A 65,321-nucleotide genomic window follows, 5' to 3' on the forward strand; every position below is an offset into this window, starting at 1 on the left:
CAGAATAAGATCTATAAGAATCACGGTCACAAAGAGTAAATCAGCGAAAGTGATCAAATATTGGTCACTTTATCAGTGGAAAAATGTTCAACTATATTTAGTGTTAAGATAAAACCCTCAGTTGAGGAGAATGATTCCAGTCAACAGTGTGTAAACAACTTGAAGCAACAAAACAATTTGAGTCTGACACTAAAGTATGTTTGTGTTGATAAAAAACAGAAGTATAAAAAAGCTACATATGTCTGGGGGATCAAAACAACGAGGAGACACTTTGATTGTCTTTATTGGTTCTCTTGAAACTTTATTCATCTAATCTCTAACTGATAAAAAGAGGTAGAAAACACCAAACACCGGGGTGTCAACGCATTATCCTCATTTGTCAGCATCAGTGATGTGGACGATGATAAACATCGCGGCAGGAAAACCATCAGCGTGAAATATCGTTTTTGTTTAAATCCTTTGACATCAGAATCTACTGATTGATGGTGAGATGTAGTTTAAGGTGTTTAAACTCCAGATGTTAAAACAAAGTTGATACTTTGTCATGAAAATATCTAAACTGATGCAGCAGTGATGACGTCACCTGATCGTTGATGCAAGTATGATCCAGTCACTCGGTACTCGTTTGGTTTTGTCTGGTGGCTCTGTTATTCTGAATTTAAAACGCTTTATTTTTTTTTTTAATTGAATTGAAAAGACTACAAATTAAAAAATATTGAATAATTGAAATGACAATATAACAAATATTTAATAACAGAAATTTAAATATAAGAAATATTGAATAATTGAAATGAATTCAACCTTTGAATATTTTAAAAATAAATTCAACCATTCAATATTCTGATGGCACGGATTTACTTCCAGAGATTAATACCAAACAAACTACTGAAGAGCATACAACACACACAAATAGCCGAATAATAGTAACTTTGTGATGTTTAACAACATTACAAAAGGTTTATACCATTTGCAATTACTATAAATGCACATGTAAATTTTGTCACTAGATCTATTTTTTATCTTGTGTTAAAATTTCGCAATTAAATGTGTTTAAAATGTTTTCGTTTGATATTTAAAAATAATAATAAAAATTTCCGTCGGACATGACGCACACACCATCTTCCGTTGGCTACGGTGCATTCGAGGGCATTAGTACATCTTAGAACCAACAAAATCACGTCTTTTTTTTTTAAACGAATACATCTTGAAATATTATTGTTTTTTAAATGTTGGTTAATTCACTATACGTGTAGCTTAAAAAAAGTAAATAAGTTCAAAAATATATGGATCTAAACTTTTTAAACGCGACCTTGCGATATTACGTCCGGGCCCTGAACGCATCATCAACCTAAACAAACCAGAGTTCACGAGCAGAACAGACTCGTTCAAGAAAATCAACTTTTACTGTCAAAAGTTTGACAATATATTTGGATTTCGGGATGTTTTTACGTCGGATTTCACGCACAAGTCTGCTCGGAGTGAGAAGAGCTAATGCTAACCTGCTGCGAGCTGAGGTGTTTGAAAAAGTCTCAGTTTGTAGCCCCTGGTTCTGGTTCTGACAGTGTTCTGGGTCCACAGAGACACCTTTGCTCCAGAAGAGACGAGGTCCGGCTCGCGGAAGAGGCCAGCAAGAAGTACGGATCTCCAGCTCCGACCATCTTCTCCAAGATCCTCGACAGGAGCCTCCCCGCGGACATCATCTACGAGGACGAGAAGGTAAACAAACACACGTGTCCATCATCCATCGAACACGTGTTTAAAAAAAGTCTCCCTCAGTGTTTGGCCTTCAGAGACGTCAGCCCTCAGGCTCCAGTTCACTTCCTGGTCATTCCAAGGCTTCCCATTCCAAGGATAAGTGAAGCCAAAGACGAGGACTGCGAGGTAAGTCAATGACATTCCATCAGAACCTCATGACACGACCACGAACCCGGGGTCAAGAGGTCAACACAAGCTACTGAAAACTACTATAAATTAGGCTTTTAAACCAAATTATAGGTATTTAATTCTCCAGCAGGCCACATAAAACAACAAGAAACCACTTTATTTAAGTGTACTATGACCAACTAATCTTGTAAAATGGTACGATGATGTATACTTTATTAAATATACTTTAAGTACACTATCAGTGGAAAGTAATATACTACCGTTCGATTCTAGTGTTTCGATGTTGACACATGAGTTATACAAATAAAATAATTCAATAATGAACAGTGTTATTGTAGGAATATTGTATAACAGTGACCAAAGGTTTCAAAATATCGGTTGTTCATAAACTAGTTCTCGGTTAATGGTTTATTTACTTGTGCGTCTTTATCGCGCCATCTACACAATTAAATTCCGTTTAGCGGCTTTACACCGCAATAAAATACACAATATGAACAATAAAATGATAGAATTCAGAAAATACATGTATCAAAAAGAATGAATACATAATTATAATATAATTAATTCACACAACAATAATAATAAATAATATACAAACATAAATAAATAATAGATGCAATTGTTCAGTATAAGTAAGTAAGTAATTTTTATTTGTATAGCGCTTTTCCAGACCAGGGTCACAAAGCGCTTAAACAATCAAAACAATATTCAATAAAGTATATACTTTAAAGGTCAAGATAAAACTGATAACACAACAGGAGTTCCAGAAAATCAAGGAAAAGCCTGAACAAATAAAAACGTCTTGGTGTTTCTTGAAGGATTATTAGTGCAACATTATTTATGGCCGCCACTTTATTTCATTTGTGTGTTTTATTGTATTTGTTATTCCTGTGAAAGTACTGCTTAAACCAATGATTATACTTTTATCATCAGCTCTTAGGTCACCTGCTGGTCGTCGCCAAGAATGTAGCCAAACAGGAGTCGCTGACCGAGGGATACAGAGTCGGTACGTTTGTTGTCAAGACGCTCACGGTCGGAAAGTTGTGTTCATGTGTTCACACCAAACACCACGTGTGCGACGAAAGCCACTGAATAAGTCGATACAGAGATAAATCTACCGGATCAGCACATTATAAATACATAAATAAATAAATACATTTGTCTAAAGGAAACACGACTTCTGTGAAAGTCAATGTCGATTGTTGTGTGTTGTGTAATTGTTGTGTGTTGTGTAATTGTTGTGTGTTGTGTCTCCGCAGTGATCAACGACGGCAAACACGGCGCTCAGTCCGTCTACCACCTTCACGTCCACGTGTTGGGAGGACGACAGTTGTCGTGGCCGCCGGGGTGATGGCGATGGTGTGACTTTGACGACCCGCTCTCTCAGGGTCACTCAAGGTCAAAGCCTTCGAATCAAAGGGTTCCTCGCGCGTGTCATCGAGCGGCGACTGCGCTTTGATGCGACTTTGAAATAAAGCCACGACGTCCTCGACTCCTCGTTGTTTAGTGTCGTTCTGTTCGTCGTGTCGACCACTTTAGCCTTGACCTCTGAGAAGGTCAGTCAGGGATCATCCAACGTGTCATTGAAACCGTCTGTATGACCTTGATTTAACTTGTGTTTCGGGAGGAAACCTGCGTTCAAGGAGCTTCGCAGAGAAGGATTCAAACAAGGTATTTTGTGTGCGTCTGTTTGAATGTGTTACTGAAAGTTATGTGTTGCGGTCCTTTGTATGTATGTTGTGTTAGTGTGTCTGTTTTTAATTAGATTTAGTACTGTGTGTGCGTTATCGTGTGTAAAGAACAAACACGTGCTTGTGTGGTGTGTGTTTCTGAAAGTTGTTTGTTGCTTTTTAGTGCTGTGTGTGTGTTTGTGTGTGTTATGGTGTACTCATGATACTGGGCTTTGTGTGTGTGTTGTATGTTGATGTTGGTGGTGTATGGCATTTGTTAGTATTGTGTGAGACCATTGATGTGTGCGTGTGTATGTGCCACTGGAATTTGTGTGTTGCTATTCTTGGTACGTATGTTTGTTGTTGTGTTTGTGTGACTTTTCTTTTGGATATACGTTTCTAGTACTATGTGTGCGTGTGTTATTTTGTACAAAGAATTGAGACATGTTTTTGTGTGGGTCTTAGTGTGATGCCTTCAATGTCTGCTATACTTGGTATGTATGTGTGTATCTGTTTTTTGATATATCTTTGTGTGTGTGTGTGTGTGTATGTGATCGTGACACATTTTTGTGTGGGTCTATTAGTGTGATGCCTTCAATGTCTGCTATACTTGGTATGTATGTGTGTATCTGTTTTTTGATATATCTTTGTGTGTGTGTGTGTGTGTATGTGATCGTGACACATTTTTGTGTGGGTCTATTAGTGTGACGCCTTTGATGTTTGAATGTGTCACTGAAAGTTGTGTGTTGCTATCCATGGTACGTATGTGTGTCTGTTTTTTTTATATATGTTTCTAGTACTGTGTGTGTGTGTGTGTTATTGTGTACAAAGAGTGAACGCATGTTTTTGTGTGGGTCTATTAGTTCGACGCCTTTGATGTTTGAATGTGTCACTGAAAGTTGTGTGTTGCCATCCTTGGTATGCATGTTTTGTTTTTTTTTGTTTTTTTAATGTGTTTCTATTAGTGTGTGTATTGTATAGATGGAACCATCATCTGATTTGTGTTTGTGTGTTATACATTGATGTTGGGGGTGAATAGTATTTGTGTTAATATTGTGCAAAACCTTTGATGTGAGAGTCTGTGCCACTGTAGGTTGTGTGTTGCTATCCCTGTGCATGTCGTGTTTGTGTGTATTTTTAAAATCTCCATCTATTATTGTGTGTGTATTGAAGGATCATGTGTTTTTATGTGGTATTTATGTCAATGTTGTGTGAGACAATATAGTTTTATTTCCGTGTGGGGCTGTGGTTGTGTGTAAGTAAGTAAGTAATTTATATTTATAGACCAGGGTCACAAAGCGCTTAAACAATCAAAACAATACTCAATAAAGTATAAACTTTAAAGGTCAAGATAATACAGAGAACAACACAGGAGTTCAAGGAAATCAAGGAAAAGCCTGAATGAATAAAGTATCTGTGTGATCATTGTTGTGTGTCGATAACCATGAGTGCGTTTGTTTGTTCAAGATGTGTGTCTTTGGAATGAATATCCCCCAACAACGCCACAAGTGTGTGTACAAGTGCGCGTGTCCTGGTGTGAGCCCCGCGGGCGGGAGTGTGGTGTGACTGTGGTGTGATTCAACAAGCAGGTGCCCTTGAGCAAGGGGTTACTGCCAGTCATCCGGGGCCAGCTTCAACTTTCACCCGCTTCCATTTAAAGATGAGCGTGAAGACGCCGGCGTCACATTTACAATAACACCTGACCAAACAGGTGCGTGTGGCTCAAGGTTCCTCTTTACGTTGGTCCACCCAGACCTGGTCCAGGGTCAAAGTCCGGACCATAAAGCACTTATCTCTTTTACAATGATCCTCCTGGACCAGTTCTGCCAGGACTCGACCCACTTTATGACTATTTTCGGGTCATTAATGGGACAAACAAAAGTTCAAACAACGAGACACAAATGCGTATTTTTCCATGTGTCAGGTTTCAGGTCTGGATCACCTTGAAGACCCGGGTCATATTTGTTTGGTGGCACTCTAACTGGTCGGCCTGATCGCGTCGCTCCCGGAGGAGGCGTGTGTGAAGACCCGACCTCTGCAGCTCGGCTCCCATAGGCTGCTATTTGGACCCAGGGGGACGACAGTGGAGCACCTGTGAGAGCAAAGGTCGCGGCCGGGCTGCACACTGGTGCCGGCGACGGGTCCGAGTCATTCAGACGCGTCTCAGCAGGAGGTAAGAGCTCGCGGAGCCTGGATCGAGTCATCAACAGTCGTTCTTGTCGTCAGTTAAACCTCCCTTAATACGATCATTCTTACCTGCAGCATCAATCCTGGCTCATCCTGCAGCTTTAACTTTAATACATTCATGTGTAACTTCACTGTAGATTGTTCTCCTCTAATATTACTTTATTTTGCTGATATAAATCTGAACAAAGATCTAATTTTACCTTTTTATTATTATATTCAATACAAGCTTTAATGTTTATACTTTGTCTGATCCTCACTTTGTGTTTATGCCTCATTATTATTTGAGAATATTCTATTTTTAAGGAGAATAAACTAATAAAGTGTCATTTGAATGTTTAACAATAATCTATTTTATCATTTTAAATTCACATCTATCATTATTTTTGTCTTAATATTATTTTTGACTTATTTACTTGTGATTTCTGAATTTATCACATTATATTTATGATTAATAAAATATACATTTTGGGATTTTTAATGTCTGTTAATATACATTCTTTGACCTTTATTTCTAAAAATATTTAATTTTACCGTTTTATTTTATTATTGACATTTGAAATTTTAACCTTCCTCATCATTTTTAAGTACCGGTACCTCGTGTGCGTAATCACCACTGCCAAGGAGGTTAAGTTTGAAGCTAATGTTGTTGTTTTTTTTGTATATGTTTTCCTTCACCCTTTGAGAAGCAACTTAAGACATTCGTATTTGTTCTTTTCCCTGAGACTCCTGTGTTTGTCTTACGTGTCTTGATCTTGTTTTTTTAAAGTACATATTTTAACTGTGTATTGTTTGTGTTTGTTAAAGCGCTTCGTGACCCTGGTCTAGAAATAACCATGACTTACTTACTTAGTTACTACTGCCACCTGCACCTATGGATTCATAATATTTACAATGATAAAACATAAACGAGCTGCTTGGCATGTGTCTGTGCTCTCCGAGTGCTTTTCTAGTTCAAATTCCGTGTCACGTGACAGTTATTTTCCACCAATTTATTTGTATAGCGCTTTTCCAGACCAGGCAGATATTGTTCCATTTTCTCCGAGAGTGAGTGCTTTCTTTATGGTATGTTTAACCCTATTAAATATCTGATCATTCATGAGTTGAATTTAATATATAAACAATTAAAAATACACATATTTTAAACTCAACTTAAAAAAATATTCTTGCTATTATGTCACATCTTGAAGCTTCATTTCACAGTTTGGGATTTCAAAAGTAAACATAATGATCCCGTATCGTCGTTCAGCTCCAAGACGACTGATAATGTCTTAACATGTGAAAACTCTTATCAATTGTGTATCATGAAGGATAATGGATAGTTGTAAGAATGAAATAAAAACCCTATAGTCGTATCAAGAGACTAGTGATGAATAATAGAAATAAATGTCAAATATTATTAGTTAGTTTGTACTAATAAAAAACACCAAACTGCAGAATTATAAAAATGTGGATGATAACTATTAAGAAATTCATTTTTTTTAATCTCAAACATGTTGACTTTGACACTTCCATGTTGCCACACCGACCCGTCGTAAAAGCTTATGAGCTTCGACACGCAAAGAGTCGCGACCTGTGGAGTCTCTGCTGTGTTGACAGATTGAAATCACACACATTTGAGATACAGCTTCAATCTGCAGCCTCGGTCCAGCAGAGACGAGTGAAGCACTTCCAGAAGTCAGTCGTGAGTTTGGTGCGAAGCAAAGAGACGAAGGAAGTACAAACCTTCAACAAAAAAAGGGGAAACACGTTCATGAAGGAGAAGCGTGTTGTTGATTTAAAGTCATGAAGTTGTTGATGATCATAAAACATGAAACACGTTATTCACAATAACAAACACTAGAGGGAGCTGTTATACCATTTCACTACCGACGAATTTTGAAAAACCATGAATTCAAAATTTAAATTCACAACAATTCATCCTACTCTTGACACCGCTTGTTGACGCTTTCTATTATGTCACTCACTTCCAGCACTTTCACTTTCACCATGAGCGTCCAGGACATTCTGAGCAGCGAAGTCCCGGCCTTCGGGGAACCTCTCAGGTAGAATAAACTGAACTAAACGGAACTAAACTGATCATCCCCATCGTTGACCACTGATCTTCCTCCTCAGCAGTCCCGCCAAAGAGGAACATTCACCAGCCGAGAGCGAGGCAGTGAAAGACGGGGACACGGTGACCCCGAATGGAGGAGCAGAAGAGTTTCAACACCCGCTACAGGTGCAAGAAATAGGCCCCGAGGACGGCGAGGAGAAGCCTGATCCACCGTGTGAACCTCGGAAGTCTATGAAAATGATGAGCTCTGGTAAGCTTTGATTCCAAGAACGTTTCGTTTAGTTACTCTGTACATCATCGTTTAAATTAAATAATCATAACTATTCAACTTTATAACATGATAATTACTCTAGACATTAGTAATCAAACTGAGATGTTAATTCTTTTTAGTTTTTCTGTTGACAAGACAGTGTCCAGATGTTTCCAGCATCTCTGGCCTTTAAAACATTTAAAGAATGATTTCTTTGTGATGGTTAAGAGTAAGATTATAGTGATAAACATGTGAATCAACACTGAACTCAACTCAACAAAAATCCCCTTCAGACTCTTTACACAACTTGTCTTCGTCTCACTCCCTCTCAGTGAACCCATCCTTGACGCTATCATGTGATCAGGGTATTCTTCATCGTGGACAGCTTTCATTTTCTAGAGTTATGGTACTTGGAAGTTTGTTTAACTCTTGACTCAAGCGCGGCTGAACGAGAGCTACCATAATGACAGATGTATAAGTGCAGAGCTTATGTTCTCTTCTTTTAGACCCGTTGAATTCTCTACAAGTAGTTGGGATGAACTTATGAGTCGTTACGATCATTTCAAAATGTGAATTTCATTGTTCCGTGACAAGAAAATGTTGTTTTTGGCAGACATGAGGCTGCAGAGGGGATTTTAAATGATTGATTCTTGTCTATAGTCAAAAGTGTTTTACCTTTAGACTAATTTAATGAGTTTAAATTAAATAAACAAAAGCTAAAAGATCGTAGTTTATTTGTTTTAAAGAAACAAGTATAGTTGTAAAAATTTGAATCAGTTTAAAAGATGATAAATGTCAAAAGATCATATTTAAATGAGTTTAAAATGAAAATTTAAATGAGTTAAAAGTAAAATAAATACAATTTGGAAGATCACAGTTTAATACATTTAAAATCAAATAATTACAAGGTAAAATATCTTTCTTTAATTAGTTTAGTTTAGATTAAAACTCTAAATATAAGCTAACTCTAATATCATGGGTTTAAAATATATATAATCTAAAAGATCCTACATAAATTAGTCTAAAATCAAGTAAATATAATATTTCAATTTAAAATAAACAGTATTTAAGGATGCGATTCAAATAAAATGAATGAAAGCTGAAAGATCAAACTTTATTTATAAAATAACGCTAAATTATTATGAATTGAAATAAGATAAGCGCTGAACGATCTTGTATAGATTAGTTTAAATAGAGTGTATTTAGTGTAAAAAGAGAGTATTTTTAAAACTACAATCAATTTTTTAAATATATTGTTTTTGAAAATATATATTAAAACTAAAAAGAGTTTGATGTAAATCTAAAGCTGAACAAAGACATTTGACATTCATCTCATTTCATGTCTCCGATAGCAGTTGTGTTACAACTAACGTACGGCGCCTGACAGAATACTTGACGCACTTCTCCGTCACTCTGTGCAAACAAAGTTTGTCTCTCAAACATTAAAGCAAACACTGGAGGCTTAACTTAAACATGTGGTCGGAGGGAAAAAAAAAGGCCTGAAACTAGAAAAAAAATTAACCAGGATGTTCCCTTAGGTTTGACGGCAACACAGGGAAGTTCAGGGTCGTTTGTAGTCACGAAAAGGGGGCGTCGTCTGCACCAGAAGTCCTGCCTCCAAACCTGACTAGTGGGTTCCTTTTTCATCTCAGGTGTCAAAAACCAGCTTCCGTATCTGCTGCAGAACCTGCATATCCAGTCGTCCTCCTAACACTCCCACAGATGTAGCCCAGAGATGTCCGCAGCCGCGCGACATTCTTCTTTCCTCCTCTGCTGTCGCTCCGTCCACCTTCCGTCTGAACCATGCCGTGCAAATGCTGCCACCCGTCTGCCCACACAGATCCGGGCACTCAGATCCCCCTGCCGGCGACGGCGTCTCTGGCCCCGGCCGAGTGCCTGTGGAGCGTCAGGAAGGACCAGGCGGTGAGGCTGAGGATGGAGGACTCGGGCGCAGCCTCGGAGACGCCCATCACCGTCGGGCAGATGTTCCGGCAGACGGTGGAAGGGTTCGGGGATCACCCGGCTCTGGGGGTCAAGAAGGAGGGCCAGTGGGAGACCGTGACCTGGAGGGAGTACTACGACCAGTGCCGGGCCGCCGCCAAGAGCTTTCTGAAGGTTGGTGTTTGCTCTCGATCCAGGCCCTTCTGCACATAGTCGGTGTTGAACTATTGAAATAAGGCTGACCATGTTAACTGGAAACTATTGTTCAGGAAAATGCAATTACTGTCTACAACAGTGGTGGGCAAATACGTTTTAAAGGGGCTGTTGTGAGGGACAATAGAGCGGAAAAGTATTAAATAAGTTAATAAAAATGAGGCTAAATGTGCTTAAACAAATGTATCTAATGTAAAAGCATTTTTTCCAAATATTTTTATGTGGACTTCAATTGTTTTGAGGAACAATAAATACTTGCAAAAATAACAAAGACGGAGGACAAAAGACCTGAAACACGAACCTATAGTCATACTTAGAGACTGGTGATGAATAATAGGAATAAATATCAAATCTAATGGTTAGTTCGTACGAATAAAAAACACCAAAAGTATAAAAATGTGGATGATAATTATTAAGACATTTTTTAATCTCCAAAAATAAATTTATTACAAAGTGATGAAATTAATCCCACTTAATGTGATTCATGTGTCAATAATGTGAAGCTCCCGACAAGATTATTACGCCGAGAAAGTTCACGACTGCATTTGTAGACACAATGTTATGTATCCAGTCGGCCTGGGAAACGCTCACTGTGTCCCACAAGACTTTATGGAAGAGTCCGGGGAGGAGGGGGGGGGGCTTATTTACTCAGGTGGTCGCCATGGTGACGCATCCTCAGGCGATTAGAAGATTTCTAATCTAAGAGCATTGGTCGGATTCCGCCTGGTCAAAAATCCAACCAAGAATTTGGTCGTTTCCCACAGCAAGTCCCTCGAAGTCTCTCGAGACAAACGTCTGTCAAACATTCTTGCACTGTCGCCATATTTCAAACTAAAACCACCAAAATATTTCCTCCAGCAAAACAAACACTTAAACTTAAGTAAGAAATGTGCTTCAGGCCACGCTAAATGGGTTCAGTGGCCATTTGTGGCCCCCGGGGCTGAAATGAAGACATATTCGGAAGACTGAAAAATTCTTTAAGACTAGTAAGACTAGTCACATTAATCCGCTGAGTCGGCGTAAAGTGAAAAGCATAAGGGTAGAGTTCAAACGTGGAACGATCTTCCTGACATTAAAAAAGTTCCCGCTGCGTCCTCGGGTCTCTGGCCGTAAACAAACACTTGGGCGTGTGAATCTGTCGTCTCGTCTCGTCTCCGATTTCCTTCGCGAGCCGCCGAGGTGTGATGTAGGTCAACGGGAACACGCATTAAACATGCATGTGTGAGCTTTTGTTTTTTTGTTTTTTTCATCAGCTGGGACTCGAGCGCTTCCGTGGAGTCGGCATTCTGGGATTCAACTCGCCGGAATGGTTCATCGCAGACATCGGCTGCATACTGGCGGGGTGAGGTCACGGAAGGTGGATTTATTATGTTGTATTCGAGGATCAGAAGAATTGTGAGAAATGTAAAGCATTTTCATTAACATAAAATGAAAAGACACTGAGGGTTTTTCAGTCTAATCTTTAATACTAATATTTATCATTTTAGTCTTTGTTTTTTACTTTATTCAAATTAAAATTATATAAATATTTTACTTCAGTTTATTTGTTTTTTTCAACCAAATTTTTTTAATTCTCTTAAGAAATACACATTTTATTCATTTAATATAGTTTAATATATTTATTTATGTTAGATCGTGGATACTAAAATGTGCGGCCCTTGATTTATTATGTTTTTATGTTCAGGCACAGCCTTTGTTCGATGACATATGGTTATAGAATAAAGTTTATGAAATTAAATGGTTTTAAAGCTTTTGACTAGGATGGAACAGGTTTAAAAAAAATTACCAGTGAAACACAAAAATGCATAAACATTAAGCAACTGAATGTAATATCAAATTTGTCAAAGTGCTTGTCATTTATTTCCTGATAAAAATCATTATTTAGATTTATTTTTAATATTAATAATTTGTCTTTTACTTTACTTTGTTTTTCAAATTTTAAACTTTTTTTAAAGGATTATTTAGGTTATGTAAAAATAAAAAGTTGATCCATCTTTGGGAGAAAAAGCGCTCGTTATAGATCATTATTTTATCCCTTCAAGGCTACATTTCAAATGTTTCCAATAGTTCACAAGGGTTCAGTGACTTTTTTTAATCCGACTCTCCTGATACTATAAAGTTCTCGTCAGTTCAAGAGAAGTTAACCATTAGTTTCAGCTCTTCCGACGATTGATTTCGGGGATTAATCATATCAGTTCCACTTTGTTTCCTTTTTCACCATCTATTGATCAATCCGGTCAAATATTTGATGTGTGCCGCAGGGGTCTGGCGGCCGGGATCTACACCACCAACTCTCCGGAGGCGTGTCAGTACGTGGCTGCCAACTGCGAGGCCAACGTCCTGGTGGTGGAGAACCAGAAGCAGCTGGAGAAGATCCTGCAGGTGACGACACCGTGACCACCGTCACTTCGGTGTTGGGAGTTGAAAGTTCAGCATTCACAAGGCCAGCATGTTTCACCACAGGTGAAGGATCATCTACCACACCTGAAGGCGATTGTGCAGTACAAGGGTGAGCTGCACCTGAAGGCTCCGGACCTTTACACGGTTAGTTTTTAACTCCATTAATCCAACAATGTTTCAGGTGTCCACATAGGCTTGTTCCCTGTTGGACTTTATTAAAGACTCTTTCTGTCGCAATCCTGTAGATTTTGTATAATGATGAAGACGCAGTGACCTCTTTTTTTTACCCCAGTTCTTATTGTAGCATCTCACCTCCAACTGTGGCGTCTTTTGATCCACTGTGGCATGATCTGATCTCACTAGTCCAGCTTCTGTTCTCACTGTGGCATCTTCACCTCTTACTTTCTTTTGTATTTCCCACAACATATTTTTCCTCACAAAGACTTTTATCTAATCTCACAGTGTCATTATCTGTCAAGATAACTTCTTGCTTACGAGCTCTACTGTGGCAGTAAGATAAGAAGGCTTCTTATCTTTTTATCTTATCTCAGCTCTCGCTGTGGTACCTTCTTATCTCATTGTGGCATCTTCTTTCCTCACTGTGACATCTTTTTTCTTCCTGTGGCATCTCCAGCTCTCATTGTTGTATTCTCAGCTCTAATGGGCATCTTCTTATCTCACTGTGGCATCTTCTGCTCTCACATTGGCATCTTCTTATCTCACTGTGGCATCTTCTTATCTCACAGTGGCATCTTCTTATCTCACAGTGGCATCTTCTTATCTCACTGTGGTATCTTTTATCTTACTGTGGCATCTTCTTATCTGACAGTGGCATCTTATCTCACTGTGATATCTTTTATCTTACTGTGGCATCTTCTTATCTCACTGTTGCATATTCTGTTCTCAGAGTGGCATCTTCTTATCTCACTGTGGTATCTTTTATCTTACTGTGGCATCTTCTTATCTCACTGTTGCATCTTCTGTTCTCAGAGTGGCATCTTCTTATCTCACTGTGGTATCTTTTATCTTACTGTGGCATCTTCTTATCTCACAGTGGCATCTTCTTATCTTACTGTGGCATCTTCTTATCTCACAGTGGCATCTTCTTATCTCACAGTGGCATCTTCTTATCTCACTGTGGTATCTTTTATCTTACTGTGGCATCTTCTTATCTCACTGTTGCATCTTCTGTTCTCAGAGTGGCATCTTCTGCTCTCACAGTGGCATCTTCTTATCTCACTGTGGCATCTTCTGTTCTCAGAGTGGCATCTTCTGCTCTCACAGTGGCATCTTCTTATCTCACAGTGGCATCTTCTTATCTCACTGTGGCATCTTACAGTGTTTCTTCCCATGGTTCTTAATGGGGCATCTTCTGTTGTGACGGTGGTTCTAAGTTGTGGTTTCCCAGCTCACAGTGGCAAGTGTATTTTCTTTATTTTTGCAGCGTCATGAGCTCATATAATTCCATAGCAGCTAGTTTGAGTCACAGTAAGTTCGAATAAATTCACCCGTGTTATAGGAATATAAATGGGGGACCATGTGTCACTCAAAAGAAGCAGTCACTGCATCTAAGTTTGAAAGATGGGTTCTTCACTTACATGGTGATTTCAACAGTGGGATGAATTCATGAAACTGGGCGAAGACTATCCTGACGAGCAGCTCAACGCAGTGATCGACTGTCAACGCCCCAATGAGTGCTGCACTCTCATCTACACCTCGGGGACCACCGGCCCCCCAAAAGGCGTCATGCTGAGCCACGACAATGTGAGTGTTTTACTGGACAAGACCAGCTTTAGTTCCTCGAAAATTCAAATCATTTCTTCTTCCGCACAGTGGACGTGGACGGCAAACGCGGCCGGTAGAGACGCTGGTCTGAACTACACAGGGGAGGTTGTGGTCAGTTATCTACCTCTGAGCCATGTGGCCGCGCAACTCAACGACATGTACATCAGCATGAAGTTTGCCGCCACAACCTACTTTGCGGATCCGGACGCTCTTAAGGTGAGGACGTGTTCTCGTTCGTCCCCGTCGTATCTTTATTGTGTGAATGCTGGGAAGCAATCACACAGTTGAGATCCTGTTTTCTTCTGACATAAACGTTGTGCCTCTTCTCCCCCCCACAAATTTTATCTGAGTTGAACCCTTAAAACTTTTATCAATTCAGCTTGTTTCTGAAATGCGGGCTATGTTCTAGCTCTCTTTTATCTCTTCCAGTCTTTCTTTTATTCCTATTTTTCTACCCCATTCATTTCAATGGGGAAAACTTTTACTACTAATTCTACAACTACTTTTATTTTTCTAATACTTATATTTGTACTACTAATTCCACTTCTACTACTTTTACTACTAATTCTACTGCTACTTTTATTTTTCTATTACTTCTTATTTTACTACAAATTCAATTTCTTCTACTTTAACTACTAATTCTAGCAATACTTCCACTACTGCTTCTTGTACAACTTCTTCTCCTTTTACTACTAATTCTACAATTACTTTTATTTTTCTAATACTTATATTTGTACTATTAATTCAATTTCTTCTACTTTAACTACTAATTCTAGCAATACTTCCACTACTACTTCTACTTCTTCTACTTTTACTACTAATGCTACAACTACTTTTATTTTTCTAATACTTATATTTGTACTATATTTGTACTACTAATTCCACTTATTCTACTTTTACTACTAATTCTACTACTACTTTTATTTTTCTAATACTTATATTTGTACTATATTTGTACTACTAATTCCACTTCTTCTACTTTTACTACTAATTCTACTACTACTTTTATTTTTCTAATACTTATATTTGTACTACTAATTCCACTTCTTCTACTTTAACTACTAATTCCACTTGTTCAACTTTTAATATTAATTCCACTACTTCTTCCACAGCACAGCAGGGTCAGCATTCACACTGCATATTTTCAGGAAATGCACTCCTTCTAGTTTACCCAGAATATTTCCTCCTCAGGGATCACTTGGGGCGACGCTGAAAGAGGTGCGACCGACCGCCTTCTTAGCCGTCCCGCGGGTTTGGGAGAAGATGCAGGAGAAGATGAAGGCGGCGGGTGCCAAAGCCTCGCCGCTGAGGAAGAGGGTGGCAGACTGGGCCAAGTCCATCGGTCTGCAGTACAACTACAGTGTCATGAACGGGTACGAAAAGTGTTCCGTCGGGAAATCGCTCCTCAAGATATTTGGACTTTAATATAAGAGGTTTCAGGGAGAACCTGGTGCCCTGGGGCTACATGCTGGCCGACAATCTGGTCTTCAAGAAGGTCCGCGCGGCACTGGGTCTGGACCGGTGTAAGCTCGCCTTTTGCGGCGCCGCCCCCATCACCAAAGACACGCTGGAGTACTTCATGAGCCTGAACATCCCAGTGATGGAAATGTACGGCATGAGCGAGAGCTCCGGACCTCATACCGTCTCGGTGAGCAACAGCTACCACATCACAAGGTCAGTCACAGCGACAGGTCAAGGTCGGAGGTGAGGGGATATTTTTGGGTCTACACTCAACTGCTGGTTTTTCTTGGGGTGCAGCTGCGGGAAGGCGATGTCCGGCTGCAAGGTGAAACTGGACAAACCGGACGAGGAAGGCAACGGGGAGATCTGCTTCTGGGGTCGGAACGTGTTCATGGGCTACCTGGACATGGCGGATAAAACCGAGGAGGCTCTCGACCAGGACGGCTGGCTGCACTCGGGGGATCTGGGGAGACTGGACTCGAAGGAGTTCCTCTACATCACCGGGCGCATCAAAGGTCAGCTTAAATGTAGTCCCTCAGTCATTCCCCAACGCTTGCCATTATACCCTATTCTATACTCTAGGGGTCTCTTGACTAGAGTCACGCGGAGAAAAACTTCGAAGCCTAAAATATTGGGCCAGGTTTTTGGTTGACGTGACCCACATAAAATACGTACAACCAGAATTAATAGACAATTTGCAAACGATTATACAACGTGCTGTTGATTTTGAGAAGATTTAAGGAGTTTTTAGTGCGTCGAATAGTACAAAACTAGGTAAGCACAAAGCTCCGGTTCTCAACTTCTAGATCATGTTGGAAATTTCTAGTTCGGGTAAACATTGGAGGAGATACAGGGGTTTAAAAAAGTCAATGACACCATCCTGGTCGTCTCCCAGTCGACAAATGAACGGTAGCCTAAGCACGCTGAGTCGATGGAGAAAGAAATCCTGACAGGAATCTGGTCTTCCAGAGCTGATCATCACGGCCGGCGGGGAGAACATCCCTCCCGTCCCCATCGAGGACGCGCTGAAGTCCGAGGTGGAGATCATCAGCAACGCCATGTTGATCGGCGACAAGCTCAAGTTCCTCTCGATGATGCTGACGCTCAAAGTGAGTCGAGAATCCTATTTTAACCTCAGTGATAGAAGCAGCTCCGCCCGGAGGCACGCTAGACAAACAAGAGTCTTTTGTCTGCACAGTGTGTCGCGGACGACAACGGGGAGCCGACGGACCAGCTGAGCCCCGAGGCGTTGGACTTCTGCCAGAGCTGCGGCTCCAGAGCCACCACCGTCTCGGAGATCGTGGCGAACAAGGAGCCCGTCGTCTACAAGGCCATCCAGGAGGGCGTAGAGCGGATCAACGCCAGAGCCACCTCCAACGCCCAGAAGGTCCAGAAGTGGGTCATCCTGGACCACGACTTCTCCATCACGGGCGGAGAACTGGGTGAGTTCAGTAGGTGAAAAGTCAGCGTGAAATAAGATCCTCGTCGTCAACCTTGAATCATCTTGTCAATCACGACTCGAGCATCTGGTTCCACATACCGACGACTGCATTCCAGCCCAGATCGTTTTTAATCGTCGTCAGGAGATGGAAGATTAACTCACCTTTCACCTGCTTCAGGTCCCACCATGAAGCTGAAGCGACCCGTCGTGGTGAAGATGTACCAGGACAAGATCGACGAGATGTACGCGGTGGCTGCAGAGAGACAGTAGATGAGACCGACGTCGAACACTCTCCAGAGCCTGAGCTCTGATTCATGTACATACGATCTCAGGATGCACTTTTATATGTATATAAACCATCTTGTATGAGCCAAACCTCAGGAGCACGTGCAGGGTGAGAGCAGGAGTGTCGCCGTAACTTCAAAAAGTTTGGTTGCTTTTTTTTTTTTAACGTTTCTCTCCATTTGCGTGTACGATGTTTCAGGTCATTGGAGAAAAAAAACGTTTTCAGTCTAATTCGAGGTTCATCTGGAGTTTGGAAGCTGTCCATGAAAATGTACAGTTCCAAAGGTTGACGTGGAATAATTAATAACTTTATTTATACATCAAGATGTCTGACTTTTCGATTTTTAAGTACATGTTTTGAAGTCTAAATTTGATCTTAAGATTTTGACATATTTAACTTTCAATCATACATTTATTTTTAATTTAAAAATGTTGTTTTTAAGCATCAAAAAACAAGTTTGAAAGTTAGATATAAATTATTAAATTAAAATGTTAGTCTAGTTTAGTTTCAGCCGATATTAATCTGATATAAATTGACTTTCTTTATAATTTACAGTTCACTAAATTTATACATTTACATTCCTCTGAATATCTTTCTATAATATCAGTTAAATTTAGACATTACTAGTCTAGTTAAACATCTGTTAATAAATAATTTTAACCTGAGATCCCTCTTTGATTTTGAAGGCTGAATTAAAAGTGCTTTTCTCCGATGACCACGACACAGTTCAAACAACACTCCACTTTCTACTTGCATGAAGAATCAAAAAGGAAATGCGTGCGACTCCAAAAGATGCCCAAAGGTGTGAATGTTGAGAATGTACTGCTGTGTGAGTGCGAGCGGCGATCGGACGACGGCTCCGCTAATGAGTGTTAGGAAATGACGAATGTGAGAATCATTAACAAGCAAACCCTGCAAACATGTGACACAAACATTGTCGACCCGTCGGGAGCGACGAGGCTCTCGTTCCTCTGCATGTTTCATGAAGATTGTCAATAAAGAATGTTTGATTTTGATCAAGTCGTCGTGGGTTTGTTACGCGTCAAACTAGACACCACTCACTTTAAACATTATGACAACCCCCCCCCCCCCCTTAGAGTTGGATATGTTTCTCACCTGTTGAACCTTGACCTTAACGGGTCACCTGAAGCTTAACCCCCATTAGATTTGGATATGTTTCTCACCTGTTGAACCTTGACCTTAACGGGTCACCTGAAGCTACAATATTCTGAGAATCCTTTATAATAAAGGTCGGTTAGTGACGGAATTTCAAACGTTGAAACTTTTTATTTTTCTATACATCTTTTCTATAATCTTTTAAATAATTAATAATCTAAGTTAAGTTTAATACGTTTATTTTAATAGTTAATATATTCAAAAGTTATTTTTAGTTTTTAAATTCAATCGTTTGTTTTTTCATAATTGATAAAAACCTTTTTTTTAAAGAATAGATTTTTTTTAACACATTATTCTAATAATTGAACAATACATTTGTATATTTAAATGCATTATAATACATGTCTTATTGTATTTAGATGATAAAATATAGAATTAAAAAAATGCATTTTTGAATTATTTGAAATAGAATATCAAACTATGCGTAAATGGAAATATTCATGTTTTTCAACCTCTCAACTAACAAATGATTGAATTAAATTATTCTTAATTAAATTCAATATTTCAGTATAGAAATTGTCTAATTCAACTATATAAAAAAATACATTTCTTAAAAAACATTTACCATTGATTGAATATCAATACCAAAGACACTGATACACTTATTTAGTTATGTAAATAAATTAAAATCTGCCTTGTTTTTGACACATTCGCCATTCTGAGTGAGATCATTTAGGAAATGCTCCTTAAGAAATGAAAACTGCAAGTAAAAATGTGTGCTAGTTCTTCAAAAAGAGACGTAGAAACTACCCTTCCAACAATCTCTCCAGATCATCAAGCATTGGAAACTACCTACATTACCCAAAATGCATCTCCAATTCCATTTTTTCAATTAATTCTTATGTTTAATAAATATTCTACCGAACACGAGTCGTCTCTAGACAGTTGAGTGCAACTACTTCAAAAGTTGTGCTATTTTACATCACCTGTTTAGGAAAAACTAACAAGAATCATCTAAAACTTCTTCGAGCAGATATCCAGATGACATGGATGTACACATAAGTCATGCTACCTTCACTCCAGCTGCTCAATTATTGAATGTTTCATCACCGGAGACAGGTTCACTCCAGGAGATGAGCCAACGCTGCAGGTAATTATGGGTAATGAAACAAACCTGAGCAGGTTAATGAGCTTTGTTTTTTTCTACCACATATTTCACACATGATCCTTATTTATGGCCCTTGGTCATGTGATCTCTGCGCTCCAGTTCAGAAACTATTGCAAATATGTCCAGAAGATATCAGATGACATTCTTCAGGCTAATCTCGCTCCCCGTCAAATAACGCGACGACGAACCAGCAGAAATGTTTGAGTTTTAGACCGAGAAAGATTTGAATGACGCCGGCGAGTTGATCGACCGGATAGTCTTGAAAAAATGTATAGATAGATAGAAAGATAGATAAACCTTATAGGAGGTGAAGACGTGCGTCAGTGTTTCAAGCTGATGCTGAAGTAATAGTTCATATGAAGGTAGAGAAACCGGAGAAGCATCGGCTGTAACTTTACTACAAGCACTGAAGGAAATTAAGTATCAATTATTATAAGACAAGTTGTTTTAAAATAGATTAAAAATAACTATTTAATGTACCTACATGTGATATTTTGTCTTTGTGAAAAACCTGAAAAATAAAGTATTACAAAAAAGAACTATTTAAGATTTTAAAAAACATGTGACCAAATGATTCTAAATTTAAATAAAATATATTAACACAATATAGAAAAGATTAGTATATTTCTATTTAACTGTTTTTAACCTTGTGATGCCGATAGATAGGATTTATAATAAAGTGTAACAGAATTTTTTTTTCAGTTGATACAATTAAAAGGTATACAAATAAAAATAAACTTTTTTTTAAGTTTGGTATTGAAAAACATTGCTGGAATATATATTGATACAATAAGTCACGACTTTATGTTCGAATCTATAAATTAAATTTAAAAAAACCTGCTCAGATTTTCGATACATTTATTTATGTCGTTTATTAAATTATATTGTGCAGCAAAAGGACAAATACATTCGAAAGAAGTGAAGTATTTTAAATAAGATAAAGTTAATTAATTTAATACGAATTGAGAAACTTTTGCACATCTTTACTTCACGGCAATATTTTAGTATCGTTTTGTAGTTTTACATTTTGACGAGACGTCATTTAGCCTTAGTTAAAAACATTCTTTTCCACATTTTTTATAAAAGTTAAAGTGTAGTAACTCTTTGCATCTTCATACCTCAAACTACACCAAGTTTCCCCGAATACACTTTTCTCAAAAACGAAAGAAAATCAAACTCACCACGTTTTCTCTTTTCATTTCCACTTTAATGACATTAGCTCGATTAGCACAAACATCACATTTTCTTATTCATGTCTTCATTTACAGGCCATACCGTCAAACAGCGCCTCGCAGCGACCTGTTCGTGGTACTACAACATCACCCGCAGAGTTATTCGCGATCATTTTTAGAAATATAAAAATGTGAAATCTTCACTAAAGGCACATGGAACAAGAAACAAGAACACGCCATGAGTTAATGTACATGTCAGCATCTGTATTAGAATATTTAGACACATGTGTTGATGTCAAAAAACTATTTATTTTAAGGTAAGAACATTTGATATTTCGCTGTTTGATCATCTTTTATTTGTTTCAGTTTTTCTCTTTTAACTCACTTTATTTTCAGCTTTGGTTATTTAAAACTGACCATGAATGTTGTCTTCAGGTTCTCACATGGATATACTAGTGTTCTCATCTGTCTTAATTAGCGTTAAGATTTATTCAAAATTGTATTTATTATTGCAAATTGAATCATTTTCTTATTTTAACAAAACAATTACAAACCCGTACAAGAATAAATGTATCAAGACATATTTATGGTTTTAAAGGGAAACACATTCAGTTTGCTTTCCAGTTTGATCCTTTTTAATTTAAATTTTATGTCTATTTACCCATTTTGTCCTTTTATCTTCAATAGTTACAGGAGGTGGATTTCACAGATGACTTAAAGCTTCTTCAAGTTTAGATTTCCTTTTGTTCGACGGTGCTTTTTAAATCGACGGCACGTATTCACGGCGTGTTGTACGAACAAAACTCTACAAACTATTCTATCTTGGTCGTCATGGAGACGCATCTCTTCACCCAGGCGTTGCTGTTGATCAGCGAGAGCATGAAGCGAGCCACGTCTCCTCGAGCCACGGTGGTGCCCACGGGGTTCCCACTGCCGTCGGGAACAAAGTAGCCATCGTGGGTCAGAAACTCCTGGGCTGTGGAGGAACAACCAAAATGACAAGATAATTGTCAGACGAAAATAGACGATATAAAAACAGGCTTCACAGGACGGAATAACTTGAATAACGTGTTTTTTCCCCCGAGAGCTTTTCCTCACCTGTGGCCGGCAGGTTCTTGAGGCCGGGCGGACGCACCACGGTCCACTGGATGTCCTCGACGTTCTGGAGATACTTCTCCATTTCCAACTGGTTGGCGAGGACAGACCGGATCATGGGCAGGAGCATGAACCGGACCAGGTAAGAGGCGCGACCCCCGGAGTTGGCTGGAGGACGGAGGTTAGTCTGTGACTTTCAGGTCAGAAACACACACACAGGACACAACTGTAGCACTAAGTGGATTTACTAACTACATCATATTTATAAGGTTTTTGGTGCCAGAAAACTGACAAGATGTGAAGTATTTGTGTTTACATTTGCTCTTCAGGACTGTCAGGTCTTCAAAGTTCAACTAATGTTTTGTTTTAAGTGAGTCTTAAGAAGATGTTGGACTCTATTGTCTCATCAGTGTCTGTTTGTACAAAACTCTCTTTTCATTGGAATATTTACATCAGAAAATTATCTTAAGCCCCGCCCACTGAAAACACTTTTCCGTAGATCAAATCTTGTTTACCATAACCACACCCACTCTGCTGTGATTGGTCAAACATCCAGCATTTGTCATTGTACATTATAAATCCCAGAAGTCTCCACCTCCAAGAGACTTGTTGTGTGAACAAAGCAGGGCGTGATTACAGCTGGCTTGAGGAGGAGAGAGACCATTATTACATCATAATAGACTCCGCTCTCATAACCTCTTGTTCGCCAAGATTTCAGACTTTATAAAGTAGTTAGTTCAAAGCATGGTCATGATGAGGGACCTACTGTATCTTGGAGAGGAAGATTCAACATTTGAAACATGAGAGCGGGTCAGACGAGTTGGGTTTTCACAATAGTTTACCTTTTAATACTATCATCCAAAAAGATCAATAAATCAGAATGAACATTAACCTTATTTGATTTTGAAATCCAATGGGCCACATAATATGACTTGGCAGGCCAAATTTGGCGTCCTTGACCCTAACCTCTAGTTAAAGATTACCTTCAAAAGTTTATTAGAATTTGTATCACTTTTATATTTCCTCTATTAACTCTGGTTTAAATGGACAGGTGCCTGACTCACGGTCGGTGTACCAGGACGTCATGGTGACGAGCTTCTGGACCCGGGCTTCCCGCATGGCGTCGACCATGGCGCCCATCGAGAGAGTGTACCCCGTGACGCCGGAGAAGAAGGAGATGGGGAAGCCGAGGCACGACATGACCACGTCCTGACCCCGGAAGTGAGTCTTGAGACTGTCGGCGGAGAAGATGTCGCCCTGCACCACCTGCAGGCGAGGATTCAACACTCAATGACAGCAGTGAATCAAAATTCAATAACAGTTTAATCTTTGGTTTTCTACCAGTGAACATGTGTGAATTGTACTTATTTTAACTGCTAACAAACCGTGAACTTCTACAACCTTGCAGCATTATTAATAAGAGCGCCCCCTACTGTATATGGAAGGAGACTTTATATATATATATATATATATAATATACAACGGTATGATTTTTAAAAAAAAATTAAATTTAAGGTTTGTTTTAATAGATATATTTTTTTAATTTTATATAGAAAATTGTGTTTTTTTTTTTTTAATAATTTAATTTAAAAATTAGATAATTTTCTAAATGAATTAATTTTCTTTTACACATAGAGTAATATTCTAATTCCAATTATTAAAAAAGTATTTTTTTTCATTCGTAGTCTTTTAAATGTAATACAAAATGTTACTGTTACTACCAGTGTTATTGGAATTATAATATAAGACTATGTAAACAAAAAAAACAAGTTATCTCCTTAATTATATTAAGAAAAACTATTTAACATTTCAATACAAAATTGATTGGATTCAATTATTGAAAAAAATAATTATATGCTTAAAAAAAACCCATTTCAATTAAAATAAAAAGTGTAATAAGTCACTAATATACTTCCACGACTAACTTATAGTCCAGAAAATATTTACAACAAACTAAGAGCAACATCTATTTTGAATTACCTTTTTTTCTTTAGTGAAAAAAATATAAGTGTGAAAAAACATTTTGGATTTTATTTCATACTATGCAGCCTAACTTGGACGTCAATACTTCAGGTATGGCCGGAGCAAACTTGTGTAAGTGGGAGTTGTAAATAATAAAAATGATATTCTGTTTAACATGTACTACTTTCTTGAAGAAGGAGGTTTAATCTCTTGACATATTGTCAGTTTAAAAATAAGTATCTCTGCTGTTTAACTGCTTCTTTGACTCATCTTGAACTTTATCTCAGAACAACAGAAGTTAATGATTACCTTGAGATTCTCGTGAGACACGGTCATCTTGTCGGGGTTCCTGACCACCGCCATCACCTGGTGGCCCTGCTGCAGCGCCTGGTTGACCAGGTACAGTCCGGTCTGCCCGGTGGCTCCCAGCACGGCGATCTTCATCCTCGGACTGGAGTGGGAACACTGTTCTGAGGACAGAGATCACAGGGACTGACGAGGGAGGTTCTGCAGTCGCTCGGTGCAAAAGAGCAAAAGTGATCACGACGACTTCATAAAAGTCTTTTCTGTCCGGGCTGTGGTTTGTCAGCTGAGCTGCTCATTTCCTCCGAGTGACGTAGAATTTAAAAGTCTCTTCTATAGTTTGCCTTCAAGTAAATGTTTGCCAGCATGTTACGAATGATTTCTAATGGCACACATGGATGAAAACATTTAGTGTTTGAGCTGCAGGAGAATAAACATGTTTTAAATAAACAGGTCACATTTGGAAGCAACTGTTATGGACGATTGAGAAGCTTCTCCTGCAGGAAGAACACAATCCTGACAAATTCCTAAACAGTTCATAAATTTAGCAATAGCTTGTTTTATATCTCGTCTTAAAACACACTTTTTATTCCGTGGCTTTTAACACAGAATGAGACTCTGAGCTGTTTTAAGTGGTTTTTATTTGATATTGTTTTTACCGTTGTGTGTTTTAACTGTGCTTTCTTGTCACTGTACAGCACTTTGTAACGACTGTTGTTGTTTTTAAAGCGCTTTATAAATAAAGTTGAGTGGAGTTTAATAAGGTTTTATTTGTTTGATGGATGGTTTTATAGACGAGGAACAGGAATAAATAGAACTATATAACATGTATATGAAATAATGATTTTTTTTTAAATGTCTTCTTTTCTTTAAATAAATAAATCCTGAAATATTAATGAAAAAAATATGTAATTTGTTTCTTAAGATTTTGAATCTCTTTTGTTGATTAATTAAGATTTTAGGTGAAATTACGCATTTTTAAAAATGTATAAATTTGTCTCACTTCCTACATCACTTTGACCAACACTTCTTGTCACCTGTGACTACACAACATCAGGCGGAAACTTCAAACCCAGAAGTTGAAATGTTTCTGATCCAGAAACTTTAGTTTTTTATTATTATTAAGAACAAACACATTTATTAGTTTCAGGCTAAATGTGAATAACCAGAGTAATAAAAAGTGTATTTACTCGACTTGAAAAGCGTGTTCAACGAGACCATTCAACTAAAAAGAAACAACCAATAAAGACAAAAAAATCCTAAAGTTTATTCCACTAATCCAAGATAAAAACCTCTCAGTGAACCGATGGTCACGCTCGGTCATACTCTGTAATCTAATCGAGGTCGGAGCCTCTGCCATTAAGGCTAGTTGAGCAGAAACACTTCAATTCATACGGAAGTATAAAGAAAAGTTCTTACAAAATCTGCAAAATAACCGATTATTCGTGACGATGACGAGCGTCGAGCCACATGTTCTCGCAGTGGGACAGAAATTCGCCTCACTTTGTTTTGAGTTAAAGGCATTTAAAAAAAAAAACTGAATAACATCTTTCAGTCTGTGTGGAAATATTATTTGTGGGATAATGCAAGTATTATGTTCTTTAATATATATCTAGGAATCGATATAATGGAGCATTAAGAAAATAAAAATTCCTGGAATGAAGACAAATAGGATAAAGTGATAAAATATTTTGCAGAAGAAATTAAATCAATATTTTGGTTAATACACTTTAAGAATGTTGCTGGTTTGCTTTAATCTTGAAGCGACTTGAGGCCTTTATCTGTGGAATGTTACGTTCTAAAAGTGTTTGCCTGGGTTTACTCTGGTTTCCTCCAAAATGATTTAAAACTCTTAACTGTCTGTAGGTGTGAGTCTGTGTTTCTCGTGTTTCTTGCATAGACAGACCTGTTCAAAGTGTGTCCACCTCTTGCCCTAAAATGTTACATTTTAATGGAATATTAATAATATAAAATCAAATATATTACTCGTTTAGGATTGTACTTAACTTGTACGTTTCATTCACCTATCAAACCTACTGTGTCACTATAAAATACCAACAGAATCATCATGTTAAAATAGTCACATGAGCAGAAATAGGTTGTAACTTAGATAATAAATTCCACGTTGCCTAAAATTTCATAACACATTCGCTTACGTCATAGTTTGAGCGTCTGGTTGAATAACGTCTTTATAGCAGGGAAATAAGAGCGATCCCAAGATTTAAATGTAGGATTTTAAATTGTTAAAGATTAAATTGTTGTCAAAATATGAACCAACTGCCACAGAACCACGCCCACCGTGTCCCCTGTAACCCCGCGAAAACAACACTCACTTTATATACGAACTTTAACATGAATTCAGCCAAAACTAAATATCGGAATCGAGCCACGTTTAAACTCCTGGGAAAGCGATCTTATGTTTACATTTAATTCCAGTTCGTTACCTCCTGCTTCTTCCTCGTGTCTTCCTTGTTGTTAGCTAACGCTGTGACGCCATCCGGTGGTGCGTTCAAGTGCAGCAGCAGCGCTGCAACAGTCAGGGGAGTAACGTTTGGTTATTCATTTTATAATCAGCAAAATTCAAGATGTTTAACGTATATATAAATAAATGTATTACATTTTACAAATATATATACATGTATAATAATATATAAATTGTAATTTGTAACTAGCTTAAACAATATTTAAATTATGCCATAAAATACATTTGATTTTTGATTTTTAGAAGGATTAATAAAAAAGGAAAATTGAGCTAAAATTGATTCAAATGTTTTTAAATTCATCTTTAAGTTTGAAAACACTTAAATACTAAAATATGACTTACAAAAAATATAAACATCTCTTAAGACAATGAATCAAAATTGTATTTGAATTATGTGCAATTCTCAAATTTAACATTTACTAAAAATGTATTAAAATGTACATATATACACGTGTATAATGTATATATAATAATATATTAATTGTATTATGTATTAATCAGATCAATTCAAGATTAATGTCACACATTGCTTGTAACTTGTAACTAGCTTTAAAGTTATTTAAATTATGCCATAAAATACATTTTATTTTTGATTTTTAGAAAGAGTTATAATAACGGAAATTCAGCTAAAATTAATTCAAATGTTTTTAAATTCATCTTTAAGTTTGAAAACACTTAAATACTAAAATATGACTTACAAAAAATATAAACATCTCTTTAGATAATGAATCAAAATTGTATTTCAATTATGTGCAATTCTCAAATTTAACATTTACTAAAAATGTATTCAAATGTACATATATACACGTGTATAATGTATAAATAATAATATATAAATTGTATTATGTATTAATCAGATCAATTCAAGATTAATGTCACACATTGCTTGTAACTTGTAACTAGCTTTAAAATAATTTCAATTATGCCATAAAATAAATTTGATTTTTGATTTTTAGAAGGAGTAATAATAAGGAAAATTGAGCCAAAATTGATTCAAATGTTTTTATCTTGCATCTTAATGTTTAAAAACACTTAAATACTAAAATATGACTTAGAAAAAAATATAAACATCTCTTTAGATAATGAATCAAATTGTATTTGAATTATTTGCAATTCTCAAATGTAATATTTAAAAATTATTAATGAATATTTTGACACGTAATGCCCAGCAAATTAATGTTAAAGAAACTTGGACACAAAAGTAATTGTTAAGCTTGTAGGTGAAAAATGAGGATTAAAAATTAAAAAAAATCCTGTTTTGATTTTTTAAATATTTTTATCATTTTAAAAGCTCATTTTCTCCTTTTCATTTAAGTGATGCTAAAGATCTGTTCACTGCCCCACTTTAATATAGATTTTTTTCCCCAGTAAAAAGTCAGAAACCACGGGTGACCTCGGGTTGCAAGACCATCGTAAGCCTCCCTGACTTCCACGCTGTCCCATCCTCCCGGGGGAAAACACCTGTCTGCTCGCATCAAGTAATTAGCAGTAATCCACTTGGACCTCGGTGTGGTAGGAGACTCAAGACTAAACCGCCTTCTGCTCAGGCCGGCGGAGCAAACACGGAGCTGGAAGAAAAAAAAACTGCATGTTGGGAGACCCGGTCGTTTTCAGAGACGGCGTTTCTTCTCCGGGAACCTTTTCTTTGCCGGGAAACGGCTGATTTGTTCGAGGCGCTGTTTTCATACCTGATCCCGGGCTGAGCGGCGGAGGATGAGAGAGAGGAGACATGAATACTCACTAGATCAAAACAAACAACTCGAGGAGCAGGTGACCGGACACCGGAGGTGACCGAGTGAGTACGGAAGTTTAAGATTTCATGATGACGAGATAGGAGAGAAAACATGAGACAACAATCCTGTGTGGATGGGTTTGATGTGTTTTTGGAACACTTCTGTGCTCTGACGTCAGTCAACCATCTGCTGCTGTGAGGAGGCCAAAGACTGATAAAATCATTTTTTAAATCATCATTAACTCACAAACATGATCAGGAATCGACACTTAATAAGTCATTTAATTGGGTTTTTCAACATCATTTTCAATTAAAATGCATTAAACAAAAGCTTTTACAATCAAGTTAATTCCTAAAGTTCTTATTTTTTTTATATATATATAGATTTGTTGGTTTAAGCCTTCGTAGAATTCAGATCAAAACAGTCGTGTTGGGCAGGAATTAGGCCGAGGGCCGCGGTCAGGAGTCAATCAGCAGGTAACGAGATTATCTTGACACGCAGGAACAGATTCAAACCGTCCAACGACACGGATTCCATTCACCAGGAAGGAGGAGAAGTTTCTGAATGGAACGTTTTATTTTTGGATTTTCACTGAATGGCTGCTCCTTAAGTTTTTACTCTTCTTTCTCGCTCCCTTTACTTTCATTATGTTTAGCCTTCAGTCTTTAAAAGTGTCACACAAGGTTTAATCGTCAAAAATGTGGAGTTGTTTTCCTGTTTAATTATTAAATTAAATGCTAATATTAGCTTTTAACAATAATATATTTGTTTTTTCTATTTAAAGCCACAAAACTTACATCCAGTTGGTACTTTTATTTTAAACTTTTAGGTTATTAAAACCCTCTTAAATTAGATTTAAGCTCCTGTGGTTCACTTAAAATAACTTCACAGACTTGGCCTCCAGTTGGTTGTTTAATTCATTCGTTAGTAGATCAAACTATTTATGTTTGTGGGTGTGTTTTCCAAACAGGACCAGTCATGGGATGTGGCGTCTCCAAGTCAAGCCCGTTCCACAAACATTCTGGAAAAGGTGATTTAAAAAAAAAAAAAAGAAATCTGTTGCAATAATAGTTTAAAATTCTGACTGTTTGTTTCTTTATCAATGTTTTTTTACACCAATGTTTATTCTTTTCTCGATGCTTTCAGCTGTTACAAGTAAGTTGTTGCTGCCGACACTTTTTGTTTTGTTTCAAGAGATGGTGTTATTGTTTATTAAATTCCTCCTGGTTATATATGTATTTTACCACTTTTTTATGATTGTAAAATCATATTTTGAAAGTAACTAATGTTGAAAAATTAATAAGAATTACTATGTTATGCTTCTGCCAAAAAAAGTTTATGGAGAAGTGTAAAAATATATATATATTTTGTAATCATAGTATGAAAAATAACAAAAGAAAAAAGGATTACAAGTCTACAAACATAAATATACATTTTTCTTTAGGAAATTAAAAAAGAAAAGAAAAAGATTAATCACAACTACATATTCATTTTTAATATTAGCTTGAATTAAAAAGTGCAAAAAATATATTTACTTATTCCATTGGTGTAGCAAATTTAGATTTTCAAACTCTAATTTGTGGGATATTTATAACTACTGTATATGTAATTATATGGTCTATTCCGTGTGCATTCATAGAACACTGAGCTATGAACGTGTAAGAAATCTTCATGTTTGTCGTGTCATTAGCGTTGAGAGCAGCCGTCCTGATCCAACGATGGTACAGGAAGTATGTTGCTCGCACGGAGATGAGGAGAAGATACACCTGGCACATCTTCCAGTCCATCGAGTACTCCGGAGAACAGGCTCAGATCAAGGTGACCAGAGAATCTTTTTCTTCCATTTGCAACGACATTTATACCTTTACCCGTTTTTACCGAGTCAATCCTACAACTAGAGTTTCACTCTCGCTATCACATCATGATTGTCTCCAACTGCTCCACCCTGCCTGCACTCTCCTCTTCACCCTCACCATTTGCCTCTCATCCTCAGCTCTACAACTTCCTCGGCTACCTCATGGACAACTTCACTCCGTCCAGCAATGAGCGTAAGTTTTTTAAATCTAGCTCCTAAACTCTCAACTCACGGTGACGCTCACCTGTCCTCGTGACGCTCACCTGTCCTCGTGACGCTCACCTGTCCTCGTGACGCTCACCTGTCCTCGTGACACTCACCTGTCCTCGTGACACTCACCTGTCCTCGTGACCCTCACCCGTCCTCGTGACGCTCACCTGTCCTCGTGACGCTCACCCGTCCTCGTGACGCTCACCTGTCCTCGTGACGCTCACCTGTCCTCGTGACGCTCACCTGTCCTCGTGACCCTCACCTGTCCTCGTGACGCTCACCTGTCCTCGTGACGCTCACCCGTCCTCGTGACACTCACCTGTCCTCGTGACGCTCACCTGTCCTCGTGACGCTCACCTGTCCTCGTGACGCTCACCTGTCCTCGTGACGCTCACCTGTCCTCGTGACGCTCACCTGTCCTCGTGACGCTCACCTGTCCTCGTGACGCTCACCTGTCCTCGTGACGCTCACCTGTCCTCGTGACGCTCACCTGTCCTCGTGACGCTCACCTGTCCTCGTGACGCTCACCTGTCCTCGTGACCCTCACCTGTCCTCGTGACGCTCACCTGTCCTCGTGACACTCACCTGTCCTCGTGACGCTCACCTGTCCTCGTGACACTCACCTGTCCTCGTGACGCTCACCTGTCCTCGTGACGCTCACCTGTCCTCGTGACACTCACCTGTCCTCGTGACACTCACCTGTCCTCGTGACCCTCACCTGTCCTCGTGACGCTCACCTGTCCTCGTGACCCTCACCTGTCCTCGTGACCCTCCAGGGAACCTGATCTCGCACATCTTCCGAGAGAACGACGTCTGCCGCGACACCGAGTGGGAGAGGCACTTCGGCTACGAGAACATCGAGGTGCCGGACATCTACTCGGGGCCTCACCTCAACTTCCCGTTGACCGTGGATCAAGCCGCCGACCTGGTGGAGGCGTTCAGGCACAAGAAGGTTCGGTTCAGAAACGGTTACGACTGTGACTTGAAGAAGCTGACGGGTGTGTTTGCCAGCAGCAGTTGCACTCTCGCTACGTCCTGCAGCTCCTGCTGGAGACGTGGAAGATGCTGAGGGTGTTGCCAAATATCAGTCGCGTCTCCACCTGCCAAAGTAAAGAAATCACCATTTGTGGTACGTACAGGAATGAATGAGCACGACCTTGAGTTTCTTTCATCTTTAACACATTAATGTTGATGCCTTAGAGCAATTATTATGAATTCACTACAACAGATCAACTGTTAAACCGTTTATACATCAATATTCTTATATTAATATTAATATCAATGTTTTTTGACTCTAAATGTATATATTTTCTCTTCCTCCGCAGGTGATTTACACGGTCAACTGGAGGATCTGCTGCTTATTTTTTACAAGGTAAAAAAAACAACACAATTTCGCAAAAAGACCAGAAGACGTAGCTTTAAAAATCGAACATCCTTTAATTTATCATTATTTTATTCATTACTGTGCGTATTTTACATAATTATTTTTGTTTTTATGTTCATTATTATTTTATTTTTGTATTTATTATTGTCATTTGTTATATTTAATATGTGTACAGTATTCAGCATGTATGATTCATCTTTTCCTCGTGAACAGCTGAAATAACTAAAGTTTCCCCGATGTGAGGAAAAATAAATGTTTATTTATCAATCAATACATCAATTAGTCAATCACCTTAATGATTAAAAAAGTTGTGTTTTTGGAAACGCGTCTAATAAATTACACAAATGTTTACATCATTTCTCACTTTCATAGAAGCTCGTAGCACAATTACAACATAACATTTCTTTGTATTCTAAATGAATGTATTATATTTCATGTATTGCATAATGAAATGCATTAATAAAATACATTAATTTTCCACGTTTTGTTTCTGCGGCTCAGAACGGCGTTCCGTCTCTGGACACGCCGTATATCTTCAACGGAGACTTCGTGGACCGAGGGAGAGACTCCATCGAGATCCTGCTCATTCTGTTCTCCTTCATGCTGGTCTATCCCCAAGACGTGCACCTCAACCGAGGGAACCACGAGGACCACATCATAAACCTCAGGTAGAAGCTCCAGAAATGGAAGAGATTGTCTGATCTTTATCGACGATCTCGTCCAAAGAACCAAACGTGGAGTAGATTCAGCTGCACATGAGTCAAGAGTTAAGGAGGCTTGTCACAGTGGGATTTACATAAATTGCGGTTCCTGAATCAGAAAGAAAAAATCTTTACAATAGGATGGTTTGGGGGAAAAAGTTAATCCAATATTGCAATTTCAGTTTATTTTTGTAATACTATACATGTCGTTGTATGAGATGACCAACACAACATTTAATAAAATCAACATATAACACCAATTCTTTGTAGTCCAGGTCTGCATATTATAATGAAATGAGAAGAAATTGATTGATACATAAATACATTTAAACAAGGCAATATAACAATGTTACTTTCGTACTGTAAAAAGAACTTCAAATTACACACTTGGAATGGACATTTTAACAAATAATTAATAATAAATAAAACCGACTACAACAATGGAATGTGTGAAAAGAAATGTTATCATTTATTTTCAAGAAGCGTAAAAAGAAAATAAAGTAGATGTGCCTGATTATTTTTCCGTTTCTGGCGTCTATTACTGTAGCGAGAACTACTTCCCTGACATCCAGAAATACATATGTAGTGGTGGACGTTGTTTACCTTGAGACGGAGACAATTGTTTTCAGGGCCAACGGGTCATCTTGACCCCACTGCGATTTGAAAAAAAATGGGGTGTAAGTCTGGATCAGATCACTGACCATGAATAGATCTGAAAGTAAGAACCAGAATTTTAAAGTTGATCCTGAAAAAAACTGGAAGCCAGAGAATAGTTTTATGGATCGGGGAAATGTGAGTTCTTCTACTAGAGCAGGTCAGAATTCTCGCTGCAGAGTTTTGTATAAACTGCAGGCAAGACAGCTCTTTCTTGTTGTGAGTCAAAGTGAGGACAGGTGTGTATGTTCTGTTAGGTGTGCGTCTCAATCAAATCCTATCCTGGCAAGCGTGAAAGCCCAGACTGCTCAGTCCTACAACACAGGATAAAAAAAACTAACCTAAACTACAGTTTAAGAAAAACTTTAAGCCTAAGAGTGAAAGTTTTGTAAACATAGAAAATATTTCACTTTTATCATCTCAAGTGTCAAATTAATTTCTACAGATCTTAGTCACGCTTGAACCTTTTTTTTATTAACATTTTAAACTGTTTAACACAAAACAACAAAAGTGTCAAAAGTGTTGAATAAATGAAACCATATTATTGAAAGTTACATGATCTTGGATCAAATTCTACAGCTTTGTTTATTCGTCACTTGTTTTCTAGGTACGGTTTCACGAAAGAAGTCCTGACCAAGTACAAAGTAAGTCTGGACGGAGTTTGTTTGTCGCACAACAGAATGTAAAACGTTGTCTTCTCCGCAGATGCACGGCAAGCGCATCATGAAGCTGCTGCAGAAGATCTTCAGCTGGTTGCCGTTGGCGGCCGTGATCGACCAGAAGGTGCTGGTGATCCACGGCGGGATCTCCGACACCACCGACATGAACACGCTCGCCAAAGTCGACAGACACACCGTGAGTGGAAACATGTCCTTGAAAAGTTGCTTTTATGCACTTCATTAAAAATCATTTTGTTCAATAACTTATACATTGAAACATTGAATTAGTTTTTTTTGTTTATCGTTAAATTTAAAAAATCTAATGTTTTTATTTTCACATATACATTTTGATATTTTAATTCCAATATTAAAAAAAAAAAAGGTTTTCTAAATTCAATATTTTTAAGTTCACAGCATTTTTAATTCAGTATTAAAACGCACCAGTGCTTCTACGTCATCACATGATCTTCTGCTCGTCACATGATTGGCTAAGAGTTCAATCAAGTATCTCGGTAATCATTTAAATATCTGGTGGCATTAATATACCAACATTTTTATATGGAGTTAAAAAAGCTACAATTAAAAAAATATTGAATTCAGAAAATACGTTATAATTCAATTCAAAATAAGAACAAATTCAACTTTTTAAATATACAAAATATTAAATAAAATTATTCAAAAACACGCTTCAATGCCACAAAAAATAGTTTCAACATTTGAAAATGTACCTCAACTGTTCAATATTCTGATGGCACTGAACTACCTTCATATCCTCACGTGTTTTCCCAGTACGTGTCGGCGCTGAGGCCGCCCAAGAGGAAACACACGACCAAACCCAGGAACTCCATCGACTCGGAGATGGACGACGAACTGGTCAACCATAAGATCTTCCAGCGACGGGCCTCGCTCGCGTTCCCCAGGACTATCGGAACCCGGGACTGCTTCTTGAACCGCTCGCTGCAGGACTTTTCCGACCGGATCAAAACCAACATGGAGGACCAGCTGCAGATCTGCCAGCCGACGTTTCCTCCTCTGGCGGCTGCGGTCAACACCCCGGGCCAGCACCTGGACCAGCACCTGGACGTCCCGTCCACATCTACAGACTCCATCAACAGTGACAACGTGGACGAGGAGTGGAAACAGGTTAGGAATCTGTGTGTCTGCGATATGTTGCTGTCTAGGGCTGTTAGAAACAGTTTCGGTATTCAACAGTATTGGGTTTACTCCGGGAACTCCGGATTCCTCCCACAGTCCAAAAACCTACAGAGGTTGATTGAGAACGTTGGGAAATTGTCCATAGGTATGAGTGTGTGTGTGAATGGTTGTCTGTCTTTGTGTGCCCTGCGACAGACTGGCGTCCTGTCCAGGGTGTCCCCTGCCTCTCATCCTATGATACTGGGATAGGCTCCAGTCTTCCCGCGACCCCGTTAAGGGACAAAGCGGTAGACATTTAATGAATGAACGAATGTATCAGGGGTACCATAGTTCTTTTATGGTTTATAGTTCAGGATAGTGTGTGTAAATGTGTGTGTAGATTATTTAAAATACAATTAATATGCCAATATTCAGAATGAGAAACTTTTATTGCCGGTGCATTTATGAATGTTTGTGTTATACTTATATATATCCGGCCACTAGATGGCAGCAGTTATTATTTCCTCCGCGGCTAAAGGAACATTAAAATCCCGCGAGGTCCCAGCAATGACTGAGGACGAGGGGATACAGTCGAGTCCAGTAGCTTTTAAAGCTGACTTTTAGACACATTTTGTTCAGTTTCAAAAGAAATGAAAGAAGTAACGACATCGTCAAAAGTAAATTGTAAATAAAGGTACTCGGACAATACCACAATTATATCCTTGTTCCTTCAGTATCGCAATATAACGCAATATATCGTAATGTATTGCCCCTGTATCCTGATACATTTCGTATCACCATATTCTCACGGATACACGATAATATTACAGTCACATCTGCACTTATCTTTCTACTGGCAAAAACAGATGAACAGATTTTAGTATTTTCAATAAAAGTTAATTAAAAGTCAAAGAAACTGATGATTAACTTGTGCGGGTCCTGGACCCTCATCTGGATCTGGACAAATCTTTATGAAGGATCTGGAGGAGCTTCCTTTCTAGCACACACCTAGTGTGTGTTTTTCCAGTGTCTACTAGTGGTGTAAGGAAATACTGACGCACAATAATATATATGTTGTTTTCACCTTATATTCAACATTTTGTAATTAACAATTAAGAAGTAAATCACTTGTATTTCCTCTCTTGTGAAATACAACTTAGATCCCTCTGTTTTAATTGAGTATTCTGTCTCATCTCCGCTAAGACTAGATCCAAAGGTGTTCCTAACACCGCATTAAAGGTTCTGACGCCAGTCTTCGGTCTTATCGGCCGTGACGCGCTACGGTTTCGACTTGACCGCTTAGCAAAGCTGCCATGAGTCAGTAATCAAGGTTCACCCCGTCGACCTGCTGCACTTGTGCCGAAGGCCTGCAAAGTCCACTAATCCAGCGCGTCATCTCTACATCACTGACAATCTGCTTTCCAGAGACGCTGCGTACATGGCAGGCTGTTGTTGATCTGTGTGCGAGAGTGTGTTGCCAACGACCGATGACAAATGTTAATAATGCTGACCGTATGTACGTCTCAGATCCTGGACCTGCTGTGGAGCGACCCCATGAAGCAGGACGGCTGCATACCCAACGAGCTGAGGGGCGGCGGCTGCTACTGGGGTCCCGATGTGACGGAGGAGTTTCTGAACAGACATAACCTGCAGCTCATCATCCGCTCACACGAGTGTAAGCAGGAGGGATACGAGTTCTGTCACAACCGCAAGGTGAGGCCACAGAGAAGAATTTACAAACTGATATATATATATATATATATATATATACAAATATTAAATATTAAATTAAAATAAAGAATCTGACAGATGCCTTCATTACCTGCATATGTATATCATCAAATGTCCTTATTTTCTGTCTTCTTTCCATCAGAAAAAACTGCTACATATTTAAAGGCCAAATTTTATTGTGTCACAGGCAGAGAGAAAATCATATTATATAAATTAGATCAACTAATTTTAAGGACCTGATGGACCGAAAGACAAAAGACTGCATTCACATTTTTTTTTTTGTTTTCTTCCAATACCCTCACATTATATAAAGTCTCGCTTTATATTCTGAGTCTCTGATCCGCCATTTTGAATCTCCACTAGCATAAGACCTACCATCAGATTGACCCCCGTACTTAGAAGTAATTTGAGAAACAGTGGCAAAATATTTGGAGTCTGAAGAAAGGTAGTTGTCATTCAATATCACCTTCCCTAATCTTTAATTTTTTTATTTTAGGATTTTGTAATTGGAAAGTAGGTTATTTTTTATTTTTAAAGAAGAATAGGGATAGGTAAAATTATTTTGTTATGTTATTATAAGGGGTGTGTATTGACAAGAGTCGGCATACAATACGTATCACAATACAGGGGCAACAATGCATTGCAATACTTTATTTATTTAGATTTATTTGTAGTATTGTTATAGTACTGAGTACTTGACTCTGGTGTTGCGGAATTTACATACCACATGACTCTTGACGAAGTCGTAAATGCTTTCATTCGTTTTGAAACCAAAATATGTCCAAGCTAGTATCGACTGTATCCTCTCATCCTCAGTCATCGCCGAGGTCTGGCGGGATTTAATCGTTACTTTAGCTGCAGAGGAAGTAATGACTGCTGCCATCTAGCAGCCGGAAGATTAAATGGATCACAAATAAGAGAAAACGCTCTGAAAATTATAATAATAATAAACTTTTAGTTTTTTATACACACTTCACTGAGAATAAACAGGCTTTAAAACATATAGATATAGATACAGATATAAAATACATATAATTTAATTATTGGTACGGTATAAAATGGATATTTAAGTGCATCTTTTCTCATACACACACATCTTTAGTGATTATGTTCAACTAAAAAATGTATATATTTTTCTGTACTTTTTTTCCCCAGGTCCTCACCCTCTTCTCCGCCTCCAATTACTACGACATAGGAAGCAATAGAGGGGCCTACGTCAAGCTGGGTCCAGACCTTGTGCCTTACGTGGTCCAGTATCAGGCCACCAGCCAGACCAGAGAGCTGACGGTCAGACAAAGGTGTGGAACGCCAAATACACTCATTTTAATCCTTAACTAAAGCTGTTACAATCCTGCTAATAGTTTGCTTGTTATTTCAAGAGTTTTATTCTTACATTTAGAGTTTTAAATTTATTTATTTCCACCGGCGTCTGCTGCCCCTTGTGGACGTAAAGCGCCACAACAGTTAATGTTAAAAATAACATTTTTCTCTTCTAAATAATATTGACCAGAAACCAAACTATTGTTCCACAACTGTCATTAAGTCTTTGCAACTCTTTGCTTTAAAAAAAACAAACAACTAAATATCTGTCTATTCTTGCATTTAAACATTAATAATTCTGTCATTTTCTGTAATTATTGTTATTTTCTTTACTTATTTTTGACTTCTGACCACTGCAGCGTCGGTCGAACCGAACGTTCTGCCCTCAAGGTTCTGAGAGAGCAGCTGTTTTCCCACAAGTCGGACCTCACCAGTGCCTTCAAAAAGTTAGACGAGGAAAACACGGGTGAGTCTGGTCCCACAGGGTCAGGTTTCTGACACTAAACTCAGCTTTTGTTGGTCAATTACAAGGGGGAGCTAAACGTGAGCTCTTTGTGTTTCAGCCCATTATGATCCACGTTTACTTAAATTACCTGCATTGTCTTCACACGTTTAATAACAATCTTAGATCTTCCTGGAAGCTCAAACTCATCTGGACTCTCTGCAGGCCTCTTGACCCTGAACGACTGGGCCTCTGCTCTGGAGAGCGTGATGAACCTGGACATCCCATGGAGGATGCTGCGCTGTCAGCTGGTCACCGGCAAGCTGGTCAACGGCTTGATCGACTACAACGAGTGGTTCAACGAGCTGGCTATCAAAGGCCTGTACTCTGACGTGAGAACATCAGCGTGGCCTTGAAGAAATGTTTGTTTTCCTGCTCTCGCTCACGTGTTGTTCCTCCGCAGCAAATCGACCAGGGGATCCTGGAGACGCTGTACAGACATCGATCCACTTTGGAAACTATCTTCAGGATCGTCGACACTGACAACTCAGGTAACTACGACCTCTACCAGTGAAGGACAACAAGATGTTCCACAGCCAGAGTGATGAAGTGATCCCTCCATGTGGTTGTAGGTTTGGCTCTACACCGAGTCCAAAAGTATTTAAACGTGTGAAAATTACAGTTTTATATTTGTTCAGATATATTATGTACATACATTTTCTATTTTAAATGATGTATTTACTGATGTGGAAAAAAGGCTGTATTCAGACTAAGGCTAATGAAGGCCGTCGTTCTAGATTCCAACTTTTGTTTATTTTTAACTGTCTGACGAGTTCAAAATATAAAATCTTCTATAAAATTTAGTATCACTTTTAAAATATATAGATGAGCCAGCAGGTTAGATTTGTTTTAAATTCAAAATTATACTAACTAGCTTGGCACAGTATGAGTAAAATAATTTAAAACTCAATATAAATTTGCAAAATTGCGACGAGGATTGATACACTCAATAAATAACCTGGATAAAGAATCTAACCATTTTTATTTTGTATGCATTTCTATAATTCATTACTTGTCTCCAAATATACATTTTTGTTTTAGGACTCTTGTCATAATTATTCCCCAAAACATATTTAGGTGAATATAAATAAAAGGTCTGTATATTAAAATATAACAACATTTAGAGCATATTAAGCTTTCTTTTATAACTTGTTTTTATACTTTTCAATCCTTACGAACAGCCACTGTATAAAATGCTGAAATTGTACCGTACTAGATGATATTATATTGTTGTCAGTATCTGAAATACTTATAGAACCGTCGAAAGTCTAAAACAATGTCAGGAAAATACATTTTTAAGGGTTCTATATAAGTATAAAATCAAGTATTAAATTAAAGCTATAAGCCTGAACATAATGTGAACACTTAAAATGAACATAAAAAAGAAACTTAAGTGACAAAAATATATCTAATAAAATAAAGCTAAATAGGCTAAACATATCATTAAACTGTATTATTTAGTTTTATGTAGAAACACATTTTAAAATATATTAATAATATTCCCTTAGCTGACATGCAATAAAGACCTATATTCGTATAAATTGAACTAGTAATAAATAATAGAATATATACGATAAAAACAGTTTCTACATGATCTGACTGAATTTTGTTTGACCTCATAAGGGCCACAAAAATATTTAAAAAGAATATAATTTATAATAAACTACAATTGACTTATGATATTTTAAGTAATTCGCTAATATGTTGTTAGCACTCAATGTAAACAATGTAGCAGCTAGCTTAGCATTGTAGCAAACAATTTAGAATAATACTCATGGACTTGTTTTATAAGCTATAAGCTTCCTGGTTATTTAGCAGACTAAATACGAATTCTCAAACATCTTTATAAACAGATATTGGTGTATTTTTTCGCTTATAAAAGTGTAAAAAACGAAGTTAAGAACTTACATCTTCAATGACTGACAGCTTAAACAGGTGATCCCGGAAATAAAACCGGATGTGCGTTTTCAAAATAAAACACGTTTCTCGTCCCGCTCAGGCTTCATCACCATGGAGGACTTCCGGCAGACGTGGAAGCTGCTGAGCGTGTACCTGAAGATGGAGATCACGGACGAGGCCATCTCCGACCTCGCCGTCAGCATCGACAGCAACCACGACGGAAGCATCGACATCGACGAGTTCATGGAGGCCTTCAGGCTCACGGACAAGAAGAGCCGCCTGGAGCGAGGAAGGAGCATGTTCATGGGGACCAACACCGACCTCACCAAGCTGGACGAGAACCCCAACGTCTGAGGACACATTTAAATCTTATCATTAAAAACATCTCAAAACAAATAATAATTAAATTCATTAAAATTGATTTAGCTTCAAACTGAAAAAAATGCCTTAAGTGGATTAAATCTGAGCATCATGTAGGTCAAAGTAATTGATCTTTTAAATGGTTTTTAATGCTTTTATCAAACTAAATAGTTTCTATCTCATCTTAGACAATTATTTATTTAAAAAAAAAACTTGAATTAAATACTTGAAGTTCACACACGAATAAGCATCTTTATTTTAGAAATAAATTCTTTAACTTCAATACATTTTTGTTGTGTCAGCTTTAAGTCTTACAAACTGTCTTGTAGCTCAGCAAAGTTTCAGTATTTTATTTGGAAAAAATAAATAATAATAATGGCGTCACTTTATTCAGATAATTTTTTTTTTACGGATTTTTCTTTTATTGAGTCAGAAAACAGGCTGTAGAGAATCACAAAGAATATGCACAAATAAATGAAAGTTGCTGGTGCCTTAGCGGTAGAAGATGTTGCCAATTGATATTGTATTTTGTTGTTGTTGAGTCAGCAGAAAATGTCATCATTTTACTTGATTAAGTGTATTTTAAATACAAAATGGACAAAAAATACATAGAATTTTGAGTTTATTTAAAAAATAAAAATGTTGTAAGTAAATGTAAATGCTTCTCGATTATTTCGAGTGTGTTGCTGTGAGATGTTAGAAGAATAAAAAAATATATATCTTTCTAATCAAGGTGTTGCAGTTATTAATTACTTCCACTAGATAGCGCCAGATACCAGTTTGTTCGCACATGAAACGACCGTAAGTTTTTCAGTTAGAAAATTAGTTAAATTGATGGATTTCTATAACTTTAACACCATCAAGTTCAATTTTGTTCACGAGTGAGGAAAGGATGGACATGGATGGATGTTTGCGCAGCACCTTCACCACTGAGGTGGAAAAAGAGCTGAGCTAAAGGACAAAACCTGGTTTGTTTTATTGTTTAATGCTGGGGTTTTTTTTACAGAGAATTTAGGGTTAATGGATGCTAATGCTAACTTCCGGATGAGATGGAGGACGTTGAAATAAATAAATAAACTAATTAATTAAATCTTATCTTTTCTCAAGTTGCTAACTTTATGATAATTACTTTTTTCTAAACTGAATTATATATTAAATGTAAAACTTTAAACTAAATCTTAAACGTTTGGTCGAAACCACAACTTGAATCTTACAAATGATGAAGAAATAAATAAATCTGAATAATAATTTAAATGTGAAAAAGAAGTTTGACACTTAGCAACATTAGCATCTCGGGGGGAAAAAAACCTATGAATAAAATTGTTATTTGAGCAACATTACAAGTAATTTACGGAGACGTATCCGTTTTTAACACGTTCATAACACACGTATATTTAATAAATGATTTGCTAAAAAGTACTTAAACTTTGTTTTCATTTACGAAGAAGGATTAAATCAAATGCTAACTGCTAACTTCAGTCGTTTCACTGGTGCGTTCAAAGACCATCCGAGCTCTTTCTATAAAATAATTCTGAAACAATTATCATTAAGAAAACAGGTAGTTGAGAATAAATGTTCCAATAAACCTTGAAACAAATAGTTAAAAGTGAATAATAAAAGGTTGCATGTCTCACTCAGGATCAATCTTTTGCCGCCACAATACTTTTTTCTTTTTTTTAAGTCTCTATTCAATAGTCCTCACAAGATGCTCCCTTCCCCCAGCGGGAGCTCTGGAAAGTAGGACAAAGGAGGACAAGACAGTTGGTTGTTGAGGTCTTCAGCAGGAGGGGGTCATTGTTGGGTGTCTGCAGGTGGGGGTACAGTAGAGAAAGAGCTCCTCAAAACTCAGTCTGCTTGACTGACCGAGCTTTGAGAGAAGCTTCAGGCTCACGAGAAAAAGTCCACGAGATGAAAATAAAGATAGAAAATTGAAGGCAAAACAAGGGATTTAGGTTTGTTCTGGACAAGAGAACAAAACTTGCATCGTAAATTATAAAAGTTGTCCTTATTGAGATAATAAAGTACCTTTTTTTTCAATGAAATGTGTTTCTTTTTTTGGCCTTAAGTTGTGTTGAAGTCTTTGTCCCTCAGTTTGACTTGTTAGACGACTAACCTGAATTTCTCTCATTTGATTAACATTTCAATCTAACTTTAGCTTCATATTTATGTCCGTGTGTCAATCAAAATAATTGTTATAATCTATACATGAGGTTTTTTTAATTTTGTTTATGTAGCCATTAGCTTTTATCTCCAAGGTCTTTTTTTTTTACAAAATAAAAAGAAAGACGACACGGGATCCATTATCTTTTTTGGAGGCAGAGATATTGCTAAACACAACATGTTTCTTTAAGGTTTCTCAAGGTTCTGATTTTAGGTCAATGCTAGTTTTATTTTTAAAACTCTGGAGGTCTTCGTCGGTAAAATTGTTTTTCCAGCACATAGCAACACAGACCAAAGATTAATAAAAACAAGAACAAGAACAAAAAGTGCAATAAAGAAAAGTGCAAGATGACACAATCTAAATCTAAAGTAAAATAACATAGATAAAAGAAAAATAACAAAGATTCAGAATTAAACAATCAAATAACGAGGAATGAATGGGTCCCTGAGTCTATATGTGTTGCATCACGGGAGGAGCATTCGTGCTCCATCTGCTCCTCTGTTCACTGATGACAGTGTTCAGAAGATGATGTCATCGTCCATGATGGACAGTAGTTTGTCGTGTGATCATGACATGTTTTCACTTATACCGTGTTAAGCAAGCAAGCATCGTGGTGCTTATGGCTACACTAAAAAAAACAAAAAAACAGAAGAATTATATGTCCAGAAGTCATTTGACCTCCGTGACGAATCTGAAAGAAAAAGTGATAAATCCGAACCGTGACGTTCAAAGTTCACATTATCTCTGATTTTGACGCCACTCAAAACAAATTCCTGATTCGGGTCAAAGTTCAACAACTCATGGTGACTTCGACTGTTTCAGCTGAACGGAGACATTTCTAAGGGCGAGGAAGACGCCGAGTCAGCGCCTCTGACAGAAGCGACTCTTTCGACTCGTGTCAACACGCCCGGAGACAAACATGTGATGTTTGGTCATCTGACTTCACAAATTCACGTCAACGGAGACAGAAGTGTGTGTGTGTGTGTGTGTGTGTGTGTGTGTGTGTAACCATGGTTCTCCGAGTTACTCATAGATTATCATCTATTTTGAGGTTTAGATGACTCACCGTGTTCATGACAACATGAAACTCCCTTAAATAAATATGGTAGTTTTTCTTTAATGTCCCATAAATGTGTTTTAATGCATTTTTAGTTCTTTCTAAATAAAAAAACTCAATAGTTCTAAATAATAAAAACCGTATTTATTATTAATAATAAAAAGTGAACTTTGTTTCTCTTTTGACTATTATGGGTAATTGAAAAAATGTGAAGATGCTCAATACATTTTTTTTAGTTGTTTCATAATCATTAAAAAAAATTCTAAATTACTGTATATAAATCGTTATAAAGATTAAAAGGCGTTTTTTTAGTCTCTAAAAATATTGGTTGTTGACAAAATATGAGGATTCTTAATAGAAATCTTAAAAAAAATTAAATACTTTTTATTCTTTCCAATTCATGGTAATTGACAAAATGTTCAAAACAACTTATTATATATATATTATATTATATAGAAATTGTTGTAATGAACAACATAGAAGGTGAACAAATATTTTTTATTCTTTCCAATTATTGGCAATTGAGAAAATATGAAGACGTTTAATGCATTTCTTGTTTTCAAATTTAATTAATTGTTAGAAATAATGATAAAGTGTTTTTTCTTTATTCCTTTTGATTATTGGTTGTTTGAAAGTTTTTTCCCCCACAAATCAACATAAGTTACATTTGAATCAAAAAGAATCAAACTTAAATGAAACTTAAGGTAATAAAACTTTTTCCATCAAAAAAAAGAAGCGACGGCAACAATTCTTGCATTGAAATGCAACTTTTATTTTATTGCAAATACACTAGAAATGTTTACAAAAGCACAGTAGAAACATTTTTGTGCAGTGTAAATTATCAAAAACTAATATTAATTTTGAAGTCATTTTGCACCAAACATGACAGATTGTCACTTTCAGCAGCAAAATAAATTAGTACAGGCCTCGGCGTGAGCGCGGAGCAGCGTTAATGCGGAGCTGCTGCCGTTTTACACCCGAACGAAGGAAAGAAACAGTTGTTTTGGCACAAGTGCCTCGACTGGAGGCTTCATCCATCTTCTCTCCTGACGCAGACTGTCAGCCTTTTTTCAACTCTCTTCCAGTCGACGACACAACCGCGCGTGGAATGAAACTTGGACCCAAAACATAATAAAACTGAAATGTTCTCGAACCCAAAACCAGAAACGAACACAACAAAGAAAAGTGGCCCCGAAACATAAAAAAAAAAGCCATACACTGTATTGCTTCATTGTAATACTGAGATCATCATCTGCTCACAGCGAGCATCGATTACTTTTGTCTGCCGTAACGAGGGGGGTCGAGGGGGGGGGGGGTCGGGAATGACGACCTCTCTTCAGCCTCGAGGTCGAGAGGCACGCACACATTCTCACACGCACACACAAACACACAACACTGTCGCGATACTTTCTCATCAACTGTGGCACTTTTTTTTTTTCACTTTTTTTTTTCCAACTAGAGAAACGGCGCCGGATTCTACGGGTTTCATTCTTTGGTCAAGTATGGAGGAGGAGGAATGGGGGGGGGTCAGGGGTCGTGGCGGCTCAGGTCGTGTTAAGGTCTCTTAGGTTCACAGAGGTGGACACAAGGTGAGGTCACAAGGCCGCGAGTATCAAGGCAAGGGGGGGTGATTGGCGGGCGGGGGGGGGGGGGGGTGCCTCCACAGTGATTCTTCGTCTGGCAACGGGTTTTTTTCGGATTTGGCTCTTTTTTTTTTTCGCGCGAGGAGTGAGCGGTAATGGCGGTAATGGCGAGCTTTGGCCGCGGTGTGCTCAGACGTTTAAGACTCTGATAAGATAAAGAAAAAAAAGAAGGTGACGGCGACTTCTAGCAGCAATAACAAAAATACAAAAAAGTTTTTATCAAAACAAGAAGACACTCCAGTAACGCGGCGTCAGGCCGACACAAACCAGTTGAAATGTTCAGTACACTTGGACCACTGCGCTCTCACACACTCACACACACACACTCACACTCACACACACACACACAGAAAATACACAGGGCAACAATTTTCCAGGCAGGGAAACTCAAGATCCGCCCACGTTGAAATGTGAAGGTAAGACAAAAGTGATTCAAGTGCTGCTGCCCCGACAGCTTGACCCGCCTCGGGGAGACTCTGATCCACTTCGGTCATGGCACTTTCAACAGTCTCCATCCGTGGGGTTTGAACCGGGCTTCATCGGGTCCAAATTGTGCTTCGTCTCAGGTTGTTTTTTTTTTCTACCGGCGTCCGAGTCAGTGTCCTTTTTTTTCAGCACTTGTGGGGAGAAAACCCTGCTGGACGTTTGGTCAGAGGTATCTCAGCAGGTCCTCCGTGACTATATACAAGGGATATTTGCAGCTTGTGTGAGGAGGTGAACCAGTGAGAGGGGGGGGGGTCGTCTTAAGGCAGGACGAGGGTTCACGTGATCGCGTGGTGACGCCTATAAAAGCTGCTTCAGATATCAGTGTTTAACTAGTGTTCTAGGGGGGGGGGGGTCATGTGATATGGAATGAAATGTGGCTCAGGCTGCGTCCGACTTCTCGTAACAAGGATTTCGTAGCAAGATGTTTAACTCCTCTTCTAACACTGACTGGTGCTGAGAGAGCGCCCCCTGGTCAAAGTTGGAATGGGGGCGCGAGGGGGGGGTTATGCTACAGTGTTCCCTCATAACATTTGTGTGGGGGGGGGAATGTGAGGAGGTGAAGTCTGGCAGCAGAAGGTGAAGAAGAGAGGAGGAAAACGTTAAGAGGAGAAAAGTCTGGACTTAAACAAGGGTCCCGTGACCCCCCTCCACCTCTCCGCCCTCAGTCCTGAGCTCCACACACAGGGGGGGGGGAGGCGCCGGGGCCTTCCATCAGCACTTCTGGGGCTCCACGGGGGACATGGCGATGTAGGAGCCGTTCTTGACGGGCTGGCTGGGCTGGCTGGGCGGAGCGTCGGGCGACTCGTCGGCCTTGTTGCTGACCTGAGTGTACGCCGTGTCCTCCTTCGCCGTCTGCGTCGCACGACAGGAACACAAAGTCAGGATTCGCTCGTCGCGCACAAATCACAGCACGTTTAAAATGGAAAAAAAACAAACGACTAAAAACGCTCGAGATGCAACTGTGCGGTTCAGTGTTCTTTTGAGTAAACGATCGTTTTTAATTATGCTTTAATTCAAGTTGAATAAGCAAACTTAACTCGTATATTAATGTAACTTATTGTATGTCAGTGTACACCGTCACCACCACAAATATTGTTTAAAGTAACTAATCCTGGTTAAACCCGGTCAACATTATGAGCAACTCCAGTCGACGGGAATCCGAGTAAATAGAAAACGCAATTCAAGCCTTTATTTTCAAGATAATTAGCAGGATTTCACATGAAAATCAACTCCTGCGAATGGTATTTTAGCAACTTATATTATGAGTGTTTTTGTTGGCGACTGTCAAGTTAAACCTTCAGCTTTTTGAGTGGAACGTGTCCAGAGTCGTACATTCTAAGAGCCTCTTAGGACGACAACACACGTTTGTGCTGAAATGTAAACTTAAGAAATGCGTTAATAAAATACACTAGCGTCTGGCAAGAGTGTTTTTTAAACAGTACTAGTGGTGTTTAATGTTAAATAGTACAAATAAATAAAGGTTTCGCCACATTACTGTCTTTCGTGAACAAATGTTTAACATCATGAATATACTTTTATTAAAACTACCTGCTCAATAATCACACAGGACTGTTCCTACGTACTTAAAGGATATATATATATATTACACACATTAGACTAATAAACACACCAGTGCCTCTCACGCCGTTGGTCATGTGACCGCTTTTAAAGCCATTTAACTTGACCCTCGCCACGTAACACTTTCCTAAACAAGGATTCGCACAGTCGCTCTGGAGCGCTCGTGAACGACAACCACCATCGCAGCACAATCACACGAGGGTTGCAAACTTAAGAAACGTATGATAATAAAAAATTAAACAAGGCAAACAAGGCAAAAATGAAGACTTACAGTAAAAGAATGAAAAGCTTCAGTAAAATCAATACGTTTTACTTCATTCTAGAACAGAAAAAGGAAAAAAAAGGGGGGGTTACAAGAAATTATAATTGGTTAATACAACATATCTTCACATTTGCAATTAAGCATCAACAACATTTCCCTTCAGTGCAGGTTCAGACAAACATGGGAACAATTCAGTCAAATAAAGCGTCCGTTACAGTGGCCCCTCGTCCTGTCCTGGTACTATTATTATATTTTTTGTGCAATATATTAAAATATATTTGTTGCATTCGTCAGTCATGAATATTTATCTTTGTTAAGTTAAAACAAGGCGATTTTTTTTAAGAGCAGATAAACTTCAACACAGCAATGGAATTTAATCCCCACATCAGCCTTACTTATGGTGCCAACAAAACAGTGAACTCCCATGATGCCTTGCTACACACAGCTCTATTTAGTGATGGCTAATTTGTCCTACAATACTGTATTTAAATTCTAACTCTATGTTGCTTTGTCAGAATTGATGTGATTGGTCGGCCGGGCCGCAAAGCATTATGGGAGCTGTTCAGTAAACGAGGGACCACTGTATTTCCCCTTATATATATATATATATAATATATAAAAATGTTGTCTTTGTATTAACAATAAAAGGAAACACTTATTGAAGCATCTCTTTCTAAGCATGAACAACATTCTATTCTATTCACTTTTAAACATGCATCAACATTTTTTCAGAAATATCTAACATTTTCTGTTAATGTTGTAAACAATCATATTTCTACTGGTCAGTGGCGAAGGTGAGCGGAGAGGTTAGCGGGTCTCAGGTCAGACGTGTCAATCCCACACAGAAGACGCACAACTGAACTACAGTAACCTAAGTTAGGTGAGGTCGCATCAGTTATCGGTGGGGGGGCGGGGGGGACTAGATAAGATAGTTAGCTGGTCGTTAATCTCTCGACTACTGTCGGTCAGTGCACTTTGCTCACATTTTCCCGGTTTAGCTAGGAATGCGTGGACTGTTAGCGCGGCAGACACACACACACGAACACACACACACACACACACACACACACACACACACACACACTTTGATCCAGAATTAAGAGATTAGGCGAACATGCTGGTTGTGTTGTGCGGGTAATGGTTAGTGGTCGTGCAGAGGGTCGTGAGAAATCATCATCAAACTGTAACGCTCGTGTATTAAAGTCACTCTCTGTGGATTAATGCTACGCTTTAGCTTCTACGCTACGTCGCGACGGTTTTTCTTCCTTACCTTCTTCTGGCGGTTTCGGCAGAACAGGACCACCAGAACCAGCAGCAGGATGAGACCCATGCCCACGATGAGCAAGGGGAAGTTCGACACCAGGGTGACGATCAAGAGCAGCGTCCTCATCTGGGATGCCGACTCGTCGTCGATGGTCGCCGTCTGGGGGAGAAACAAAGGCGTTACTGATCCGCGCCCGGGCTTTCGGGAATCCTGAGGCTCTCACGGCCGAGCGCTCACCTCGTTGACGAACATGATGGGGAAGATGGTCTCGTTAATGAACTTGGTTTGTCTGCGGGAGGAACACAAAGAGATATCGGGGGTCAAGGGAGGACGTTTGGCTCGACGCGAGGCGAGGGCGAGGGGCCATGTGGGCCGGAGTTCAAACACTTACGGGAAGCCGTGGACGCGTTTCAGGATGATGTTGAGCTGAGCTCTCTTGCAGGCCCGGATCGGGACCCCCGTCGTCTGGAGTAGACATGAACACGGTTGTGTTTTAAAAACATGAAGGGATAGGGGTCTTCAAACCGGTTTGTAGCAGGTACCAAAACTTAACTATACTAAATATTGCTGAAAACTACCAAATTATAAATAATACTATGAAAAAGCTGAAACATTTAAGTTTAGATGATGGTTCGATATTATTTTAGCAACTGTAATAAAAGTTATTTCTATACATAAATGTCATTCTCACAGGGTCGAAGAATGTCCTCTGAACTCGTGACCAGGAGCACCATTGTATAATCAGACTTTGGATTATGAAAAGTCATGTGGTGTGTGGTCGGATTAGTCCGTTTGATATCATTGACGCACGTTCTGGCCACAGAAGCAGTGAATGGGTGACGCGCGCATGATGCAATGCTCCCGCTCACCACTAGAGGTCCACAGGTGACGTTTTAAAGCACATCCTGGAGACTCACCGGCTGCAGGTCCAGGTAGGTCTCGTGCTCCTCCTTGTTGGGGTTGAGGCCCTCCACCGCGTTGATGTACTTGGGGTCGGCCTGGTAGAAGTGGGGGAAGGACACCACGATGGGAGCGCCTGGAACAAACAACAACACGTTTAATCTGAGGAGGCCTTGGAAGATAAAGAGCAAACGTGAGATAAGATTAAACGTGTATCGTTCGGAGTCGAAGCGGAGAATGATCTATACTTTATCACTCAAGAATGTGCTGCAAGTAGTATTGAGCATAATAACGATGAGCTGGCGCAGATACTAACTCAAGTTTGGTCCATTTTATATGTAAAAAATATATTTTTATGCTTTGATTTTTGAGGGGATTACTATAGAGTAAAAAGGTTTTCAGTGTTAAAAATTAAAATTACAAGTTTCCTACATACATTGAACGCAACATGTGTTTTCGATTGTAATTATCAACTTTTTAAAGATACATTTTGTTTCCCGAGCGTTTATTTAAAACATAACTAAGACAAAAGAAGCTTTAAAATAGCCGTTTATGACGTACAATAAACTAAAAATGTGTGTCAAGCAAACGAGAATCACTTCCTCATTGAGCTGTGAAACAAAATGACCAAATGGTTGGATTTATAAGATGATTTAAAGTTGTGCTAATATTCACTCAAGATGATTGTAGAACGTTAAAAAAAGTTTAAGTGTAAATAAACGATGCCAGACGACAACAAAAAAGGTCGTAAACCTTTTCAAAACCGGTGGTGAACGACAACAGAGCGTTGCTTCACTTTATTAGGAGTCTTAAAGCTTCCATAAAGGCATAAAGTCACAGTAGTCCACGCCGCGCGTGCTGAGGTTACAGTAGCAAATCGTTGAGTTCCTACAATCTAGCGAGTGAGTCATTATCAGAGCTCATAGTTCGACCGCCGTTAATCATTCAACCGAGGATTGAGTCGAATTCTTCAAACAGTGGGAAACACCAGATAGGAGGCCCGGGGGATGAGGACAAGTTTCAGGGGCAGGAAGAAAAAAAAAAAGTGTCATGTGGTCCGGGGGACTTCAAAGTGGGTCAGGCGCTATGGCAACGGGAAAAGGGGGAAAAAAAAAAAATCTGCGGAGGCCACTTACCTTCGCGGCAAACGCTGACTTTAAGCACCCCGGTGCCGAGGCAGTCTCCGGCCGGCACGCAGAAGCCCGCATTAGCGGGGTTTTCGTCGGGGCTCATGAGCACGTCGTTGGGGGGCGCGAAGCGGTACGCCTGGATCCCCTTCACCTCCACGTCTTTCACGTACGCCAGATGAATGGACCTTGAAGAAAGAGTGAGCGGAGGGAGGAAGTCAACTCCTGATAAGGTGCAGGAAACGGGAGCGCCGGTCAAAGTTTTTCTTCTTTTCAATCATCCGTATCAAACGTGCGTCGCTCTTATCAGCCGATTCATAAGTGCATCACATTCGCTTATCTGAAGCTTATCCGACGGCCGTTCCCAACGACTTCCTGCGTGATTTGACTGTAAACAAAGTGTGTGGGCCTCACCTGCAGAGATCGGCGGCGAAGATGTAAAGCAGCTCGTTCCTTTCGATGAGCGGGTGGAAGACGGCGCCGTCGGTGCCGTTGATCATGTTGCTCTGCTCGGACGACCACCAGGTCATTTCCCTGGTGAGGCGGGGAGAAGTTCAGACGCTGCCACTGACAAGAGCCACGAGTTTGATCGGGGGTCCTCAAAGCTTTTAGCCAAAGAGGCTCAAAATGCATTAGGAATTTCAACGTCCAACTCCATAATCATTCTCGCCAAACTTCCTTCTACCCAGAATCCTCAGCCAATTACAAATGATGTATTCCATGTCGGAGTGGAGATTCTTCAAAAGGTTAAAGTCAGACTAGCGGCTCAACTTCTTGTAGCAGAATTAGGGTGGAGATTACCCTCAGACATGTCTAAACTGATGCATCATCTCCGCCCCCAGAATCACGAACAAAAAACACACCATTCAGGGGGAAATCAAGAGCTAATGTCCGACTCCTACGAAACGTGTTTCAACGGCTTCACGCACACTTTGGGTCTTTAGGCATGTTCCGAGTGCTTAGACGCCCAAGTATTCTCACGCGAAGCCTCCCGTTCAGTTCGGTAGGATGGTCATTGGACTAGTATGGCTGATAAATATGGAGGCTTTTAAGGTTTTCAGTCTAGGGTTTCAAGCCTGCTCCGCAAAATATGAACCGAGAACGCTGTGACAGTCATCAGTCAGACCATCGATTGATTGAGAGCAAAGTCACTCGGAACGTTCAAACAGTTCTTTTTGCAATGTCCTTCCATTTCTATCCAGAGAGCAAAGTTTTCTCCGGTCGGTCACGGGTTTGTGTAACTAAAGTAAACTGGAGTAGGTTGTCCCGAAAATGATGTCAAACAAGTGGGGCAAGTACCTCAGTCCGTTCCAGGTGTCGATCTTTCCGTAATCCAGGTAGTTCTGTTCTCCGGTGTGGAACACAAACTCTCCCTCGTGGGTTCCGTTTTTCTGTCACACAAAAGAGCCACAATTTTGAAACAAACGATTCGCTTCCTCGTGACACTTTTTCGGTCTCAGCTGTAACCACAGGAGGCCGACATGTCACAGAAAGCAAAACAAGGGGAATTATTTTCCTGCAGAAACATAAACCACTAGGGAATCATTAAGTTTTATCTGATGGTACTTTTGAAACATTGCCGGTGATGAAATGATTCTTTAAATAAATGGAAACTCAACCTTGTTTTTTTTTTCCAAAATAAAAGATAAATACATTTTACTAAAACCTATAGTAAGTCCTGTTTAAGATAGAAACAGTCTTTAAGTACTATTTTGGAGGCTTTGCATTATATTCTGTCAGTACTATTTTGGGGCTAAATAGTGCATGTATAAAGGGGTCTTTAAGGGGTGAGTAGAATGGGCAAATCATTGATTCTGAAAAGACCTTTTGCTGATACGTAGATTTTTAGTAATTTAAAAAAAGACAGGAAAATGAAGTCAAAACTAAGACGAAGCCTTCTATTAATGGAGTTCAATCACCCTTAGAAAACAGATTGATCGTTTGAAGAACGTTCCTCTTTAGTCTGTGCATCATCGGAGACAAAGTCACAATGACAAACAAGGAGCTGAATAAATTATACGGTATCGATCCAGCAGCAGGAGAAATTAGGTTAGCGCAGCAACTTTTAAGAGGAACAACATCGTGAACTCGGGACAAACATCGTCTGGTGCTTTTAAGATCAAACATTTGCCGCAAAACCGTAGCAACGTTTTCCGAGATATCAGCGTTAAAGCAGATCTTGACATGTGACAGCTTTTTTCTCTCCTCAGCATTAGTGCATCTTACTGCTGGTCTGGATAAGAGGATTTGAGTGCGGGTCTGTGAGGCCGTTACAGCCGCGAATGTGCCGCGGATCCGTCTGCGCCGAGACAATATAGCTGGTGACATATGCAGTAGAAGGAGTTAAGCCCGACCCCCCACCACCCCCCCGCACACACACACACCAGACTCCATGTGTTCATTATGTGTGTGTGACTTTGTGTCAACTATAACTTCTTTGACGAAGTCTCAGATTCTGACTACTTTATAAGAAATGTATGAACTGCCACTCGAAAGTATGACATAAAAAAACAACACCTTCATCTTAACCATTGAAATCTAACTTAAACTCGGGGCATGCATGTCACGCCACAGTGATAACAAACCACATGACGGCATCACGTCATGAACCCCGTTTTTTTGTCAAGAGTACCGTTGAATTCTCAAGAAGAGCAAAAAGGGCTTTACCTTCCACATGAGTCCGAAATGATCGTCCACGTCGGGCTTCATGGCTTTAACTTTGGTGAGAAGGGGGTCTTTGAAACCCCAGAGGATTTCGTTGACTGTGCGAGTGATGAAGAGTTCCACGCCCAGGTTTTTGGCGTAGATGGAGACCACCGAGCGCAGCAGGAAGTTGTAGGAGTTCAGCTCGTTCATCACGGCCTGAAAGGGAAAGCGTCGTCAGACGACGTAGGGCCGAGAGAAACGCTTGTATAGGTCGACGTCGAGAAGCTGTCCATGGTACCATTATTAGGCTGATGGGTCTAAATAAAAATGTACCTGATAGCAACATGTATCATGATATACGACCCAAGTCCTGTGTTCTTACCACGTAGGGGATGTTGACCGTTGTGAGCATGTCCGTTTCGGGGTCACCTCTGGACTTCTCGGGGAGATACACGAAGGACTTGGGGTTAAGGGCGTAAAGCTTGGTGCCGTTCTCCAGGAAGGTAATATTTTCTCGGGGTCTGTACTCTCTAGAGTGGAGGAGGCGATGGTGAGTACCACAAAAAAAAAGATGGCTCAGCTGTTGATGACAGCAGCAAGTGGTTTACCTGTAAGTGTAAGGTCCGATCTGTTGCAGGGACGCCTTCCCTCCCTTGAGGAACACCTCGGGGTTGGTCACGTTGAAAAAGTAATACTCCATGTAAACTGGCGGCGGAGGGTTCTTCCAGCCCTCGAACACTTGGCTCTTCTCCGTCAGAGTTATTTCCTGTGGATAAAGAGAAGCCATCTTTAAAAGAACGTCTAAAACAGGACGACACACACATCCGAGGAGGACAGATAAATGTAAACAATCAATTGACTTCTTCTCAAGTACAGCAAAACCCCCCTTCCTTCACTCGTTCGTCACAAAGACGGCATAAACAATGCGCTGGAGTGGACCTGCGATGAGCAGGCCTTTCTTAAGTCAAGGCGTTAACTTCCTGTTTGCGTCTTCTTCAAAAGTGTGCAGCTTCCTCTTAGGTGATTTATGAAAATAAATCAGACGGTTATGCGGATGTACGTCACAGACCCGAGGGGTAAATGTTTAGATCAGTAGCTTACATCCTAAACAACTCTCAAGTTAATTTTTTTTCAAACTAGCAGTAGACTGTAGGAATCTGCTGGTTTATTTCTAAGAAAGGTTTAATAATGCCGTTCTAAGCAGACAGTAAATTCTCAAGAACAAAGTGAAATTCCAACAGAGAAACATTTGAAGGTTTTCAAGCTTCGTTAGTGAAGTTTCAAAGCGTCCTTTGAACTATCTTCGTGTTTGTTTGCAGGCTAGTGCTGGTCGACCGCTGCCAGGTTTCTGTCACCTTAACTTCACGGTCAAGCAAATTGATTCTCGAATGTTAGCTTTAAACTTCAAGAGATTTTGGTCAAAGATGCGAGGATTTACAGAGATCACGTTTGGTTGTTTTGTCTAGATAATGAACACATTTTTTTTAAGAGACTAATCTCTCAAATCTTATCTTTCTGCTTTCGGGGTATAGGCTGCGTAAGATGTGTACATGACCAGTGACTGTGACACGACGACCGCCCCGGAGGAGGGTCACGACGAGAACTTTGGGTATTTTTTAAGGAGGTTCTCGACTCCCTTGGGTCGTGTTTGAGGATAATGATGTGTTGCAGTGAAACCAGATGCAACCGGAATCACCACAGGGAGGATTCGCTGATAATCCTGTTGAGTAAACAGAAATAATCAGCAAACTCGCTGAAAAAAAAGTTAGTGTCACGTTTAAAAAAAACAAGAGTCTAGTCCGACCTCCCCCCCCCTGCGGCGTGCGTCTCAGTCAACCTTGAACAGTGAAGAACCTTCAATCTTTGCGAGATAGCGGGCGTTTATCTTGCTCAGAAATCGCAACGACAACCGGAAAGAAGTCAAAGATCAGGGCGATGCAGTCCTTCACTGGTGGTCCTGTTAAGTTCTCTAACCAACAACATGTACTGCTCCTTAGCTAAACAACTTCAGGCCACGGATCGGTGATGCAATATTGATTCAATGTGTTCACGGCGTTAAGTTTTTAAAGTGGGTACTGCGTTCAATCATTCCTTCAACTGGATTCACACTAAACAAAAAAACCCGCTGGGTGTTAACAGCTCTATTGAAAAGGTTGACTTGACAAAAAGAAAAACCCCACTGCTGTGAGGAGTGGCACGAGGGGGGCGTTTCTTTTCAGCTCCTGGGAAGAAACTTTAGGGATCGGGTGAGGTTGCAACAATAACAAGAGGTGACTAACAGGCGGAGAAAATGAGCCCCGGAGGGTTTAAAAAAAAGAAGTCAAGAAATTCCTGGCATGACTCTTTAACAATGTGTCCTCCACACACCCAGAAGTGCTTGTCCCGGAGCTAACTTTTTTGTCAAAACAAGTGGCATTAACGCAGAGAAGTCTCCGGCAAACATGAGATTAAAGGCTGATGTTTGGAGTCACATCAGCATGTCAGCAGGCGCCTTAATTCGAGCAGAAGACTGTGGCGGACGGATTAGCGGCGCCGTCATATCATGTACGTCAACGTCTTTCCTTTATTTTTTTAAAACAATTCTTCATTCAGGGAGTCCTATGTGAAAAGGGGCAAGAGATCAAGCCACAGATTACCAGAAGCTTCATGCCTCTGCGAGGAATTTGCAGTGGGTGGGTGGGTTTCTTGTGTCAGCTGCTGGTACCCCTACTGTAGCAGGTTTTTCCAAAGACAAGAAGGCGGATTCATGCAAAGGCAGTTGTATTTTTCCCAGCAGGAGAAGGTGTAGGTTAAAATAAATAAAGGTTTAGCATGTATAAGTTAACAACAGGATGACTCAGGGTAGTCTTAGTGCAGGACACGCATCCTGACTTCAGTTGAACACTGTCAGTCAAGATGGTTTATTTTTCACTGTCATTTTCCCACGTTGATGTCAATGTATTGCAGGAGAGGTTGTGATGGACTCCCTTCCCCCATCCATCCTTCTACACCTCACACACATCCCCCCTTCCCCGACCCACCCATGAGCCGTCACCGGCGGGTGGACGTTACTACTCTTTACTACGACCTCAATATGTGTCACCAGGTGACTTTAATCCGCCTGACGTGGAGCTGGAGTCACGTGACGCGACGAAAGGGAAAAAGCCGGTTGAAAAAAAATGGCTGTCAATGAGCATATTTTTGACGAGAATTACATATTACAACGCGGGGGAAAAAAAGCACAAAACCGGGACGTTTTTCGATGGTGTTGATGTGTGTGGTTTAGGGGTTGAAAAAAGAAGGGGGTCTTACCTGTTTTAAGCGGCTGTTGATCATTGTTTGGAAGACTTGAGCCACGAGGAGGGCGATCCCCAGGATCAGGAGGTGAGCGCACACGATCCCGGTGGCGTAAATGGCACAAGACCTCCGAGTCATGACTGGATCTCCCCCAAAAAATAATAATAAAAAATAAAATAAAACTTCCAACGAATACTGAAGCGGGATGAAAGTGTCGGGATGCGCCGTCTCCTGAGCAGCACCTCTGGGCTTTAAACTTCTCTTCTCCTGGCGGCGGTGACTGCTTTAAAAAGACAGGCAGACACGAGTAAATAAAAAAGATAAAGTACCAAGGAAGGATGGAAGGATGGAGGGAGGAGGAGGAGGAGGATGGAAAAAAGCGTGTCAAGAGAAGAGAAGAAAGAGGAGAAGTGAGCTGCTCAGAAGCGGCGGAGGAACTGAACTACGGCAGCTTTTCAACGCAGCGACGAGAAGAGCCTCCTCCTCCTCTTCCTCTGCGCAACAATGAGCACGCAATGTGTGTGTGAGTGTGCGTGTGTGTCCACAGTAAACGCGTGTGTGTGCGTGTGTGTCCACGTCAAGTGTGTCAATATGTGTGAAACAAAACTCGTATTTGACGACGTTAGCCAACACAAGCTAACGCGGCTAGCTACTTAGCAAGTGAGTTCGATTAATTAAACGTACTTTAAACTAACATAACACAAATATTGCATAAGAACTATTGAGCATGAGGGTCAGGGTTCATTTTTAGTTTAAAGTGAGACGTGTTTAATGACGTTTAAGTAGAAATAAAGTGGGGTTTTTTTTACTGGTTGAGGGGAGTCACTGTGGTGGCGCCGCCGCTCCGTGTCGTTGCCTGATGCTTGTGATGAGAGCAGCGTGGATTCAAATCGACTCGCATCCAGCCTCTGCGGGGACGCGTCTGATTGGCTCGCAGAGACGTACGATCACGTGTTTCTACGACGATTGGCCTGACGGCAGTTGCGTAGGAGTCAATTCGGCCGCTGATTGGCCCGGCTCGGATGTGCACGATGGTCGGAGTTGATCGACTGATTTCGGGGCGGGGCCTGTGATAGAAAAAAAAACAAAGGGGGGACGCGACTGGTGGGATGATGGTGATGATGATGATGATGAAGATGCTGAGGATGAGGATGATGATGAAGATGCTACACCACAGATGATCTTGCGGGGATGGAGAAGAAGAAGAAGAAGAAGATGCTTAAGTGCGGCCAGAAAGTATTGACGGACGTCAACAAAAGCTATACGTCACCAAAGATCATATATTTTTTTAAAACATTTCACTCCTACTATCATTATAACACGTCATGTCTAACAAACAAACCTTTATTAGTGGTATTTACTTAATAAAGGCGGATCAATATTTATCTCGTATTATATTAGTCGATTTGCATTTTCGTTCATATTGGTTAAAATGCTTAAAAAAAATGTGTGTTTAATCAAATACAAAATTATGAATTGACGCCATTCTGTTTTGTTGATAAGACGATCGTATTTTTGTGTAAATAAATTTATTTGGTTTAAAAACCAGGCATCAAAGATTGTATTTAAAATAAATGAAATGTACGGTTTGAGTCAAGTTTGTTAATCATTTTTTTTAAAGTTGTCGAGGCCAGACATGGTTTCATGATTTCCTGAAGTTAGAGGCTTGTATCACTTTACTGTAACTCGGTTATTTATTGATTTTTTTATTTATTTAAAATTTTGTTTTGGTCACACGGTTGAATTAAGTGATTATGGAGACATTTATGTGTTTGTTTAAAGGACAATTCCTTCATTTTCAGTTGATCAGTTGTCATCATTATTATCGTAATAAAAAGAGAAACTTTGTACCTTCGACTCATGCTTTCAAACAATTTACCAGCAGAGACACAAAAAAATGTTTCTCTATCAATGATAAGATGTTGAATTTTCATATTTAAAAGGTAAATTAAAACAAATGCCAAACAGAGAAACACGATGACAACTTCGCCTCGGGCTAAACAAATAAAAGCCGTTAGTACCAAGTACAACCTGTGAGTACGTTTTGCTGCTGATTTCCTACCTATGTTTGTTTTTGTTTTGTTTAAATGTATTCATGCGAAACATTGTGACTTCCTGCTGCTGAACATGAACTCAAACTCCATTTGAAAGCAGCATCGTGGTCCTTTAAAACACTTTAAATTATACTTTATCAGTCATTAACTCTGAATATATAACTTGTTAACATTCTTTTGTTTATGTTACTTTAACTTTTCCCACGAGAAAGTTTAGTTTGTCAGAATAAATAGGTAGAACTTTATTATAAATAAATAATATTTAAAAAATAGCAGGAAAATCAGACAAATCTATTGAAATGAATCACTTTTCCCGTCATATTAGGGCTTTTTTTTTTTCTTCCGTCTTTCAGTCCAACAGCTTTCAATCGTTCCCGGATGTTGTTTAATTGTTCTGTCCGCACACAGGTGTATCAGAGCAAAGGTTGACGTTATAATACGTTAAACAAACAGGTGTAAACGCGGCCGAGAAGAGGAGGAACATGAAGTAGAGGAATGTGTCCGCACTCAACTGTGCTGAAAATTGAATCTGTCTGTGGAATGCGTTTTGGCCAGAAATACACTCACGACAACAGGGACAACAAGTCGTGTGAGTGTGTGTGTGTGTGTGTGTGTGTGTGTGTGTGTGTGTGTGTGTGTGTGTGTGTGTGTGTGTGTGTGTGTGTGTGTGTGAGGCAGGGGGTTGTTGTATGTACTAGCTGAATGAAATATTTAAACAGATAAATGGCGCTGCTGGTTATTAATTCATGAGGACGATCACAGGGATCAGTTTTCCCAGGTGCTTGTAAAGTACTCCAGGCGTGTCCGACGATTAGAACCCGAGACAGAGACCTGTGATTGATCCTCGGGTAAGAGTGGGAAGAAGATCTTCTCGGACATGCCTTTGTGACTTGATAAATACTTTATGTTTGAAGGTTTCTACATGAGAGTGACGTGAGCGTGTCGTAAAACATGACGAGGGATGTGTCACGAACGTTCATTTTTAAAAGTGTGGTTAATGTGTAACATCAACGATACACTCTTACTGTGGACGCCTTTAAAATAAAGACCTTTGTTTTGACATGTTCAAAAGGGTCATTTGTTTCTCTTGAGTTACATCGTTTATAGTGTTATTATTATGCCAAGAGCCGTCCTTTATTACAACCCTTTTGGAGTATAAATGATCAATTAATGTCATTTGTTACTTTTTTTTTTTGTGTGTGTGTGTTTCCAGTAACACAAGTGATTTAGAAATTGGGGGTTCCAGTTCACTGCAGACGATAGTTTCATAAAAAACAAGAACAATAACAAAGCATAAATAAAAAGAGCAAATATAAAATAATAAAACCTGTCTGATGGCTTTTTTGTTTCTTATTTTTAAATGTGTTTTAGTCTTTAACTTATACTTCCTTCAAAGGTTGTGATTAAAAACAATATAAATACAGTTTTATTTAAATGTCTGTGGAGCAGCTATTTTTTTAAAATATTTGATCAAGAAAATATTTATTCTTTCTGGTAGCAGATGCCTCAGGGAACATCTGGGGGGGGGGGGGGCACTGATGTGAAGACTCATTTGAAAACCTGCCTGTCGAATTAAAATGTAAAAACCTGTTTGATGACTTATATTAAAATATCAGTAAATATACATTTAATATAATATCAATAAGTAAATGTTAAAATGCGAGAAAACACTAAACAAATGCACGGTGAAGGTTTTAATCTTTAGCATTTACGGCTTTTGGGGATATTTGTACCGTGTTGAAGAATTTGTTTGACACATTTTTGAATAAAGTTTAATTTAAATGTCATTGGAGCAGCTTTTAGTACCAAATACTTCTGACCTCAACCACCATAAACACGTTCCTGTGTTGTGTCACGATAAACGTTTTCTGATTCTGATTTAAACCCTTGTGTCATCTCAGCCTGTACACAAATGTGTTTATGGTATCCCTTGTGTTGTCTAATTAATACAAACGCGGTGGTGGAGGTCGTTCACCTTGACCCAGACACAACACAAGGGATACCACCAGCACATTTGTTTTCGGACCTTGGGGTCACTTTGACCCCTGAGATAACAGTAGGGTTATTGAACAAACTATTTATTTCTCTATGAGCCGCCTGGTAACAAATTAGTTTTGAGGCCGTTGATGTTAAGAGTCGTTTGAAATCCTTGTTGTGAAAATAAAAGTTTTAATATCTGTTTGATGACTTATTTGAAGATATCATAAGGAAATGTTTAAATATACAGTCGAGGTCAGTTTTACTCTATAACCAATACATTTTTAACCCTTTACTTATAGAAAACAACATTTAATTGAGTACTTTTAAATGTCCATTGGACCAGATTGACAAAAATGATCAATAAATTAATCATTTTTTTCATATTTTACCCCAAATATAATCTTTATAAATTGGACCAGATTGGTCTCCTGACCTCCAACTGAAGAAAAATGTTCTGAATTTTCAAATGAATAGGAGGAAAAAGCATTATCGATAACCAGAAACTCCAAAAGACTAAAAGGGGGAAATGATTTGTACTTGATGACAAAAACAGCTCCGTCTGCTCCACCGCCTACATATGATACCAGGAGTCACATGTTTCTCTGAGATTTGATCCAGAAAATGTTTGATTTATCTTGTTTTCTCCACACATTAGTCCGGCACAACACGAATAAATACTTTTTTTTCAAACATCATCTAATGGTCGGCCTGGTCTGCTCAAGCGATCTTCATTTAGATTTAGAAACCCCATCACTTCTTCACGCCCGCCGGGGGGGTCAGAGGTGACATTGCCGGGATTCTACGACGCTCTTTTCGGATTTAAAAAAAAAACTCGCTCCAGCTCGTCGTAAACACTTTGTCGTAAAAAAGTGGATTATCCGTGAAGCTCCTGAAAGAGCGTCTTGTTCTGACAAGTTGAAAAAAGTTTTCAAAAATCCACTCAAAAGCATCTCATTCAGGCCGACTTTGTTTTTTTTTTATTATTGGTTAATGGACTTGTTTTTTTTTCGGGGTGAGCAAAAGGTTGCGGAACATCCGGGCTGCACTGGAACGACCCGTGAGGTGAACATGATCGGCACCTCTTGCATAACCCATTCTTAAAATATTGCACAAAAGAGCTCACCTTTTGCACAGGAAGTGATATAGATGGCGACTTTTTTGATGTGGCTCGCTGGAAGGAACCGGGATCTGGACATTAATGTATCTGAGTGTTTTACTGCATTGTGCTGGGTTCATGGTAGTCCCAGAGGATGGGTGTTCTGAGGAGCAGGAGGGGATGGAGGGGGGGGGCGGCATCTGTTCAAACAAAAATGCGAAAGAAAACCATCAGGGGGGAAGCAGAACAGTCAGGGAAGGGAGACTTGGCAGAAACTTTGTTGCGGCCGAAAGGAAGGTGAGGAGGTTTAAAACGGTTCAACCTTTTGTGAGGGCCGCGTTTTATGTTCGCTCAACACAGTGTCACTGATTATTTTCATCCAGCTTTGAAGCCAGGACTATTTCAAAAGTGGAGGTCAACAATTTTTTTACACCGCCCCCCCCCACCCCACTAAAGAGGCCTGGTGTCGGGGGGGAGAAGGCGATCATTCATCCACAACAAGGAGACTTTATTCCGAGGATAAATAATGTCGGACAATCCCGGAAAGTTGTTTTCTTTACAGATCGCTCATTGTGTCCCGACGCGGCGTGACCCCCGGCCGCAGAGATGTGACCCCCCAACGGCTTTTGGGCTCAAAGTCAAAAGTGAAGAGCGAAAAAAAAGCGAGTCAACACTGAGCACATTCATGTGTTCACAAAAATGACCATTCATGAGTGAGGGAAAAAAGTAAGAATTCCCTGAATGTTTTCTCGACTCTGATGGAAACTTTTTTTTTTTCCGGGGGCGAGTTTTCACCAAGTTCTCACATCGGTGAAGATTACATGATCAGTCAGAGGTCATTAAAAATAAAAGGTTAATGAACCTACATGTGTTTATAAAGATCCCAACGCGGTTCACGGTTGGGAGCAGCGCCCTCTGTCGGTGAATAATGCAGGATAATTGTGGCAAATGTATCGAAATTTGGCAAATTCGATAAATCCGGGGGGTAGTGTATTCTGAGGGGGTGGTTCGACCCTGGGTAGGTCAGAGAAAAATCTAAAAGTGATCTCGTAAGGTTAACGAAAATAAGCCAATCACGATGCGTTTGTGGTCAGACCTGCAAGAAAATCATTAAACTGAGAAGGATATTGTCGTTTTGTTGATGTAAAAGTTTTATGTTTGATAGAAAGTGTCCTTAGATCATTAATTTTGAGTTTATTTTCCTTTGTTGCATCCCATTCTAACGGCTGGTTGTGATGTCACAACTAGGCGACAGCCAGGGTAGATAGCGTACCTACACTTTATTGAATTAAAATAATCTTTAAACAGAAAAAAAAAGATATACGTATTTATATATATTCAAGTGTGTTTATCGCTAATGATTTTTTTTTTTTTTTAAACAAACAAACTTCTAGGATTAAATACAACAACAGTTCTAATTTAAATAAAGTAACAGTGATATAGAGAAATACATAAAATATTCTTTGGGTTCAAATGTCAAAACCTCTTCTTTGGGGGTCTTATGGTTTACTCTTTGGCCTCTCTTGGGGTACTCCATCCTGCTCAAAGGCCCAATAGCGATACAACAAAAAAATGTTGGTTGGTTTGTTCGGTGCCACTCTCACCATCAACTCCTCTAAACTGGGTGTAACAACCGTTTCCTCGACCTTCTTGCAAAGTGTGGAGGTCACCACAGGGACCCCACATCCGTGCACTTCCTTCCACACTTTAATTTTCTTCCTGACATTGAATTTCCAAAACATTCCTGCGTGAGCTGCAGAGAGAGACTCTCGTGAAGGCAGAGATGATGGACGTCCAGACTCTTGTCCATCACGAGACAGATCCATGACCTGAAGCTGGCGCGACGACGACAACGTTCACCTCGTTTCGAAGACAGCGTGTACGCAAACAGAACGGGATGTTTTTGGATCTGTAAATGTTCAATATTTTCTAGTTCTGCATCGTTAAGCAAACAAACACTGAGGTTTTGGTTCACAACAGCCATCTGAGGTTGAGTCAACACGTGTCCGCCAAGGATAAAAAAGGAAGTGATACGAGAGTGAATCACCTCACCCTGGTCACACTTGCACTGATGTGAACTCTCTCTCTGTGTAAACAGTTTAGTGAACTTTCACCATTTCTACCTCAAGATTTTCTAATTCTAATCTAATTGTGTTTGAGTGGGTTTACTCCGGACACTCCGGTTTCCTCCCAAAGTCCAGAAACATATAGGGTTTTATTTAAACCTCTCAATTGCATCCAAGTATGAGCACTGTGACTGCACATACCTCTGCCAAGGGGATAATTACACATGACTTAATCAACAACAGCTTTGATGATGTATTTTGTGACCTCCTCTAACAAGAAATAAACTTGTAATGCTTGAATAAAATGACACCGTGTGAACAGAGAGTCGTGAATAAGTAACAAGACGTCCAAGAAAACATCCTGACAAGACATTTGAGGACTTCCTGAACGGGTCTCTTGTGAAAATGAAGTGGTTCTACCTTATATTTGCGACTATCCACCTCCTTATTTCCCTCACTCACGAACAAGACTCTGAGATACTGGGGAAGACTTCAACATTCAACTCTTTCCTGATGTAGAACCATAGTGTGAGACTTCGTCACGTAATATTGATTCTTTTATTCCAAACCAAGGGAAAAGTCAGCGGTTTCTGCTCACATAATGGTTTCAGAACCGACTTGTTCGAACTTCTCAAAGGAATTCGTCCGATGAACAACCGACCATCAAAGTCCTATATATCAGCGGATGATGAGGGAGTGAACCGGGTCTGACAC

The 65,321-nt window shown here is 39.3% G+C and overlaps 5 protein-coding genes across 10 annotated transcripts; 3 read left to right on the forward strand and 2 right to left on the reverse strand.

Annotated features, from left to right (window-relative positions):
* The first annotated feature begins 1,144 nt into the window (after positions 1 to 1,144).
* hint2 (histidine triad nucleotide binding protein 2) lies at positions 1,145 to 3,376 on the forward strand. The gene is made up of 5 exons (XM_087794711.1): positions 1,145 to 1,514; positions 1,579 to 1,716; positions 1,777 to 1,881; positions 2,818 to 2,890; positions 3,144 to 3,376. Exons 1-5 carry the CDS (start codon positions 1,440 to 1,442, stop codon positions 3,233 to 3,235), a joined length of 483 nt encoding a protein of 160 aa, XP_087650837.1. The 5' UTR covers positions 1,145 to 1,439; the 3' UTR covers positions 3,236 to 3,376.
* A 78-nt stretch (positions 3,377 to 3,454) lies between these two features.
* On the forward strand, positions 3,455 to 18,587 carry LOC148087548 (long-chain-fatty-acid--CoA ligase ACSBG2-like). Of its 3 annotated transcripts, none has more exons than XM_087789261.1 (16): positions 3,455 to 3,555; positions 5,479 to 5,727; positions 7,712 to 7,783; positions 7,854 to 8,044; positions 9,885 to 10,159; positions 11,452 to 11,540; positions 12,460 to 12,580; positions 12,662 to 12,742; positions 14,213 to 14,362; positions 14,432 to 14,599; positions 15,575 to 15,756; positions 15,824 to 16,057; positions 16,142 to 16,359; positions 16,814 to 16,953; positions 17,043 to 17,286; positions 17,464 to 18,587. In XM_087789261.1, exons 3-16 carry the CDS (start codon positions 7,728 to 7,730, stop codon positions 17,553 to 17,555), a joined length of 2,241 nt encoding a protein of 746 aa, XP_087645387.1. In that variant the 5' UTR covers positions 3,455 to 3,555; positions 5,479 to 5,727; positions 7,712 to 7,727; the 3' UTR covers positions 17,556 to 18,587. The 3 variants fall into 3 exon arrangements, with proteins under 3 accessions (XP_087645387.1, XP_087645402.1, XP_087645393.1); XM_087789276.1 differs by having other exon boundaries at positions 7,857 to 8,044; XM_087789267.1 differs by lacking the exon at positions 5,479 to 5,727 and having other exon boundaries at positions 3,458 to 3,555.
* Positions 18,588 to 21,040: 2,453 nt separating this feature from the next.
* LOC148087549 (flavin reductase (NADPH)-like) lies at positions 21,041 to 26,893 on the reverse strand. 3 transcript variants are annotated; one of them, XM_087789290.1, is made up of 5 exons: positions 26,832 to 26,893; positions 24,394 to 24,554; positions 23,187 to 23,388; positions 22,126 to 22,290; positions 21,041 to 22,003 (listed from the first exon to the last, which is right to left on the reverse strand). In XM_087789290.1, the coding sequence occupies exons 2-5, from the start codon at positions 24,526 to 24,528 to the stop codon at positions 21,840 to 21,842; spliced, it is 666 nt and encodes a 221-aa protein (XP_087645416.1). In that variant the 5' UTR covers positions 24,529 to 24,554; positions 26,832 to 26,893; the 3' UTR covers positions 21,041 to 21,839. The 3 variants fall into 3 exon arrangements, with proteins under 3 accessions (XP_087645416.1, XP_087645424.1, XP_087645432.1); XM_087789298.1 differs by having other exon boundaries at positions 24,394 to 24,549; positions 26,832 to 26,876; XM_087789306.1 differs by lacking the exon at positions 26,832 to 26,893 and adding an exon at positions 26,544 to 26,556 and having other exon boundaries at positions 24,394 to 24,549.
* Positions 26,894 to 30,291: 3,398 nt separating this feature from the next.
* Positions 30,292 to 41,005, forward strand: ppef2a (protein phosphatase with EF-hand domain 2a). Its single transcript, XM_087794724.1, has 15 exons — positions 30,292 to 30,420; positions 30,596 to 30,650; positions 31,444 to 31,619; positions 31,682 to 31,796; positions 31,993 to 32,039; positions 32,553 to 32,719; positions 34,014 to 34,050; positions 34,112 to 34,261; positions 34,855 to 35,208; positions 36,727 to 36,912; positions 38,086 to 38,228; positions 38,610 to 38,716; positions 38,918 to 39,084; positions 39,156 to 39,243; positions 40,752 to 41,005. Exons 1-15 carry the CDS (start codon positions 30,352 to 30,354, stop codon positions 41,003 to 41,005), a joined length of 2,115 nt encoding a protein of 704 aa, XP_087650850.1. The 5' UTR covers positions 30,292 to 30,351.
* Positions 41,006 to 44,972: 3,967 nt separating this feature from the next.
* On the reverse strand, positions 44,973 to 57,851 carry scarb2a (scavenger receptor class B, member 2a). Of its 2 annotated transcripts, XM_087789315.1 has the most exons (13): positions 57,427 to 57,850; positions 54,744 to 54,901; positions 54,518 to 54,665; positions 54,157 to 54,351; positions 52,789 to 52,880; positions 51,904 to 52,023; positions 51,499 to 51,677; positions 50,380 to 50,498; positions 49,854 to 49,927; positions 49,700 to 49,751; positions 49,469 to 49,621; positions 48,208 to 48,255; positions 44,973 to 47,210 (listed from the first exon to the last, which is right to left on the reverse strand). In XM_087789315.1, exons 1-13 carry the CDS (start codon positions 57,547 to 57,549, stop codon positions 47,070 to 47,072), a joined length of 1,602 nt encoding a protein of 533 aa, XP_087645441.1. In that variant the 5' UTR covers positions 57,550 to 57,850; the 3' UTR covers positions 44,973 to 47,069. The 2 variants fall into 2 exon arrangements, with proteins under 2 accessions (XP_087645441.1, XP_087645450.1); XM_087789324.1 differs by lacking the exon at positions 48,208 to 48,255 and having other exon boundaries at positions 57,427 to 57,851.
* Between the last annotated feature and the right edge of the window lie 7,470 nt (positions 57,852 to 65,321).

Source organism: Callionymus lyra, chromosome 1 (genome assembly GCF_982586985.1).
Source record: "Callionymus lyra chromosome 1, fCalLyr1.hap1.1, whole genome shotgun sequence".
In the NCBI taxonomy this organism is placed as follows: Eukaryota; Metazoa; Chordata; class Actinopteri; order Syngnathiformes; family Callionymidae; genus Callionymus; species Callionymus lyra.

Excerpts from the sequence above, each read along its gene's own strand:
- LOC148087548 (XM_087789261.1), top strand. The coding sequence starts at position 7,728 with ATGAGCGTCCAGGACATTCTGAGCAGCGAAGTCCCGGCCTTCGGGGAA. Across the intron at positions 12,581-12,661 it reads AGCTGGAGAAGATCCTGCAG|GTGAAGGATCATCTACCACA; the intron begins GTGACGACACCG and ends GTTTCACCACAG. Across the intron at positions 14,363-14,431 it reads TCATGCTGAGCCACGACAAT|TGGACGTGGACGGCAAACGC; the intron begins GTGAGTGTTTTA and ends TCTTCCGCACAG.
- scarb2a (XM_087789315.1), bottom strand. The coding sequence starts at position 57,549 with ATGACTCGGAGGTCTTGTGCCATTTACGCCACCGGGATCGTGTGCGCT. Across the intron at positions 51,678-51,903 it reads TTCGCCGCCGATCTCTGCAG|GTCCATTCATCTGGCGTACG; the intron begins GTGAGGCCCACA and ends TCTTTCTTCAAG. Across the intron at positions 49,622-49,699 it reads CCATCATGTTCGTCAACGAG|ACGGCGACCATCGACGACGA; the intron begins GTGAGCGCTCGG and ends TTTCTCCCCCAG.
- hint2 (XM_087794711.1), top strand. The coding sequence starts at position 1,440 with ATGTTTTTACGTCGGATTTCACGCACAAGTCTGCTCGGAGTGAGAAGA. Across the intron at positions 1,717-1,776 it reads TCATCTACGAGGACGAGAAG|TGTTTGGCCTTCAGAGACGT; the intron begins GTAAACAAACAC and ends AGTCTCCCTCAG. Across the intron at positions 2,891-3,143 it reads GACCGAGGGATACAGAGTCG|TGATCAACGACGGCAAACAC; the intron begins GTACGTTTGTTG and ends GTGTCTCCGCAG.
- LOC148087549 (XM_087789290.1), bottom strand. The coding sequence starts at position 24,528 with ATGAAGATCGCCGTGCTGGGAGCCACCGGGCAGACCGGACTGTACCTG. Across the intron at positions 23,389-24,393 it reads TGTCTCACGAGAATCTCAAG|GTGGTGCAGGGCGACATCTT; the intron begins GTAATCATTAAC and ends CCTCGCCTGCAG. Across the intron at positions 22,291-23,186 it reads GACGTCCTGGTACACCGACC|CCAACTCCGGGGGTCGCGCC; the intron begins GTGAGTCAGGCA and ends TCCGTCCTCCAG.
- ppef2a (XM_087794724.1), top strand. The coding sequence starts at position 30,352 with ATGAGGAGAAGATACACCTGGCACATCTTCCAGTCCATCGAGTACTCC. Across the intron at positions 35,209-36,726 it reads TGGACGAGGAGTGGAAACAG|ATCCTGGACCTGCTGTGGAG; the intron begins GTTAGGAATCTG and ends TGTACGTCTCAG. Across the intron at positions 38,229-38,609 it reads GAGCTGACGGTCAGACAAAG|CGTCGGTCGAACCGAACGTT; the intron begins GTGTGGAACGCC and ends TGACCACTGCAG.